The sequence below is a fragment of the Odocoileus virginianus genome, chromosome 3 (genome assembly GCF_023699985.2).
Source record: "Odocoileus virginianus isolate 20LAN1187 ecotype Illinois chromosome 3, Ovbor_1.2, whole genome shotgun sequence".
In the NCBI taxonomy this organism is placed as follows: Eukaryota; Metazoa; Chordata; class Mammalia; order Artiodactyla; family Cervidae; genus Odocoileus; species Odocoileus virginianus.
In genome coordinates this window covers 12,161,309-12,222,256 of record NC_069676.1, presented here as the reverse complement: position 1 = coordinate 12,222,256, position 60,948 = coordinate 12,161,309, and the positions used below count along the sequence as shown (strand labels likewise).

Here is a 60,948-nt window from a genome sequence, read left to right as displayed (position 1 = left end):
TCTGCTCGCTGCATGATAGGCTAATAAATCCACATATTAAATGTTGAGGCAAGGAATATACCTTTATTTCAAAACCCAGCAGACTGAGAAGACGGCAGACTAATATCTCAAAATAATCATCTTATCTGGGTCTAGATGCCAGATTCTTTTATAGAACAGAGATGGGGGTAGGTGAGGAAGTAAAGTAAAAAGGCTATTAATCTTCCAACTATCTCCTGGAATGGCCAGCGTCAGAGAAGGATGTATTAGTTTCTTCTTTCCTGCAGCCATTCACAGGTGGACAAGGTCCTGAATAAAGGCACAAACAAAGGTTTAACATTCAGGCACAGGGGCAGAGTTCCCCCAGGCAGGCTATTATGTATAGACAATATCCTTTTAGTGAACACAAGGAACTGGAAGCAAAGGTTAAAGTGAAAGAAACAGATCCAACAGGTCAGATTTTGTTTTTCCCTGTAGCACTCCTGAACCTCACTGTGCTCTCCATTTCACAGGCCTCTCATGTCCCTTCTGTTACCAAGCTCACTGACCCACTTGGCAAATGGGAATTCTGCCCCTCATCCAAAATGCTTGCCTGTTCCTTGTTTCCTCTGATTAACAATTACCCAGCGTTCTGCTCATAACTTAATATTCATATGTCAGAGGGACCTTTCCTACCTACCTCTCCAGGGCAAACTGATTCTCAATGATTTTTTCTCTCTTTAATGAACTGCATTTTCTAGGCTTTTACAATGCCAATACTTTTTTTTTTTTTTTACTATGGAGAAAATACACATTTGTTTCCATTTTAAATTTGCCTTTCATGTTTTAGGATGATCCATAGAGGCTTTGAATATTTTTAATTAAAACTTTCAATACTTTTTTGCAATTATGTCCACTGATCTTTAATAAAATACAACCCTACTTGTGAGCACGAACACATGAGCTCAAACTCTCCCACACACTTTGTATTTTATATTAATGGTTTTGTAATCATGTTTCCCCATCTTTGTCTATGTGTAGTTCGTTTATTTTCTTTCATCTTCTTGGAAGAATCCACCTGGCAGGCAGTCTCTGAAAGAGACAGCCATAAGAATCATCAGTAACCAGAAGTGCTGCATGGCAGGCAAAAGAGTTAACAGATCCATTGTGCTTGAATCAGAATTCCATCTTTGATGACTGTCCTTATTTAAGGGGACTAGTGATCAATGATAGTTGTATAGGACAAATTTATCATTTTTTTGAACATGCTCACATTTATCAAGTGTCTGCTGTATATGTGATAAGAACCACACTTGAAAAATTGTATCATCTCATTTAATTCACTCTTCATTCTCACACTTTACAGTTTATCACTCCCATTGTTGAGGTGACATGTCTGCACCGAAAGAGATTAAATAACTTTGTCAAGGTCACACAGATAATATGTTCACAGACCAAAATTCTATTCTAGAAAACCTGACTCAAGATCCCATTGTCTAAATCACAACTCTATATTGTACTTTGGGAGAGTTACGTATCAAAATTATTGTCATAAAAACAGAAAAAAACAATAAAGCTATCATTTATTAAGATAGCATTTTCAAACCTCACAAAGAATGTAATAACAGTAGTCACAATTTTATAAAGAAAAAAATAAGAAAAAAATCACATGAGAGTTAACTGTAACATCAATATGGGTCACAGAATTAAGTTTGTTGGAATTGATAACCCATATCTTTTTTGTTGTTCAGTTGCTCAGTCGCGTCCAACTCTTTGCAACCCCATGGACTGGACCCCATATCTTAATCACAACTAAAAGAGTTACTGAATGAAAGAAGTATGGAGATTTTCAAAGCAAAGACTATCAAGTGTCTTCAATTATTTTCAAAACTTCTTATCAAAGAAGAACTCAGTTTGTGTTCATAGATTTGAGTAGGAAAATTAGAACCAGCGAGTGAGAGACAAAAAGAGACACAGGGATTTCTGCTGCATTAAAGTCTGAATAGTTACCCACAATTAAAATGGAAATGGGCTACCACTTGAATGAGTGAATCACATATTGGAAGGACTAATGGAGAATGATATCCATGAAAATGCGGAATCAAAGGTAATAACTAGCTGTGATGCCAGTTGGCTGAGCATTGAAAGTGTTTTTTGCCTCCTTCCCCAGCAGACACACTAGCTACATGGGATCGGGAAACCACACAGGAGTAACACAGTTCCTCCTTGACAGGTTGAGCGTTCCAGTCTGACCGGACGCCCATGGAGGGCGGGCCATAAAAGCCCGTGCTTTGTTCCCAGCCCGCGCTTTCTTCCTTATATGGACGGTCCAGTCGGATACCGACACGGAGCCCCGGGACACTGAGTGCTGTCGAACCCCGCGTTTTTTTCCTTATACGGAAAGACTCCGCCTAAGTGCCCGCCTTGGCTATAAAACCTTTCCCCACCCCTCATACCTCGCAGACTCCCTTTGTCTCCTCGCTTACTGGGAGTTCTGCCCGAGAGCGACCGCCCAATAAAGGCCTTCACCAACGGTCCTTAGAAGTGGCTCTTTCTTCCCGCGGTGTTTTCTAACACTCCTCTTGGGCCTCTCAGATGATCCCGAACTGCAGAACCTCCTCTTTGGACTTTTCCTGTCCATGTACATGGTCACTGTGCTTGGAAACCTTCTCATCATCCTGCCAACAGCTCTGACTCCCATCTCCACACCCCAATGTACTTCTTCATTGCCAACTTGTCATCTGTTGACATGTGTTTCATCACTATTACTGTCCCAAGGATGCTAGTGAACATTCAGACACAGAGTAAAGACATCTCCTATCTAGGATGCCTCACTCAGGTGCTTTTTATGGTTTTCACTGGAATGGATGATTTCTTTCTGACTGTGATGGCCTGCAATCAGTGTGTGGCCATCTGCCACCCGCTTCACTACATGGTTATCATGAACCTTTGCCTCTGTAGGCTCTTGGCTCTGATGTGTTGATTCATCATTTTATGGATCTCCCTGCTTCATATTCTACTGATAATGAAGCTGACCTTCTGCACTGACATGGAAATTCCACATTTCTTCTCTGAACTGACCCAGATACTCAAAGGAGCCTGCTCAGACACCCTCATCAATAACATCTGCTTGTTTGCGGCCGCTGCCCTGCTGTGTATGTTTCCTCTGACTGGGATCCTCTTTTCTTACTCTCAGATTGTTTCCACCTTAATGAAGATGGCCTCCACTGAGGGCAAGTATAAAGCATTTTCTACCTGTGGGTCTCACCTTGCTGTGGTTTCTTTGTTCTATGGGACAAGCCTGGGGGTTTACCTCACTTCTTCTGTGACCTATTCTTCCCAGAGATGTTCCATTGCCTCAGTGATGTAAACTGTAGTCACCCCCATGCTGGACCCCCTTCATCTACAGCCTGAGGAACAAGGATGTAAAGGGGGCCCTGGGAAGGCTCCTCAGTCGAGGAGCACCTTGTCTGTGATGGGCCTCTGGCTTCAGAACCAAGTGGTCAGTGATGTCCAAGGGCACATATTTTGAATTTAAATATCTTGGTTCTTTTTCTCCCCTAAATGGCATGCTTGATTTCTTCTATTTCCAAAGGATTTTTGACTTCACATTTCTTTGTTTCTTTATTTATTTTTGGCTACACTGGGTCTTCGTTGCAGTGCACAATCTCTTTGTTGCTACCCACATGCTTCTTTAGTTGCAGCAAGTGGGGCTACTTACTAGTTGTGTTGAATGGGTTTCTCCTCGTGGTGGGTTCTCTTGTTGCAGAGCATGGGCTCGAGTGGCCAGGCTTCAGCAACTGGGGTTCATGGGCTGCGGGGCATGTGTTCAGTAGCTTCAGCACATGCTTAGTTTCCTCGCAGTACGTGGAATCTTCCCGAACTAGGGATCAAACCCATGTACCTCGAATTGGCAGGCAGATTCTTAACCACTGGACCACTAGTGAAGGCCCATGTTTATTTTTGTATTGGTTTTTCCTCAACAACCTCTCCAGTATTTTCCTTTTGACATTTTTTTACTTATATGTTGTCCCAAAAATTCCATGTTTAGCCAGATTTTTGCTGTCATCCTTAAGATTTATAGAACTTCCCTGGTGGCTCAGATGGTAAAGCATCTGCCTACAATATGGGAGACCCGGGTTCAATCCCTGGGTTGGGAAGATCTCCTGGAGAAGGCACTGGCAATCCACTCCAGTATTCTTTTTTTTTTTTTTTAGGCAAATATTGTATTTATTAACTATGATTGGAAGATACATTCCTGATTATCTCCAAATTCAAAAAGAATTTCAAAGTAACAAAATAATTCTATCCACCATAGAATCCAGAATAGGGCTGGGCTCTGGGGACCAAATTCATTTTGCACAGGGTGGGCAGAACCCTCTGCCTCTAAACAATTTTTTGAACTAGTTTAACTTTCAGCTCTGAGTCCTGGTCACAGTCTTGAAATCACGAAAGGTTAGGGACTGGAATTACTCAGCCAGAGGGATGGGTTTCTGGTTCAGACATGAGGAGAGGGATTCGTGGAAGTGATCAATGAAGCCTCTGCAGCAGAAACAGAAGACGAGGGCAGAGGGCACGGGGGCCGAAGCAGAGGGCCTGGCACTGGGGGGGAGGGTGAGGAGCCCTCTCACCATTTCCTTGTTTTCACCCGTGTGTCTCCACTCCGTAGAACAGGGGCTGCATTCAGTCAGTAACCCTGATGTAAGAACGTTCTCGTAGTTTCTCATAGAATTTAAAGACAAGGCCCAGTAGGTCCCTTGATTGGACCCAGGAGAGATCGAGGATGCCAGGAGCTACAAGCTCTTGATAATTGAGGTGGTCTGGCCAATGGTCGCAGCTCCTGGAAGGCACGGTCAGGCTCTCTTACAGGGACAGCTTAGGGACGGATCCGTACGTTGACACTGGACTGGGGCCTGGAGACTCCACACTGCTCCAGCCACGAGTCATAGCCCTCGACACTGTGGTCAAACAACACAAAGTGGACGCCCTTCTTGATGTTGGTGAACGAATGCATGATCCGAAAGGAGAAGCTGCCTGTCCGCGGCCGGACGGGAAAACGTTTATGGAAGAAATAATGCAAGGTGGCATAGTTGGCATCTAGAAGCTTGACGACTAGCTGATACATCCGGTCACTGCCTTGTTGCTCTGTCCAGCGGCGACAGACAAAATCCAAATCTTTCCACTATCCAGGAGTTCCCGCCACAGGCCCCCCTCCAGATCCAAAATTTCTCCCTTGTACCAACACCTGTAGGCAGGACTGTAGCTCGTCTCCTCAGAAGTCTTAAGCCTGACCCCCAAGTCTTCCTCTTCCTCCGAGCCATCGCTACCGCTCAGCATCATACAGTTCCAGAGGTCTTTCTCTGGGGGGTTCACGGTGAGCTTGCGCCCTATGGGTCTGAGCTCGCAGAAGCGGCCCAGGATGCAGGGCCCGGGGCCGCCAGCAGGGGGCAGGCAGGTGCAGATGACGGGCCACAGGTCGGGGTGTTTCCTGGACAGGGTGCTCAGCCACAGGTCCTTGCCGTCCACCACCTCTCGACAGCGCCGGCACACCAGGCGGCACTGCCGGAGCAGCGTGCTTGGGGGCAGGTAGCTCAGCATCTCCCGGAACAGCTCGATGGGCAGATGGTTGGGGCCCGGAACCTCCTGTGGTTCGTGGTGCGGAGCTGGGACACGGGCAGGCAGGCCCCAGGAGGTTGAGGCGCCCATGGTCTCCTCGCCAGGCCCCGTGGCTGCTGCTGCCTGCATCTCAGCCAGTGTTCCTCACCAGTGGGCCTTCACCTTGCCTCACCTCACTCCAGTATTCTTGCCTGGAGAATCCCATGGATGGAGGAGCCTGGTAGGCTACAGTCCATGGGGTCGCAAAGAGTCGGACATGACTGAGCAACTTCACTTTCACTTTAAGATTTATAATGTTAGATTTAAAGCACTATGCCATATTCAAAAATAAATAATGCACAGAGCCAGATTCTCAGGTGAAACGTTCTTTTCCATAAAGAAGAGGTGGCACATAAGCCAACATTCCCTAATACGCTGGACAATAAGGCAGGGTTGTCAGGTTCATAAACTTGGAGGATGTGGGTGATGGTATAACAATGACTGGACAGTAGAAATTCTTTTCCTCTTCAGTGGCTTTTGAACAGGGAATCACAGTGAACGACAATAACCTGCAGATGCATCCTTAAAGCATGTTCAACCCTCAAAAATGCCTCAGGTGCAGGCGGAGCCAAGCAGAGGGGCCAGTCCTCTCTAAGGAGTCCCATCAGGGGCCTGGTCCCAACATGCTCTTTAATGATGTCCTTGTATTCCAGAGCCTTCCCTTGATGCGGGACTTACCAAGAACAATCTGACCCACACAACCAACCAGCATGACTGGATGCCCTAGGTGCAGAGCTCTTGGACAAAAAAGCCTTCCTGAACTAGTGAGGCCACTTCTGCTTTGTGCCTTGTCTGTAGAGGGGCAAGATTCTGTGACTCTTGCAGACAGTCAAGTTCCATCCCTATTAGCAGGGAAATAATAACGTCTGGTGTTGGGGCTGGGGACCCCTGGGTTGATGTAACAGCATGGACTGGAGGCACAAAGAGGCTCAGGAGAGGAGCCTGAGGCTAGGACCAAGCCTATGGGCAGGGCTGCATTTGGAGGATGGGCCCATATCTGGAAGTGGTTTTGAAGGATGGACTGGTAGCAGTTCCGTATTTGGAGGTCTGAAGGGAGAGACTGGGGATGGGTATTCATCCAATGGGATGCTCCTCCAAAACCTTTTCTACTTCACTGTTCTCAGCTTCTTGGAGGGCTTAGAATAAGATTCTGACCTGTTGATCAACATGCCAATCCATGAAAGTGTCTATCTCCCAAATTCAGTCAATCTCATATTTAACCTTACATATATGTCTCCTTATATATACATATTTTTTATGAACTGTGGATGGTGTGGTAGTCTATTCATTGATTTCTTTGCATTTTCAAAGTAGTGACAATTTTCTGTAAACTTTGTTTTTCTTCTTCAAATATGTATTTCTCTTTGTAATTTTTATGATCTTCAAATACCAGCTAGGCCTCCAAAACTAAATTGAGAAACAGCATTGATACTGAAGTGGAATTGGGACTCTGTATTCTGACTCCAAATCAATTCTCAAAGACAGAATATTGGGTGAAGTAGAATTCTTTTATTGCTTTGCCAGGCAAAAGGGATATAGCAGGCTAATTCTATCAGAAGTGTGTGTCCCAACCTGGAGGGGCTAGTGAGAAGTTTAATAGTAATGGTTCAAAAAGGGCAATGCATTCTTGTGACTGGCTGGAGGACTGAGGTATGTGAGTCAGCATCATCAGTGTTCTGGTTCCAGTCTGGGGTCTACTTGCTTGTGTGCACCATACCATTAACTTCTCCCACATGAGGGGGTTTTCACTACCTTCAAAACTGCTCAAAGATCTTGTTATATGTATTGCTCGATGGGGAACCAGGCCTCTGCCCCAAGGCTGCAGTATTGTTTCTTTTGAATATTCCTCCATTACCTCCACATTCCCTGTGCATACAAGCTAGGTCGCTTCAGTGATGTCTCTTTGCAACCCTATGAACTGTAGCCCACTAGGCTCCTCTGTCCATGGGATTCTCCAGGCAAGAATACTGGAGTAGGTTGTCATTTCCTTCTTCAGGGAATCCTCCTGACCCAAGGATCTAGCCCATATCTCTTAGATCTCCTGCATTGGTAGGTGGCTTCTTTACCACTAGTCCACCAGGGAAGCCACATCTCCTATTTTCTCTTATTAGCAACTATTTGAAACAGCTCATTGGAACTCAGGGAAGGTTATGAACACTGAATGAAGCCTATTTCCTATTATCAAGAAACAGGGTCTCTTTCTGTTTCTGGCCACCAAAATAACAGAAGTTGTCACCATGGCCATGCAACTGCTCCAGCTTCTTGATTAACAGTCATAAGCAGACATATAGCAACCAAACACAAAACTTGATGGCCCGCAATTCCATCCGCTACAGTGGGCTCATTTTCCTCAAGACTATGGGTGTAGATCCATCAGTGGAGGGCAAGGCATCATGGTGGTCATAAAGCAAAGACTCAGCCAGTGAAAGTCGGCCACTTCCTATGTGTGTACCACCATTAATGAAGATGCCCAGGCCAGCAGTATCCGGCACATGATCTGAAAGAACAAGTACTCCCTGGCCACCATCTGCAGAGCCAGTGCCACCTTGCTTGTCCAGATGGCAAGCAAGTGATGGAGATGAGGAAACAACCACCCCATCAAGAGTTCCTGAGCAATCTCTTGTCTCCCCAAAGCAATAAAGCTGTCAGCCAACTTTTCTAAAAAAAAAAAAAAAAAAAAAAGAGGGGGGAAGGGTTGCAGAAGTGGGGGATGTGCCTAGGAGCCTCACAGTGTCCTGCTTGGTATCAATACCAGGCATTCTTCACTCATTCAAGATTAGCTCAACAATGAGATTTCACCTCATATTGGTCAGAATGGCCATCATCAAAAATCTACAAACAATAAATGCTGGAGAGGGTGTGGAGAAAAGGGAATGCTCTTGCACTGTTGGTGGGAGTCTAAATTGATACAGCCACTATGGAAAACGGTATGGAAATTCCTTAAAAAAACTAGGAATAAAACCACCATATGACCCAGCAATTCCACTGTTAGGCATATACCCTGAGGAGATCAAAATGGAAAAAGATACATGTATCCCATTGTTCATTGCAGCACTTTTTACAATAGCTAGAACATGGAAGCAACATAGATGTCCATCGACAGAAGAATGAGTAAAGAAGTTGTGGTACATATACACAATGGAATATTACTCAGCCATAAAAAGGAATGCATTTGAGTCAGTTCTGATGAGGTGGATGGACCTGGAACCTATTATAGAGTAAAATGAGTCAGAAAGAGAAAGATAAATACCATATTCTAATGCACATATACGGACTCTAGAAAAATGGTACTGAAGAATTTATTTACAGGGCAGCAGTAGAGAAACAGACATAGAGAATAGACTTGTGGACATGGGGAGAGGGAAGGAGAGGATGAGATGTATGGAAAGAGTAACATGGAAATTTATATTACCATATGTAAAATAGACAGCCAATGGGAATTTGCTGTATGGCTTATGAAACTCAAACAGGGGCTCTGTAACAACCTAGAGGGGTGGGATGGGGAGGAAGATGGTAGGGCAGTTCAAAAAGGAGGGGATATATGTATACCTATGGCTGATTCATGTTGAGGTTTGACAGAAAACAACAAAATTATGTAAAGCAATTATCCTTTAATTAAAAAAAATAAAGAGTAGCTCAAAATTTATCCATATTCATGTTTGCCCTATATTTTAGTAGGTGACTGCAGAACAGTTTATAAAGATCCTTAAAAGTACTATTTATGAGCACCTCTCACCAGAAGTGTTCATATACATTATGAGAAACATATTTTGCTGTGTTAATGTTTCATTAGTTGTGTACAAAATATTTGCTTTCCATGAATCCAAAGGACTCTTTTTCTTTTTAAAAACACTTCTGAGTTTCCTGCGTTGCCTTAAAAATTATTTTCAAGCACTGGGTTACAAGCAGATTTCTTAAATATCTTCTAAAATTTTTGTTTCTAAGGTCATTTGAATGTTTAATCCTCAAAGAATATTTTTGGGCATGTAGTATGGGAGAGTGGATCAGTTGCTTATTTCCTAGAAAGATGATCAATTGTTGTAGTATCACTTAAGCATCAATTCTTTGTCGCTCAGCTTTCTTTTTAGTCCAACTCTCACATCCATACATGACTACTGGAAAAACCATAGCTTTGACTAGATGGACCTTTGTTGGCATTCTTGACATACTGATTTGAAATTCTACATTTATTAAACAGTAAATTTGTATGCATACTTATATTAGGTTTTAGACACTTGTGTGCCAGTAATATTTACTTATGCCTGTATCAGACCCTTTTTATAACAATACTTTAGATATTTTAATATTTAGTCATCAAAATGTTACCAAAATGTATGTGGGGGTCCGGCTACTTGCCATTCAAAAACATAAACATGCCAGGTTGATCGAAAGGAAAGTTTGCTTTATTTCAGATGCCAGAAACTGTGGGGGGGAGAGTGGCAGGCATTTGTCCAAAGGCTGACCCTCCTCCCCACAATCAGGGAGTGAGAGCTTTTATAGACAGAGTTGGGGGGGTGGTGGTGGTACATGCAGAAACAGCACAGTCATCTTTAACAGTCACCTTCAATTGGTTATCAGTGGTCTGACTAGCATCATCTTGGTTGTTTTTAGGTACAGTTAATCTTCAGTTCTGGGGTGTACTTGTTCCCATATCTTTGAGGTCAATTTCCAGAATTGGAGCTGCTCAAGTCCTGGGTACAGTCTGGTCATCATGTAGTTAACTTCTCCACCTGGTGTTTTGGTATCTATAAGACAGCTCACAGGATATAGCTCAGAATATAGCCCTTGAGAAAGAACTAAAGGTCCCTGCCTATACTTAATGATTAGGTCATTAATGCCTAGGTCATTAATTATTTAGTCTGCTTAGACTGTTTTTGTTTCAGCATTTCTCACTTCTCTGATTAAACTTATTCTTTGATTAAAGTTTTCCACAGGCAAAAGGCATGCAGAGGATATGGTGGGGTGGGGGGACAAGGACCATATGGTCCTGCACCATTTAAAAAATAGAATGGAATTTGGTTCCACTATAAAGTACACCTTTGTTGTTATACACCCATATCCCTACATAACATCCAAGCTTTCATGATTCTACTCTCTCTAGAGATTTGTTTTTCCTAGATATTTAATGTGAATAAAATAAATTATTTTTCACTTTATATTCAGGTTCAATATGTGCTGTAGGATCTGTCATTTCTCTGTATTGCAGATTGATAGTCCATACTATGAATACATTATGTTTTATTTACTCATCAGTTGATGAACCTTTGAGTTGTTTCCAGTTTGTGCATGTTATGAGTAACACTTCTGTGAAAAATACATATATGTATTCATTCTTCTTGTGTATTGTGTTAGGGTCCTCCAGAGACACAGAATATACAATATTATTATCTTCTAGAGAAGGAAGAAAAACCAAACCAATCTAAATAATCATAATTTTGATTTCTTTGGTGACTGTTGCTCAATCCCACCAGGTCCTTCTTATGTATAATATGTGTCTCAGAAATTTCCACTCAGTAAATGAAAAAAACTTCAGTGCACATCTTATGCTGAACAAGTATATCCAGGAGGGATTAGCATCCTCACATTTCTTGTTTTCCCCTTTTTGGTTGTGCTACTTACTTGTGGAGGGATCTCAATTCCTTGACCAGAGGCTCAAACCTGCATGCTCTGCATTGGAAAAGCAGTCTTAACCACTGGACCTCCAGGGAAGGCCCATCACCAACTTTCTGAGTTGCACATGTCTGAATACACAGCAGATTCCCTCAGATGTCTCATAGTATGGTGTCAGATAAGCTTCAGGGCAAGAAGCAGGAGGTATTTAGCATGGGCCTATGGCAAGGTGCTGTCTACTTGGAGCTGGGCAAAGTTTGTCACTGCTTTCATTTAAATAATTACAGCAGCATGGCCCAGATAAATGATGGGGCAGGAGGATTTTTGCATTGGTGCCATTATTAGTTTGCTGGGGCTGCCAAAGTTTCCTCTCAGGCATGTCCCCTTGGATTGAATAGACATCCTATCACTGCCTCTGCATATGGTCATTCCACAGAGCACGTGTGCCCTAGTTTCTCTGTATTTCCTAATCTTCTTTTCCTATAAGGGCAGCAGTGAGATTGCATTAGGGTGCACCCTAATGACCTCATTTTAAAATTACTTACCTCTTTTTAAAGTCACTTTCTCTGAATAAAATCACAATCTGAGGCACTGGGATTAAGACACCAACATAGAAATTTTTAGTGAATACAACTCCGTCCAAAATATTGGGTTGGCCAAAAGTTTCCTTTGCTTTTAAAGCAAATACAATTATCATTTTCACAGAGAACTTCATTGAACACCATATTCACCATTTTGATCCACTATCTTCTGCCATTTTTTCAGGCAACTTTACAATTCCATCTTTTTGTCTTTTAGAACATAGGATTGTTCTAGGTACCTGTTACAGTCTTCCAGGGAATGGAAATTTTTTCCATTAAGAGAATTTGATACAGACTGAAATAAATGGGCATACAAAGGTGCAATGTCTGGTGAACACAATGGGTCAATCAGAACTTCCCAACCAAGTTGTACCAGTTTTGGCCTAGTCATCAAAGAAACATGTGCTCTTGCATTAGTTATCTTGAAGGAAGACTGTGTGTTTTCTGTTGACTAATTCTGGATGCTTTCATCAAGTGTTACTTTCAGTTGCTCTAACTGGGAGCAGTACTTTTTAGAATTAATCATTTGGCTTTTCACATGGAGCTCAAAAGAGGACTCCCTTCCAATCATACCACATACATAACACCACCTTCTTTGGTGGTGCTGTTAGACCATAGTTTCTTTTTCTTTCATATTCCTTTACACCATTATTAGATCTGAAATTTTTCCTAAAATAGAAACATCCTATAATTGATATGTTATTAAAAAGCATATAGAAAGCAAGACATTTTGAAACTAATAGATGCATTACGTCTATTATAAAATTTCTGAACTTACAAATATTGTATAGGTAATGTTTTGTGTCAAGGAAAGACTAGGAAAGAGAAAAGAAAAAATGGGAAGATTTTTGTGCTTTTGAGTTGCTTTTTCTATTTTTCTTTCCTTCCTCCTCCCTGAAACAAGTTTATTTTTAGTTCTTGTAATAGCAGTGATGTGATTGACTGACCCATGCCTTTAAATATTTCCTGTTACCTTCTGAGGGTAACAGGTAGGAAGGCCAGAGGTCCCCAAGCAGCAGGAGGAAATAAACTGCAAGTGGCAGATTTTTTCCCCCCTTCTCTACATTGGGCTTCCCTTGTAGCTCAGTCGGTAAAGAATCTGCCTGCAGTGCAGGTGACCCAGGTTGGGAAGATCCCCTGGAAAAGGAAATGGCAACCCACTCCAGCATCCTTGCCTGGAAAATCTCATGGACAGAGGAGCCTGGTGGGCTACAGTCCATGGGGTTGCAAAGAGTCGGGCACGACTGAGCGACTAACACACACACACACACACACACACACACACACACACACACACACACAAAATTAAGAGGTTTCTTTTAATTCTGTGTTGACAACACCTGGTTCAGCATTGAGCTAACCAATGCGTTTTTTCTTATGTTAAAATTTCTCTTAAGCTATGCTAATGAAACTATGTAGTTGCTTTGGAATCTGCCTTTCTTCAAAATGGTTCCACCTAAGACAGACTTTTTTTTTCTTTCCTCAAACCTTGGGCTGATAATGGCTCAAAAAGCCAGTATTCATGTCAATTGTTGTGTGAATGGGGATGACACACCTCATGCCATCCTATCTCAAAAACGCATGTTGTGGGAGAGGGGCCTTGTGAAACTCCCTCAGCCTTGAGGTGTCTCTCTTACCTGATTAACTGCTTGCTAAAAGACATAAACCACCTTGCAAAAAACTAGCAAGGGGACATTCTTTTTGCCACTTTCTGATGTCTATGTCAGAAGCTTTCTATTTCTCTTACACTTTAATAAGATTCTGTTACACAAAATCTCCAAGTGGTCAAGCCTATCTCTGGCCCCGGATCAAAATCCTCTCCTCTGGAGGTCAAGAATCCTGGCATAGCACACGGCTCACAGCAATTTTTCACTTCTAGTTACTGGTCAATGATTTGGAAGACAATAAAGTCCTGAGTGTTATGCACGATGTCCGAATCCCTGAGCGGGAAGAGAGAAGGCTTCCAAGACAATGCAATTCACACAAAAAAGGGAAGTTTATTGCTGACTCGAGTCAGGGCTCCCGACGCACGTCCAACGCAGTGGTACGGGGTCAGAGAGTGCTGAGCCCAAGCTGTCACCCAATTTATAAGGTGTGCATAAGCAGTTGGTAGCTGGCTTAAGCGGATTGGTTACATGTTTGCAAAGTAATCTTATTGGCTCAAACCTTCGCAGGCTTTTTTCAAACTTGGGCGTTCACGGGCTTTTCAGCTTTCCCCCGATAGGTTCCCTTTTTCTTGCTAGGCGCATGTTGATTGGCTGGCTCCAGGTTACCTGATGGGGGCGGGGAATCCCACCATTTCAGGGGAAACCGAAACCCAGGTCTGGGCCGCCTGCCAGCCCCGGCAGCCCCACATTCCCCCCTGTTTTTGTTTCTATGGAAGGCCCGATCATGGGTCTTTTATATCATCTGTGGGGACAGTCGAATATTGAGATCTGAGTAACATTAGGTGGGCGGACAGGCAGTGTGTTTTTCCTAACAACTCCCCCTTGAGAGACTTCATACTCAAGATGCTTTTTGGGATTTGGGGGCGGAGGTCTCTTTCTTCTGTAACTTCTTCCTGCTGTGCCTGGGCGTAGGCCTGCCTAGCAGAGCAGAAGTCTCTCTATACCTGACCTAAGTTGGGGTGTTTTATATCTGAAACCAGCTTTTACTCTTGTAATAACAGCAACTTAGTTTGAAACTGTTGGCACCTCTCAGAGATAAAATAGACAGGGGCCAAACAGGAGACCTAACAGGATGGTCATCACTGGTCCCCAGAAACAGGAGGCAACATTTGGGGTGATTGGCTGATGGTCAAGCAACAGAGCTGTGTTCTAGGAATCTTGTGTTTAGTCTAAAGTTACCATCTTCCACCTGGGTGGGGGCTCCAGTTCTGTAGAAGAACTCAAAAGACATTGTTATGCATATTTCTTTGAGTAGGAACCAGGACCCGTCTCAAGGCTTTACCACCATTTGATTGTTTCCCCTCTGTTTTTGTATTTCTTCCCTTCTCTGATTAGCAATTGTTTGAATCCACCCCTTGGAACTCAGGAATACTTCCAATTCAGGGTCTCTTCTCCAAGCTGAGGCAGTCCTATGCCCCATTTTGACAGAAAGTTATCACAGTCATAGTTGCCCTGTTCTCTAAATTAAAACTGAGCAGGACTCTGTGGGGTGGCGACTCTGGAGTACAGATCTGCTGTACTGTAAAATATAGGCTTTATTCAGCCTCTTTGACCTTCCCTGAGTTCCAAGTCCTAGATCTGAGCCTTGTATGATTAAAATCTCAATCCCTTGGTCTGCCATTTTGTTGTAACATACCCAGTTAGTAGTAGCTGGAGGAGGGATAACTGGAATTTTAATAGACAAAATAAATCTCTTTCCTTTTAGAAGAATAGGCCTGAAACCCAGTCTGGAACTGGCACTTTGGGGAGACTTTTAGCCAGGCGGCCAGTTACCTAGTTTTATAAAAAGTAAGGTATAAGTTACTAGCTTTTAGCAGACATTGTTTTGAGAATGGTGGCATCTAAGCCTCACATGACTCAGAAAACTCAAGTGTTTAGCAATACAATGTCTAATCTGAAATTACACCCATAGTAACATCATTTTATTTTTCAGGATGTCTGAACCATAGCTGAGTACTCTATTTTGACTTTTAATTGTAAAATTTTTTTAATAGCCAAAGCAGATGGCACCATTAATGATGTCAGTGTTTCTCTAGGTATGAGAAGATGCAAGAATTGGGACTCATAAAATCTCTTGAAAAGATCTAACTATCTGAAAGTCTATTTTGCCAGTTTTTCCCAGAGCATGGAATGCCTCATTCTTGATCTTCGCCCTGAACTTCTTTCAGGGCCGTTGAAAGTCAGCAGTTGCAGTGGCCATGATATAATCTCCGTAGATGTAGATGGCAAGTGTCAATCTTCAGTTGGCAGAGCCCCTTTCTGCTCACAAACTTGACCACGACTTTGAGGGGGGGGGCATTTCATGACCATTTTATCCCATGGTGCTGAGAATGTCCATTCTCAGGTTTGGCAAAAATTTTGTTGACAGGCCACTCAATGTGCTGTTACTGGAACTAGGCCATAAAACAGTATCCAAAATTCTCTGGACCACCTGTCTTACTAGCCTCTTGGTCCAGGAAAACATTCCCTCTTGTTGCTTTTTCTCACATCTAGAGTTACAATGCCATCATCATCAATCTCATAGGGAGCTATATATTATTTTACAGAGGCCTCAGTCACATATTTGGCACTGTAATAAATAGCAATTTTGTAAAACAGGTGAAATACAAAGAACATAGCCAGCAGTGCTAGTAAAGTCACAAGTAAGACTTAAGAGCTTCCATTAGATGTAGCCCAGTATATCCCAGGTCGTCTGACTTAGTCTACTCTGTACGAATCTTTATCTTTCAGGGAAATTATACATTGGCACCACCATCTATAAGGAACACAGCTCAGTTTTCTAGTGTTACTAGACTGATTATCCTTAGGATGATATAATTGTTTTCAACACAGAGGAGACTTTAAACCCAAATTACCATAGCCTGGTGTTATCTATATAAATCTATCTCATAATTGTGGGAGATTTCTTTTTCTTTTGCTAAAACTTTTCTTGTTGTTCCGATTGAGCTTAAGGAATAGAAAAAGGCTCAAATTTATAGCCAGAGTCAGAGTAGGCATTATTAATTGGCCCAGTGAGGGGATCCCATCTGGTAGTATCACAGTGACCTGAATATGACTATATATATATATATATATATATATATATATATATTTTTTTTTTTTTTTTTTAAAGTAAATTTCCTCAGGGCCAACCAGTTAGAGTCTTGTAGTAGAGAAATTTACCAAGGTAACCCAGAACTAGATACAGGTAATTGGCCACAAACCCAACAATTGGATTGGTTTTTTAAACTAGCATAGAATCAGGCCTATGATAGAAAAGCATTTGATTTATATGCAAAGGTCTAAGAAGTCAAGAAAACATTATAAATGATCATACGAATCAGGTCTAGCATCTTGGACAAGCTGTCTGCCTCTGATGTCACTGTCTTCTCATCCTGGTGTAGTGTAGTTTCTCCTGATAAAAAGTCCTTCCATCCAGGTTGGAGACAGTCTCTTAAATTAGGTCTTTTTCCAGTCCTGGTTGCGGGTCATGAGGCATCTGATCTTCATCCAAAGATAGATTACTGAGATAAGCTTCAGAAACAAACTTTCACATTAATATCACATAACAGCAAAGAACTATCTGAGAAATGAGTCTTACTACATGCAGACCTCCATTAACAAACTGGGATTTAACATTTTTTAAAAATATCTTTTTCTCCCTAAAGTTACCCTCATTTTTATCAAATACAACCAAATTAAGGCTAGTTTGCTTGCAAAATAGGTCTGTTTTCACTAATTTTGGTCTGATGATTTATATAACCATAATTGATCATAGAATTTTTATTTTGCTGAAACACTTATTGGATCTCAGACTGAACGTTTAATATAAAACAGGGCTGGGAAACTCACACCAAAGGCTTATCACAGATTTTGCCTAACAAATCTAGGTGAACTCTTATCTTTTTAAGGTCTCAAAAATTCCTTGAGATTTTTGTACCTGTTAGTGAGATAACCTTCTTAGCTCATTTGATAACTTACTGGAAACTTAACAGTTTCAAATTTCTGGGGGAGTCAGACAGAGAGAAAATATAATTGTTTTGTTTATAACGTGTAATTTTACCAACTTATTTTATAATTAGTTTAAGAGGAAGGTTTTCTCTACTCCCGGAAAACATACAATTTAAGCCTGTAATTTCTCAGATAGAAACCATAAAAGTTATAAGCATATTTGCTGGTTCATTCAGTCCTTTGTTAACTTTTGTGAAGTCATCAGGTTTTTCATTAGAATACCAAGACATATCAAAATGTTAAGAACTCCATATAATTTCTAGGATATCTGTATTAGTAATTTTTCACACATTATAACATGAGCGGATTTATTACTCATTTGATAATCTTTTTTATGTAATTTAACCAACCAAATAGTTTAATACCTCTCTTTGGGATGTTTCAGGGGCCCTCTGAAACACCCCAAAGTTAGCTAGATGTCAAAGGAACTTCAAAAGAATTCGATTTAGGAAGTTTTATTGAAAAGATCAATTAAAAGCATTTAGAACATTTGGTCAGGTTTAGTCAATGTTGGTGGGTGTATCATTTAGCTTGTTGATATGTCACAATGGGCATAAATACCAAGGCTCAAGGTCTAGTGAGAGTCAGCTCCGCCATCTTGGACCTAATTGGCTCTAACCAGTTTTCTTATGACCGTGTCATTCCTAACAAAATCCATTTATCTAACTAATTGTAATCCAATTTTTGAAAATCCTGATCATCCATAACTCTTTTTAGTATTTTTTTTACACTTTTTTTTTTTTTTTACTGAAAGCACACTTCTTGCTTTCCTTTAGCAACCAAGAGCTAACTTTTATATTAGCATTTTATAGATTGGTGAGCATAAATACCAGTGATAATTTCTAAAACCCTTGCTTTCTTAAAACATTTTAGGATGGCATCAAACATTATTCATTTATAGTCCCAAATCTCTTTAGTTTTTCTGTAAAAGGAAATCAGTGTTTAGTAGTAAATGTTTCAAAATCTTATTTCATTTGGAAATGACCTAATTATTTAATAGACTTTCAATACTTAGTTTAGCACAACCCTTAGAAATTCAAGTTACACCAATCTGGAGAGACTATTTTAAACAGATATTCTTAAAGAATAATTATTCTTAATAGAGTTTATATACAAACTTATACCTCATTTACATTTTTTAAGAAGTTTTTTACTCGAGGTAATTTCCTTGGTCGACAAACCTGTAACAGGCATAATATTTAACTTATATTAAACCTAGGCACAATGAAAACATTTCACTTGATGTTAATTACTCTAAGACATGTCTATATTAGATAGGTCAACAAACAAACATTAAAATCAGGTATTTAATACTGAATATTTCCCAGTTCACCTAAACCTGGAATTTATTGTTTAATTTAGAATTATTTGATTTGTAAGCACTTACCCCTTTTTTAAAGCCAATTAAATAGAGCTCATTTACAAATTAACCTAAAAAATATTTTCCAGAGACAAAGACATACCAAAACATATTTAGACAGACACAGTGCAAGATCTAGCTTCATTTTCTAAGTTTGGTCATGAATTAGATATTACAATATAAAATTTACTAGTTTATAAAAACGTTGAAATAAATAACACTTTAAAAGGTTTTTTCCTTTTTCTCTCAGTCTCAGGAGTTAGAGATGGTCTAGATAAGTGTTCCTGAGAGCCGTGGTCTCACGGCACAGGAAAAGAAAATCAAGTTCTAACAAAATGGCGGCAGGTCTAAATGGTGGCCAGACAAAGCAAAATGGCCGTCACAAATCACAACACAGAACAGAGTTAAAACACACATATAAACCTGGCAGTCCTCATCAGACATTCCCTTAAATACAAGAATACAGTCTCTCAGAAAACCTTCTATAGACACAAAACTTCAGATGTCTTCAAAGATTTCAAAAGGAGGAGGACCAGAGACCATGCCGACATACACAAACACAGAGAGCCGAAGGCAAACACACAGACAGACAAACGTCGGCCGTTAACATAGCACTGGGTTTTCAGGCCCCCTGAATTCTCTTGCCTCCAGGTAGCAGGTTTATCTTACCGAATGGCTTCCACTGTTCACCAGACTCGGTATCAGGAGAGGAACTCCCCTTCCCGCAGAGCCGGCAGCCTTCCAGCACGCTTGATGGCCTCGGTCTTGCGCCGGCTGGAACGTCCAATTCGTTCCCCCTTTATAGAAAGCTTTCTCCTGTGCCAGATACCTTCCTGCTTCTCAGCAGGGCCTCAGATTTACACTGGACTTCTTGTCCTGCCTGAGCACCGGTGCTATATGTATCCTTCCCCTCTGTCCTGGAAGTGTTCTCTTTCCCCGGTCAAGGGATCCTGGACGAGCCCCCAAATGTTATGCCCGATGTCCGAATCCCTGAGCGGGAAGAGAGAAGGCTTCCAAGACAAATGCAATTCACACAAAAAAAGGGAAGTTTATTGCTGACTCGAGTCAGGGCTCCCGCCACACGTCCAACGCAGTGGTACGGGGTCAGAGAGTGCTGAGCCCAAGCTGTTACCCAATTTATAAGGTGTGCATAAGCAGTTGGTAGCTGGCTTAAGCGGATTGGTTACATGTTTGCAAAGTAATCTTATTGGCCCAAACCTTCGCAGGCTTTTTTCAAACTTGGGCGTTCACGGGCTTTTCAGCTTTCCCCTGATAGTTTTCCTTTTTCTTGCTAGGTGCATGTTGATTGGCTGGCTCCAGGTTACCTGATGGGGGCGGGGAATCCCACCATTTCAGGGGAAACCGAAACCCAGGTCTGGGCCACCTGCCAGCCCCGGCAGCCCCACACTGAGTTTCATAGAACATACATTCTATTGGCAGAAAATAAAATAACATGTAAATACATGGTAAAACTAGACTTTCAGATAAGTGCCAAGAAGAGTATAAGTCTAGTTAGGAAAATTATTTTAACAAAAGGTTATATTACATAACTATCTAGAACAATTCCATGTGTGGATCTGTTTACTTTCCCAGTGGTGTTACTCTGACAAAGTTTTTGGAGTTAAAAGGAAGAAAAAAATGTTAGTTTAACCTTATTAAGGTTTGGTTTTCTGTGTCTGTGAAATACCCCACTGAGAACTTTGATTTCAGAGTGGCATGGGTTGGTCTGGTGTTCCGTTTTATGGTAGCAGTGGTAGTAAGTAGATTATGCGCGGCTGAGTCTTATACATGATGCTTCAGTTCTTGGATTGGCTCTCACATCCATAGGAAAGTCCTTCCCAACTCCTGACACCCATGCATCACAGGCAAGCACCCAGGGGACACAGTCCATGTTGTAAACTGCACTCCAAATAGCTTATGGTATGGACTGTAGCCAATCCTGGGCTTTCGCCCACTTCTCCCTTCAGAATTAAAGGCTTATTTTTCCAGGTGCAGTCAAACAGCAGCCCCGGGCCTTCTCTTTAAGTACTGTGCTCAGCTAAGGAAGCTGCCTCACACAAGATCACATCACTTGGATCTCTTGCCATGGGAGCATAACTGACCACCACCTGTATCCACCACTGTGCTTGCCCTGAGGTTGCTCCTGCTCCCAGCCACTGACTGAGCACATCGGGGAACCAGTGCTCATTGCCATGGTGACACAATGACACTGATCACCAGGGTCAGTTACCCTTGCCTGGAGGATGATTCCTGTTCTTAGCATGAAGAACCTGAAATGTCATGCAGTAGCATTGACTGAAGTTCAGTGGGACATTTTTCGTGTCTTTGGAAGTATTGTCGTTTTAGGTGTCAAGGCTTTCAAACCTACAGGGGCCAGATATGTGGAGATCTGAAGCACAAATTCCTCATATGGCTCCTGGGAGTGACCTTACAAGGGTTCACTTCTGTTATCAACCCTTGATTCCTGGATCCATGTCCTATAAACTGGAAACACAGCATATTATGACTGTCATTGGTTTGGAGTGTATAAAGCATTCTGTGAATTATGCACCCATAAATTCCTGTTGAATTCAAATGCTTGCACTAAATACCATCATTACACTTGAAATTAGATGTGACCCCATAAATTCACTAAATTGTAGCTTTAACCTTCTCTTTTCAGAAACATTTAATTCACTCATCAATTTCACACTTTACAGTTTATTACTCCTATTGTTGAGATGTCTGCAACTAAAGAGGTTAAATAACTTTGTCAAGGTCAGACAGATAGACCAAAATTCCATTCTAGAAAGCCTGGCTCAAGGTCCCATTGTCTAAACCACAACTCTATACTGTACTTCAGGAGAATTATGTATCAAAATTATTTTCATAAGAAGAAAAAATAATAAAGCTATCATTTATTAAGATGGTATAAGATGAGTATAGAGAAAAAGAGAGTGAGCCAGGCAGTCAGACAAGAAAACAAAACTTATTAGAGGGAAATGAGAGGGAGACTGGCCCTTAAGGAGAACCAGTGTCCTTCCGTTCTGATGGAGTGTTTCTTATGCCTCACCAATGAAAAATTCACTAAAGGGATGGTTAAATTTTAGCCTATAGCTAAGTCCTGTGGTCACATAGCCAGAGGTCTGGAATCTGGTGGTCTTGTAGCCTTAAGAAGGTGGGTGCCAGTGGGCAAACACAATGTCATCTGGGTAATTTGTTCAGTCTCAAGGGTCACTGTGGTTTTATTGTTTGTGAGGTCAACATAATGAGCCATTTCAACCATGAGCCCCCATGGAGGCCCTATCATTCCAGCCTTTCTGATTTGGGATAAGGGCTGAAGGTCAATCTTCCATAACTGCTTCCTGTGGGACAGGGGTGTCGTGGGGGTAAGAGAATAAAAGGCTAGAATGTGAGTCAAGGGGATTTGTGTGGGGTTGAAATTTTTGATAATTTGAATGAGTTACAAGTAGCTAATGGATAATTTGGTTGGTGAAGGCTTATAAGTGGTCCTGAAGAAATTTTGAAAAAGATTTATTAAACATGGGTCAAAAGTTAGAATAAGACTAAGAAGGAGAGGGCCTAGAAGTTAGGACCCAGGGTATCCAATTCCAATTGCTTAGCCAGTTTTCCCATGAATTACTGAGGTGTTGACATATTCTGGGGGCCCTGTTTGTCAGATTTCTTCCTGCTTCCTTTACAATGCCTGATTTGTTGGCATAGTAGCAGCAAGCTTCCTCCAAAAATAGACATAGGCCTCTTTTTTCTGCTGTGAGGTCTAACCTTCTTCTGTTTTGGAGGACCATGGCTGCCAGAGAATCTAGCTGGTTTGGGACAGTGATAAGGCTAGTAGTTATTTCTTCCAGGTTCTCAGTGAGGTCTTCAAAAAGGATTTGGTAGTAATTTAAAGAGGTTGTGAGTGAAGTCAATTTTCCAGCCGTCTCCTGGGACATATCCTCCTGTTGGGAATGAGGGAATAGGCCTTACGGCTCCCTGCGGTGAGACTGAAGAGCAGATAATGCAAGAGTGACTGATTTGTTTTAGGAGTGAGAAGGTTAGGTGATAAGAAGTCTTAAGAGATGATAAAGAGGTTTAGTGCCTAAGTGTAGGGCCTGATGAATGTTTGTAAGAATCTGTGTGGACTGAAATTGGGGAAGGACATAGTGGCCCTGTTTTTGTAACCAATCTCTTTGTGGATGGGCTCCCTCTTATAATAATCACGTTTTTTTTCTTCAGGGAGGTAAAGTGGCTTTATGTTGGGGATTACTATGAATTGTTGAGCCAGTGATAGGAGTGAGGTTTGTTTTGCTTCCCTGTCTGTAGCACTGTTGCCCTGTGAAATGCAGTCTGAGGCTGCCTGGTCACCTCGGCAATGTATGATGCCTACTTCAGTTGACATGTTAGCTGCCTTTAAAAGCTGGAGTATAAGCAGGGTGTTAGTTATGGGAGAACCTTTAGTAGATAGGAGCCCTCATTCTTTCCAGATAGCATCATGAGTGTATGATGTGGAAAGTACATTTAGAGTCAGTGTATGTTTGCTCTCTTGTTAGCTGCCAGGGTAAGTGTTCTAGTCAGTGCAGTAAGTTCTGTCTTTGGTAAGATGTTCCTGAGGGGAGAGCTTGGGATTCAATAATTTCAGTGCCAGAGACAACTGCATATTCAGGTACATTTTTCCTTCTGATTTTGTAGATAAGCTGCCATCAATATACCAAGTAAAGTCAGGGTTATTTAAAGGGATTGAGGAAATGTGGGAGAAATGGGGCTTTTTTTTTTTTGCCTCTTTGCAAGTGTGGATGGGGGGCACAGAAGAATTAGGGATAAGAGTGGCAAGGTTGAGAGTACGACAGTGTTCAAGGGAGAAGTGGGGAGATTCAAGAAGGGTAACATTAATTAGTTGAACATGTGAAGCAGACAGAAGGGTCATGGATTTGTGAGAGAGTAAGTCCTTAAAGTCATGTGGTTAATGAATGACAGTGGGTGGTTCAAAAGTAATTTTCTTATTTTCCTGAGCAAGGAGTGCTGCTGCTGCCAGAGCACATAGGCAGGCTGGCCATCCTTGAATTGTGGTATCTAATTGCTTTGATAGATAAGTGACAGGGGTGATGGAGGGGCCCTGATTTTGTCCCAAAACTCCTAGTGCAATTTTGTCTATCTCAATAGTGTAAAGGGGTGAGAAAGGTCAGGAAGTGTTAGTGCTGGGGCTGAGAATGACTTGCTCAAGGGTGTTAAAGCCTGAACGAATATTTGATTTTAGCTCTAAGGTTTATGGAAGACCCCCTAGGGTGGCTTGATATATGAGGGCAAAATTAGAAATCCAGAGGCATAGATATCCAGCTAACCCCAAGCAGGACAAGATCTGTTTTTGATAAAGGGAATGGTAGGGTGGATATAAGGAACTTTCTATCAGTAGTTAATATATCTTTTAGTTAATGATAAAAGGACTCCAAGATAGGTGACTCTAGGAAGAGAGAACTGAACCTTGGTGGGAGATACTAAGTAGCCCTGACTGGCTAAAAATTGAGGAGTTGTATAGTAGTTGTTGAGAGTGTGTAAGTGAAGGACTACAAAGGAGATCATCCACATACTGGAGGACAGTACTCACAGAGTAAGATCAAGAGAGGCTGATGCTGGAGCTTGGCCAAAGAAATAAGGACTATCATGAAAGCCTTGTGGGAGGACTGTCCATATCAGCTGTTGGGAGCAGTGATGGTCTGGATCGGTCCAGATAAAGGCAAAGAGGTCTTGAGAGTCTGGGTGTAAAGGGATGGTAAAGAAGGCATTTGTGATGTCTAGAACAGTGAAGTGGGTATTGGAGGAGGAAATGAAAGAGAAGAGCATAGGGATTTGGAACTACTGGGTATATGGGGACAACAGCCACACTGATAAGTCTCAGGTCCTGGACCAGGCGATAGGAGTCATTTGGCTTTTTCAGGGGTAAGATAGGGGTGTTATAGGGAGAGTGGGTTGGGCGCAAGAGGCCATGACATAGGAGTTTAGTGACAATAGGCTTAAACCCTTGTTGATATTTTTAGGAGATGGGGTATTGTGGTTGATTGGGGGAAATTTAGAGGGGTCTTTAAGATGGATATGAGTTGGGAGCATGGTGAGAAGTTGTATCCCAAACTATGGGGTTTATGGATAGATGTCAACTGGGAGGAGGAGGGGGAGGTGGGGTTGAGGACCAGTAGCCAGTTTAAGATCAGAGGGTGGGTTTGGGATAGTAATAGAGGCTTTGAATTTTGAGAGGTCTCTCCCAAGAATAGGAGTGGGGCATTTTGGGAGTATGAGAAAAGAATGAGAAAATAGGGTATCTTGAAGGGTGTAAGGTAGAGGCTCAGTTATTTACGGCATAGATACTAAACTGTCAACCCCTATAAGAGACCTGAGGGTCCTTGGTTTTTCCAGAGTAGGTACGCATAGTAGAGTAAGTGGCCCCCATGTCGATGAGAAAAAGAGATCGGCTTACCTGTCACTGTGAGAGCTACCCTGGGCTCCGCAGAGGTGATGAGAACGAAGGTGATAGCTTATTTGCACCACAGCATGTGAGATGCTTGTTTCCCACCCAGGGAACAGACCTACATTCCCCACACTGAAAGGGACCTGGTGACCCAGGTGTCACCATGGACTGAATTGTGTATGTGTCTAAATATGTTCTGTGATCAACAACTCTGAGCTTTGCTCTAGAGACAAGACATGATCGATACAGGCAGAAGGCAATCCTCAACTATTCCCCTTACTTTTTCCATTACCTTTGAGATAAGAATGATAAAATTGATTTCCAAATTCTGAAGTTTATGGGGTTTCTATCCAGTGTGGATGATAAAGAGTGAAAAATTGGTGAGTCTTGTCCGAAATTTATTACACTCAAAAGTATTCTCTTCTATGTTGAGTTCAAAAATGTTTAGTATGGGACCTCCCTGGTTGTCCAGTGTCAAGACTCTGCCTTCCAATGCAGAGGGCATGGGTTTGATCCTTGGTCAGAGAACTAAGGTCTCATCTGCTGCAGATGCAGTCAAATATTAAAAATAAAATGCTAAGTATGATAGGAGGAATCAGCAAGAGCTTTCCCACATTTGTCACATTTCAGTGGCTTCTTTTCCAATGTCATTGTCTATAGAAAGAAGTAAGCACCGAGGAGCAAAAAATGCTTACCCACGTTCCTTACACAAATATGGTTTCTCTCCAGTGTGACTTCGCTTGTGTGCAGTAACAGGCAAAGAAGTGGTAAATGTTTTCCCATGTACATTACCCAAAAGGCTTCTCTCCAGTGTGCATTCTAAAATGTTTAGTAAGACATGAGGAATCAGCAAAGGCCTTCCCACATTTGTCACACTTAAAAGGCTTCTCTCCCATGTGTGTTGTCATATGTCGAGTAAGGCCTGAGCATTCAGTGAAGGCCTTTCCACATGTGTCACACTTAAAAAGCTTCTCTCCAGTGTGTTTTTTTCATATGTTTAGCAAGCTATGAGCATTGAGTGAAGACCTTCCCACATGTCACACTTATAAATCTTCTCTCCAGTGTGTGTTTTCATATGTTGAGTAAGGTATGAGGATAGAGTGAAGGTTTTTCCACATGTGTCAAACTTAAAAATCTTCTCTCCCATGTGTATTTTCATATGTCTAGTAAGAACTGAGACTTGCGTGAAGACTTTCCCACATCTGTCACATTTAGCAGTCTTCTGCCCAGTATGAGATCGTAAATGTCTAAAAAGATTACGAGAAGACACAAAGCCTTTCCCACATGTGTCACACTTAAAAGGCTTCTCTCCAGTGTGCATTTTCAAATGTATAATAAGGCGAGAGGGGCAAGTGAAGGTTTTCCCACATTCTTGACATGTAAGGTTTTATTCCAGTGTGAATTTGACTGTGAACATAAACGTGTGATGATGATCCAAAAGCTTCCCCACATTCCTTACATTTATAGGGTCACTCTCCAACATAAGTGTTCATATGTTCAATAAGGTGTGAAGGGAGAGTGAAGGTTTTCCCACATTCCTGACATTTGTAAGGTTTTATTCCAGAGTGAATTCAACTCTGAACATGCAGGTGTGAGGACACTCCAAAGGCTTTCCCACATTCCTTACATTCATAGGGTTTCTCTCCAGTGTGAGTTTTCATATGTTCAATGAGGTCTGAGGATTGATGGAAGTCTTTCCCACATTCTTTACATTTATAGGGTTGCTTTCAAGTATTAGTTTTCATATGTCCAGTGAGGTGTGAGGATACAGAGAAATCTTTCCAACATTCCTTACATTTGTAAGGTTTTATTCCAGTGTGAAATCGACAGTGAACATGAAGGTATGAAAACAACCTAAAGGCTTTTCCACATGTGTCACACTTAAAAGGTTTCTCTCCAGTGTGTGTTCTCATATGTTGAGTAAGAACTGACACTTGAGTGAAAGTTTTCCGACATCTGTCACATTTAGCAGTCTTCTGCCCAGTATGGGATTGTAAATGTCGAAGATTACTGGAAAACCAAAGGCTTTCCCATATGCATTACACTTACAAGGCTTCTCTCTAGTGTATGTTCTCATATGTTGAGTAATTAGTGAAGAACAAGTGAAGGCTTTCCCACATCTGGCACTAAATGCGCAGTCTTCTGCCTTGTATGAGATTGTAAATGTCTAAGAAGATTACGAGAAGATGCAAAGACTTTCCCACATGCGTCACACTTAAAAGGCTTCTCTCCAGTGTGCGTTTTCATACGTTCAATAAGGCGAGAGGGGAAAGTAAAAGTTTTCCCACATTCTTGACATTTGTAAGCTTTTATTCCAGTGTGAATTTGACTGTGAACATGAAGGTATGACGATGACCCAAAAGCTTTCCCACATTCCTCACATTCATAGGGTTTCTCTCCAGTGTGAGTTTTCAGACGTCCAGTGAGGTCTGAGGATCGATGGAAGTCTCTCCCACATTCTTTACATTTATAGGGTTGCTTTCTAGTGAGTTTTCATATGTCCAGTGAGGTTTGAGGATACAGCAAAGTCCTTCCCACATTCCAGTGTGAAATCGACGGTGAGCATGAAGCAATGAGAACAACTTAAAAGCTTTTTCACATGTGTCACACTTAAAAGGTTTCTCTCCAGTGTGTGTTCTCATATGTGTAATATCTGGAGTCAGCCTGACAGCCTTTCCACACTGATTAAACATGGGAGGATTTTTCCCCAGTAAAGGGTTTATTGTGTAGAGTATGGAAGCTCTTTCCATACTGATTATCTTCATAAAAATTCCTTCTATTTTCAGTGCTCCTGTGTGTCCTAAGGTAAAAGTGGTCACTGAGGTCTTTCTCGTTTCGCTCACAGTCATACAGTTCCTGTCCACTGTGACTTCATGTCTGTGGAAAAACCAATGGATGATGATTTAAAGCTTTCTCATACTCATTAACTGATCCTACCCATCTCCAAACAGAAATATGATTACAATGAAGATGATGATTTTTAACATCTTCATCACATTCATACAGTTCCTGCTCTGTTGATTTCTTTAAAGTTAAATGATGAAATCCTTCTGACACAATGAAATGCCATACTCTAATGGTAAAACAATTCATTGCAATTTCATTGAGTTGTTCTCAAAATTCAATGTCTAATTATATACGTGGGAATGATTTCTTGAGGAATTCTGATTCAACTATTTTGAACCTCGGGTTAGGATATCCCCAAATTGAACATAATCAAAATTTGTTGACAGACACTGCTATCTTTGGGGTAAATGCCACTCAAATATCTACCACTAGTGTTCATCTTGTAATGAAATCCCAATGTTAACTGAAAGTAAAATAAGAAATATTTCTTATGAACTTACTGATTATACCATTTGTACCCTATTTGATGTTTTTTCCCACAAAATATCCTGCTGAATTTCCAAGCCATTGGATTTGCATTTCCCATTCTAAAGTAAAGGAGAATAATAAATTTAAGACTGCAAAAAGAAGTGGATGTTAAAGCGGTTAAAAACAATAAGGCTCATGTGAATAAATTTCCAAACTAAACATACCTTTTAAAAAGGCAAGACAGAAAAGAGGAGCTTGATTATGACAAAAATGAAGAATATATATATGTAGTCAAAATTCAGTACTTGATTTAAAAGATGAGTCTTATGGAAAAGTGAAAATGAGGAAAAGAGAATATTATTAGGGAAAGTTCTGGACAAAAAGTATACATCAACATGATAAAACTAAGGGACTTCCCTGGTGGTCCAGTGGTTAAGAACTCGTCTACAATGCAGAGGTCACATGTGAGATCCCTGGTCCTGAAACTAAAAATGCATGTGCTCTGGAACAGCCAAGCCTGTGTGCCACAACTAATGAGCCTGCACTGTAGAGCCTGAGTGACACAACTGGTGAGTCTGAGGCCCTAGAGATCACTCTCTGCAATAAGAGAAACTACCCAATGAGAAGCCTGCGCACCAAAAGTAGAGGAGCCCCTGATCGCTGCAACTAGAGAAAGCCTGCACACAGCAACAACAACAATGAAGACCAAGATAGCCAAAAGAAAAAAAAAAGATATAACAAATAAAGAAACAAAAGGCTATTTTATGAGATCATAGGAAACTCTGATAAAATGAAAAGTACGTACGTATAAGATGTTGAGGAAGTTACAGAGCATTAGAAACCAATGTCCTCAGCCTTCTGAAGGAAAACATCTCACTAAGTTTCCTTCTTATAAACTCAAAACATACTAAAATTTAATTGACCTGGGAAGTTCTGTATGATAATCTCTCACCTTGGAGGATCTGTCTCTCCACAGTCTTCAACTCTTCTTTTCCAACCAAGATATTAGATTGGTTTGAATGCCTGATATCCTGTTCATAAGGAAAGATACATTAATGAAAAAGTACCTTCCAAACATGACAAACCTGCCCATGAATCAGGTCGTGTATCTAATCAAGTCACTAGAATGAATGTGGTACTATTTTTTAAACAGAAAAAAAAAAAAAAAAAAAAGCAAATAGCCCCTCTTTCTGTGTCTAAAAAGAGATAGTATCTCTGGCCCATGAAAACATGTTCAGACCTATATGAACATTTACAAAGCACTGAGAATGCTACTAAAATAGGAAATGAAGTAAATGTAAAGGAGATGTTTGGTCTCATGGAGAAGCCGCTAAACTAGTGGTTGCCAAATGACAGTGTCCGAGAGAATAATGTCCATTGCTTGTTAAAACAGAAATAACTGGGCCCAAATTCCAAAGTTTCATTCATTATGCCAAAGGTGAACTCTTGAGAATGCATATTTCAAACAAGAGTCATGATAATGTTGTTCGTTCTCAGAGCACATTGTTACAGAAAGTATACTGGAGTAAAACTCATCCCTTAGATACGAGTGTCTGCTAGCTTCCATTGTGTTCAGATTGGCATCACCCATCTTGGAACATAGAAAGGACAGCACATATATGTCCGTTCCCTAAGAGTGTACTGGAATGATGGCAGCCTTACCTGCTATGGTCAGGTTCTTAGTTTTCCAGCATCACATTTCTATATAGCTTTCTCTGAAAGGGGTTCAGTAAAGTCCACTCTTCCTGGGTGAAGTACACAGCCACATCAGCGAAGGTCACTGAGTCCTAAACCATCACACACAAAGTAGTTTCAGTAAAGTAAGATCTCCAACCATGTACAGTGGAGAATGAGGAAGGGAGTGTCAATATCAACAGAGGGATTCAAGGTCTGTCATCATCTGTCAGAGGACACAAGTCTTAGGTCTTCTCCTTTCCAGCCACACTCACTCATGATTGATATGGAACCAGTAACACAATCCTAAGCAAATTACACACACTTGTGCAAGCTGATAGATAAATAAGTTCACTGAGAAATATTTACTCACTCCTTACCATGTCAGAACAGTCAAAATAAAAAACTCTGCAGTAGCAATCAAGAGACAATATCAAAAGATAATTACTGAAATACTAAGATCATTCAGAGTAATTCCTCATCAATATGAGAGATTCCACACTGGGTGGAAATTTAAGAGGGACTCATACTGGCTTTATTTCTTTAAGAAGCTTTGGACAGAGGTCGCCCAGAAGGAAATTTTTCCATATGGCGCTTGCAGTAGGTCACTTTGTATAGGGCTATCCTATCTTCTTACCTGAGAACAATCTCTCAAACACCCAGACACTATCCTGTCTGCCTCTATCTCTCCCTCAGGATGGCATAAAGGGTCCTTAGAAAGAAGATCGAGGAGAAAAGAAAGAAGGCATGGGCATCCAGAGATGATCATAATTTCCACAATCACTGCCTGAGAGTCATTCAAAATTCCAAAATATCCCTGCACACTCATGAAATCTCATACTGAGAGGAAAGTTGGTGAAGTAGGACCTTGAGCTCACCTCCCCCTCAGGAACATATCAAAAATACATCTATATGGAGCCCCTCTCACTGAAAATAAACTGGAGACGGTCAGAATGATGTCCAAAACCAAGGCTATAAAAAGATCCACAGAGTAAGGTACAAAAGGAGGGGGACTGTTCTGGTTTTTGTGTTGTTGCCAAGCAAGAGTGCAAACTTGAAGGTATGCAGCAGATGTCAACCCAGCACTGCATCTGAATAAGGTCACTTAGGCCAGTGCTGGCACTTGTGGAGGTGGCGGATCAGGAGCTGTCTGTAACCTGACTGACTTCCTAGACAGTCTCAGTGTGTGTCTGGCCCACAAAAACCCTCCTGTTGCAGAGTTGCTCCCTCTAAGGCAAAGGTACCATTGTTGGGAGGAGAGTGAGTGCACACATGGAGGGAACAGATCTAACTCAGACTCAATACTCAGGGCTTTTTCTTCCAGCATCTTGGAACCAGACCTGGCTCCTGCTGCCACTGACTTGGCACTGATAGCCACGGTGCACAGGAGAAAAAGCAGCTCACACAGGGTTCTGACTCTAGCCCTTCTGTCACCAGCACATCTTCCCAACAAGGACAACCTGAGAAAAGACATAATGGATACTGATTTCATTATACTTTTTGTTTTAGAGATACGGATAACAGTATGGAGATTTCTTAAAAAATTAGGAATAAACCTACCATATGGCCCAGCAATCTCACTACTAAATTACACACGTACCCCAATGTTCATTGCAGCAATATTTACAAGAGCCAGGATATGGAAACAATCTAGATATTCACTGACAGGTGAATGGATAAAGCAATTATGGTATGTTTATATAGTGAATTTTATCTGGCCACAAATAGGAATGAATTTGAGTCAGTTGTAGTGGATGAATCTAGATGGTCTTATATAGAGTGAAGCAAGTAGGAAAAACAAGTATCACATGTTAGTGCATATATATGGAATCTAGAAAAATGATACTGATGAACCTGGCATAGAAGAAACTTTGGACATTGCAGGGGAAGGTGAGGGTGGGATGTAATCAGAAAGCGGCACTGATATTATACACTATCAGGTATAAAATAGTGGGAAGTTGCTAAAAAACAGGGGGGCCAGCCTGGTGCTCTTTGATGACCTATGGGGTGGGGCAGGGGGAGAGGACAGAGATTCAGGAGGGAAGTGATAAATACATATGTGTGTGTGTGTGACACACACACACGGATGTATAAAGTCATGAATCTTTCATACAATTATATGACAGACACCGACACAAAATTGTAAAGCAAAAGAATTCTAGGGCTTTCAAGATTGCTCGGTAGTAGTAAGAATCCACCCACCAATGCAGGAGACATGGGTTCAATCCCTGGATCGAGAATATCCCCTGGAGAAGGAAATGGCAACCCACTACAGTATTCTTGCTTGGGAAATCTCATGGACAGAAGAACCTCAAGGGTCTCAAGGGTCACTGTGATTTTATTCTTTGTTTGTGAGGTAAACACAATGAGCCATTTTAACAATTAGCCCCTATCAGACAGGACATGGAAATAACCTAAATGTCCACTGACAGATGAATGGATAAAGAAACTGTGGTACTAAGACATTTATACAATGAAATATTACTCAGCCATAAATAGGAATGAATCTGAGTCAGTTGTGTAGTGAGGTAAATGAAACCTAGAGGATCTTATAGACAGTGAAGTAAGTCAGAAAGGGAAAGCAAGTATCATATATGGAATCTATAAAAATGCTACTTATGAACTTAGTAGAAAATGAACTTGTGGACACAGTAGGGGAACATGAGGGTGGGACAAATTGAGAAAGTAGCACTGCCATATATACAGTATCATGAGTAAAATAGTTAGTGAAAGTAATTCAGTCATGTCTGACTCTTTGTGACCCCATGGATTACACAGTCCATGGAATTCTCTAGGCCAGAATACTGGAGTGGGTAGCCTTTCCCTTCTCCAGGGGATCTTCCCAACCCAGGGATCAACCCAGGTCTCCCACTTTGTAGGTGGATTCTTTACCAGCTGAGCCACAAGGGAAGCCCAAAACAGTCAGTGGGAAGTTGCTAAATAATACAGGGAGACCTGCCTAGTGCTCTGTGATGATCTAGAGGGGCAGGATGGGGGAAGGGGAGGGAGACTCAGGAGGCAAGAGATAGGGATATACATACACACATAACTAGGACTGTTTGCAGTGTTGTATGGCAGAAACCAACACAAAACTGTAAAGCAACAAAACTAAAAATAAATAAGTAAGTGGCAACCCACTCCAGTATTTTTGCCTGGGAAACCCCACAGAAAGAGAAGTCTGGCAGGAGGCAGTCGCAGTCCATGGGGTTGAAAAAGACTTGGATATGACTTAGTGACTAAACAACAAATACTGCTAACTGAACTTGGGAAAAGAATGAAAGAACATAGTAAAAATGTAACAACCAACATAAACCTAAAAAGGAACCAGTCAAAAGTGAAGAATACAGTAACTGAAGTGAAAAAAAGACTAGAAATTATTAACAGTGCACTAGGTGACATAGGTAGAGAAGGAAATGGCAACCCACTCCAGTATTCTAGGCTGGAGAATACTGTGGACAGAGGAGCCTGGTGGGCTGCTGTCCATAGGGTTGCACAGAGTCAGACATAACTGAAGCGACTTAGCATGCACTGGATAAGGAAATGGCAACCCACTCCAGTATTCTTGCCTGGAGAATCCCAGGGACAGAGGAGCATGGTGGGCTGCCATCTATGGGGTTGCACAGAGTCGGACACGACTGAAGCGACTCAGCAGCAGCAGCAGCAGGTGACATAGGAGAAAGCACAACTGATCTGGAAGATAGAATAAAAGAAATTACTCAATCAGAAAGAGAGAAAGGAAAAACAAATTAAAAAAATAAGGACAGTTCAAGAATCATTGCTTTCATTGCAGTGGTCCTGGGTTGGATTTCTTGTTGAGGAACAAAGATCCTGCAGGTCATGCTATTTGGTGGAAAAAACAATAACAGCAACAATTTAAGGAACCTCTGGGATACTATGAAGCATTCTAACATTTTCATTATAGGGTTATCAGAAGGAGAAGAGAGAAAGGGGTAAAAAATGTATTTGATGAAAATATGGAGCTGACTGTGGCTCAGATTATGAGCTCCTTTTTTATTTATTTTTTATGAGCTCCTTTTTTAAAATTTCAGGGTTAAATGGAAAAAAGTAGGAAAAACCACTAGACCATTCAGGTATGACCTAAATCAAACCCTTTATGATTATACAGTGACAAATAGACTCAAGATATTAGGTCTGGTAGACAGAGTGCCTGAAGAACTATAGATGCAGGTTTGTAACTTTATATAGGAGGCGGTGAGCAGAACCATCCCCAAGAAAAAGAAATGTAAGAAGGCACAATGGTTGTCTGAATAGGCCTTACAAATAGCTGAGAAAAGAACAGAAGTGAAAGGCAAGGGAGAAAGGGAAGACTATACCCAAATGAATGCAGAATTCCAGAGAATACCAAGGAGAGATAATAAATCCTTTTTAGATGAACGATGCAAAGGAACAGACGAAAACCATAAAATGGGAAAAACTAGAGATCTCTTCAAAAAACCTGGAGATATCAAGGGAAAATTTCACGCAAGGATGGGCACAATAAAGGACAGAAATAGTAATGATCTACCAGAAGCAGAGGAGATTAAGAAGAGGTGGCAAGAATACACAGAAGAACTATACAAAAAAGGTCTTAATGACCCAGATTGCAGAAACCATGTTTTACTGCTTTCTCAAAAATGTCTCCTAGAATTTAATCTTACTCATTCCCTCTTCCTTGCTAGCTCACTCCCACCCCTTAAGTTAGACGTTCTGGCTGACATGCCAGCATTAGTCAGATGCTGTTCTGTACGCAGAACAAACCCTTTGCCGTCAAAGACCTTTCTTTACGTGATTACCTCTGGACCCCCCAGAAGGAATCCTCCTTAATCCCAGAGTTCTGGCCTCTGTCTTGATTTACTGCTCTTAGTTAAAGATTACAAGATAAGTTATCAATAAATATGCACTCAGAGTTTTCTTGGGGAGTTGCTTCTCCATGAGCTCTCCCTGTGCTCTCTCATAATCCTGTGTGTTTGTGAGAATTATTCAGTGTGAAACCACACCAGATAACCACAACGGTGATCACTTACCTAAAGCCAGACATCCTGGATGGTGAAGTTAAGTGGGCTTTAGGAAGCATTAGTACGAAAAAGGTTGAGGAGGTGAGAGAATTCCACTTCGGCTATTCAAAATCCTAAAAGATGATGCTATTAAAGCACTGTACTCAATATGCCAGCAAATTTGGAACACTCAACAAAGGCCACAGGACTAGAAAAGGTCAGTTTTCATTCCAACCCCAAAGAAGGTCCAAACTACCAAACAGTGTGCCCATTCATATGCTAGTAAGGTTATGCTCGAAGCCCTCCTAGTTAGGCTTCAGCAGTATATGAACCAAGAACTTACAGATGTACAACCTGGGTTTAGAAAAGGCAGAAGAATCAGAGGTCAAATTGCCAACATTCATTAGATCACACAGAAAGCAACAGAGTTCCAGAAAAACATCTACTTCTGTGTCATTGACAACAGTAAATCACAACAAACTGTGGAAAAGTCTTAATGAGATGGGAATACCAGACCACCTTACCTGCCTCCTGAGAAACCTGTATGCAAGTCAAGAAGCAAGAGTTAGAACTGGACATGGAATAACAGACTGGTTCAAGATTGAGAAAGGAATACGTCAAGGCTGTATACTGTCATCTTTCTTATTCAACTTCTGTGCAGCGTATATCATGTGAAAAGCCAGGATGGACGAATCACAAGCTTGAATCAAGATTGGCAGGAGAAATATTAACAACCTCAGATATGCAGATGATACCACTCTAATGGCAGAAGGTAAAAGGGAACTAAAAAGCCTCTTGATGAAGGTGAAAGAGGAGAATGAAAAAGCTGACGTGAAGCTCACCATTAAAAAAACTAAGACCATGGCATCTAGTCCCACAACTTCATGTCAAATAGATGGGGAAAAAGTGGAAACTGTGGTGGATTTTATTTTTTGGGCTCCAAAATCACTGTAGACGGTCACTGGAAGCGACGAAACAAGACATTTACTCATCAGAAGAAAAGCTTCCAAACCTAGACAGTGTATTAAAAATCAGAGACATCACTGTGCCAACAAAGGTTCATATAGTCAAAACTGGTTTTTCCAGTAGTCATGTGTGGATATGAGACTTGGAGCATAAAGAAGGTTGAGTGTGGAAGAATTGATGATTTTGAACTGTGGTGTTGGAGAAGACTTCTGAGAGTCCCTTGGACAGCAAGGAGACTGAATCAGTCAATCCTAAAGGAAGTCAACCCTGAATATGCATTTGAAGGACTTATGCTGAAGTTGAAGCTCAGATACTTTGGCCAGCTGATGAGAAGAGCCAACTCACTAGAAAAGACCCTGATGCTGGGAAAGATTGAGTGCAAGAGGAGAAGGGGGCAATAGAGGATGAGGTGGTTGGATGGCACCTTTGACTCAATGGACATGAGTTTGAGCAAACTCTGGGAGACAGTGAAGGACAGGGAAACTGGTGTTCTGTGGTCCATGGGGGTCACAAAAAGTCAGATACAGCTAAGCAACACATAGCAAAATAAACTATTGACAAAATCTAAGGACAATCTACTGAATGAGGGAAAATATCTGCAAATGATATGACCAATAATAGGTTCAGTTCAGTTCAGTTCAGTCGCTCAGTTGTGTCTGACACTGCGACCCCATGAACTGCAGCACGCCAGGCCTCCCTGTTCACCACCAACTCCCGGAGTTTACCCAAACTCATGCTCATTGAGTTGGTGATGCCATCCAACCATCTTATCCTCTGTTGTCCCCTTCTCTTCCTGCCCTCAATCTTTCCCAGCATCAGGGTCTTTTCAAATGAGTCAGCTCTTTGCATCAGGTGGCCAAAGTATTGGAGTTTCAGCTTCAACATCAGTCCTTCCAATGAACACCCAGGACTGATCTCCTTTATGATGGACTGGTTGGATCTCCTTGCAGTCCAAGGGATTCTCAAGAGTCTTCTCCAATACCATGCATGAAAAAAATCTAGACATATATAAAGTATCTTTTAATTTTCCTACAGAGATTAAGATTTTGCCCTATAATAGTTTTTGAAGATAGTATTTCTAGATTTCTAGTGGACTACAAATTGTTTCAGCTTGTACAGTAACAATTTTGGTCTTAAAAACATCTCTATATATGCATTATTTTTGAAATACAGTATTAAACTCCACATTCATTTCTTACTCAAAATATATACAATTATTAGATTCTAAATGTTGAGTCATAAAAGATTTAACAGTCATATGCTTTATGTTTGAAAAGATTCAATTGGCTTGTACTCTTTATTTCCCTGTATTTGTTTGTCAGGGTTCACTTATGGGTGAAGATTTAAAAATCTTCCTCCATTTGTAAACTGATCAAAAGAAGATTATTACATTTTAGGGTTGGTTAGGCCCATCCATGGTGAAACCTTATACTTAGTAAAGTTAATACTTGCTACTTTCTTTTCTATAGTTCAAAGGAAAGATGAACTCTTATTTTTACTACATTTCTGTTTAGGAAATTAAAATTAACTCCATAAGAAAAGTTTTAGTCTTATTACTGTGGTCTAAGATCACAGTAAGGTAAGTAAGGTTCTGGAGTTCTTTGCGGAGTGGGGGCCATTACACCCTTCTGCCATTTAACTTAGGTTTCCATTCCATGTGCCATACATCAAGTCATAAATGAATGAATGATACATGATTGGACAGGAAGCCCTACCTGGCTCCAGGCTGTTCTTGAGTGGGTGTATTGTTTCTTTTTGGAGTGCTGGGCACGGTGTTAGAGAGTTTAATAGGGAAAAACATGTTCAGCACACTGTTAAATGGCTTTTTTGCCTTTGTTGATTTGTTTTTTTGTAATTAAGTAGATGTGTCTTTAAGTATTGTTTATTCTTAACAATTATAGATCTTGTTAATCAAGGCATGTGGATTAAATTTCTCCTCCTAAATAAACATCTGGAATAAAAAGGACTGATGCTGAAGCTCAAACTCCCAATACTTCGGCCACCTGATGGGAAGAACTGACTCCCTGGAAAAGACCCTGATGCTGGGAAAGACTGAAGGCAGAAGAAGGGGACAACAGAGGATGAGATGGTTGGATGGCATCACCAACTCAACGGACGTGAGTTTGAGCAAGCTCTAGGAGTTAGTGATGGACATGAAAGCCTGGCATGCTGCAGTGCATGGGGTCACAAAGAGTTGGACACAACTGAGTGAACTGAACTAAAATACCCATTGGTTTAATATTGTAGGAAAGCTTAGAGTAGGGTGCCTCAGAATATTTGTTATTACTTATTGACTTTCCAAAAGGCAATGAAGTCACAGAGGAAATACTAACTCAAAATTTAGGTCTTCTCTCCCAATTATCCCCAAATTTTTGAATAGTTTATATATAGATAAAACTAGTAGTTAATGGGACAAAATTTGCTTAGTGACTTGCTTTATTTAAAAATGCAGTGGCTCCTTTTATGCGTTTACATAAATTTACTAGCAAATTCTCGTTTCAAATGAATTAGTGACATAAATATATACATTTTAGTGGATATCTTTTGTTTTACAATAGTGAGACAGAAGAGCTGAGAGACAAACTCTCTGCCATGACCTCCTAGGCTAAACATGACCTAGCTGGGACCCACCACTCTGATCTCATTTTGCACCTCTTCACACCATATTATTCTCCAGCCACATGAACCTATTTTCAGTTTTTCAAACAGAGCAAATGTGTTGCCACCTGCCCTTCCACAGGACACAGTTTTAGTGGGCTCAGAGATGCCTTCCCTATTCACCTATTGAAAGATGTTACAGAACAACCCTCTCATTGTTCTCCATCTGTACTTACACTTAATTTCCTGCATTGCACATATCACTATTGGGGTTAGTTTAATGTATTTGTTTTCTACCTGCCTCTCTTTATCAGAAAATAAGCTTTATATAACTTAAATGTCCATAAAAATGCATAAATAAAGAAGATGGGGTATACACACACACACACACACACACACAATGGAATACCACTCAGCCATAAAAAAGAATGAAATGATGCCATGTGCAGCAACATGGATGGACCTAGACTATCATACTAAGTGAAATAAATCAAAGACAATATCATATGATATCACTTATCTGTGAAGTCTAAAATATGATACAAATGAACTTATTTAAAAAACAGAAACAGACACACAGATACAGAAATTTAGGGTCACCAAAGAGGAAAGGGGGTGGGGGTGGGATGAATTAGGAGTTTGAGATTAACAGATGCGAACTAACATATAGAGAATGGATAAACAAGATCCTAATGTACAGTGCAGTGAACTGTTCACTGTTCAATATCCTTTAATAAACCACAAAGGAAAATAATATGAAAAAGAATACATACGTAACACAATCACTTTGCTGTACATCAGAAACTAATAAAATATTGTAAATCAACTATACTTCAATTTATTAATAAAAATAAAAAGAATGTTCAAACTACCACACAATTGCACTCATTTCAGACACTAGCAAAGTAATGCTCAAAATTCTCCAAGCCAGGCTTCAACAATACATGAATCATGAACTTCCAGATGTTCAAGCTAGATTTAGAAAAGGCACAGTCACCAGAGATCAAACTGCCAAGATCCATTGGATTGAAAAAGCAAGAGAGTTCCAGAAAAACATCTACTTCTGCTTTATTGACTATGCTAACATCCTTGACCGTGTGGATCACCACAAACTGTGGAAAATTCTTAAAGAGATGGGAATACCAGACCACCTTAACTGCTTCCTGAGAAACCTGTATGCAGGTCAAGAAGCAACAGTTAGAACTGTACATGGAACCACAGACTGGTTCCAAATTGGGAAAGGAGTATGTCAAGGCTGTATATTGTAACCCTGCTTAAGAAATGCTGGGCTGGATGAGCACAAGTTGGATCAAGATTGCCAGGAGAAATATCAATAACCTCAGATACACAGATGACACCACCCTTATGGCAGAAAGTGAAGAAGAACTAAAGAGCCTCTTGAACTAAGATCATGGCATCCAGTCCCATCACTTCATGGCAAATAGATGGGGAAACAATGGACAGCGACAGACTTTATTTTTTGGCCTCCAAAATCACTGCAGATGGTGACTGCAACCATGAAATTAAAAGTCGCTTGCTCCTTACAAGGAAAGCTATGACCAACTTAGCATATTAAAAAGCAGAGACATTACTTGGCCAACAAAGGTCTATCTAGTCAAAGCTATGGTTTTCCAGTAGTCATGTTTATCGATGTGCAAGTTGGACTATAAAGAAAGCTGAGCACTGAAGAATTGATGTTTTTGAACTGTGGTGTTGGAGAAGACTCTTTGAGAGTCCCATGGACTATAAGGAGATCCAACCAGTCAATACTAAAGGAAACCAGTCCTGAATATTCATTGGAAGGACTGATGCTGAAGCTGAAACTCCAATACTTTGGCCACCTGATGTGAAGAAGTGACTCACTGGGAAAGATCCTGATGCTGGGAAAGACTGAAGGTGGGAGGAGAAGGGGACAACAGAGGATGAGATGGTTGGATGGCATCACTGACACAATGGATGTGAGTTTGAATAGGGTCTTGGGAGTTGGTGATGGACAGGGAAGCCTGGCATGCTGCAGTCCATGGGGTCGCAAAGAGTTGGACATGACTAAGCAACTGAACTGAGCTGATAAGAAAAAAATTTTCTTATAAAGAAAAAAAGCTTTACAGGAAAAGCTGTATTTGTCTTGTTCAATAACATAAGAAAGGCTTGGCACATAGGAGTTTCTAAATAATGAAAGAATGAATGAGCCTCTGATAAAAATCTTGCAAAAAAACTGTATAAATACCCTAGAGAGATGATTTGCTGCCAGAAAGCAAAGAATGAATCAGATAGAAGTGTTTTAATGCTGGAGCCTCTATGGGACAGTGGAAGCCCTCAGCTACTCCACGTGTTTTGGTCAAGAGACTTTCAGCTCTAGTTGGGGAAAGGCCTTTGTCTTTACCTCAGCATCATGCCCAATGGAGATGAAGGGTCTTTAGCACAGCTGTGCCCAGCCAAGATGGATTAATATCAGGACCAAAGGGCAATGTCACAGGATGAACAGAACTCTGCTGAAGGACTGGGAAAGTCACACTGAAGGAACAAGACAAGGGTGCCCACTCTCACCACTACTATTCAACATAGTTTTGAAAGTTTTGGCCACAGCAATCAGAGCAGAAAAAGTAAAAGGAATTAAGATAGGAAAAGAAGTAAAACTCTCACTGTTTGCAGACGACATGATTCTCTACATAGAAAACCCTAAAAACTCTACCAGAAAATTACTACAGCTAATCAATGAATACAGTAATGTTGCAGGATATAAAATTAACACACAGAAATCCCTTGCATTCCTATATGCTAACAATGAGAAAACAGAAAGAGAAATTAAGGAAACAATACTATTCACCATTTCAACAAAAAGAATAAAATACTTAGGAGTATACTTACCTAAAGAAACGAAAGACCTATATATAGAAAACTATAAAACACTGATGAAAGAAATCAAAGAGGACACAAATAGATGGAGAAATATACCGTGTTCATGGATTGGAAGAATTAATATTGTGAAAATGGCTATACTACCCAAAGCAATCTATAGATTCAATGCAATCCCTATCAAGCTACCAACGGTATTTTTCACAGAACTAGAACAAATAATTTCACAATTTGTATGGAAATACAAAACACCTCAAATAGCCAAAGCAATCTTGAGAAAGAAGAATGGAACTGGAGGAATCAACCTGCCTGACTTCAGGCTCTACTACAAAGCCACAGTCATCACGACAGCATGGTTCTGGCACAAAGACAGAAATACAGATCAATGGAACAGAACTGAAAGCCCAGAGATATATCCACGTACCTATGGACACCTTATCTTCGACAAAGGAGGCAAGGATATACAATGGAAAAAAAGACAACCTCTTTAACAAGTGGTGCTGGGAAAACTGGTCAACCACTTGTAAAAGAATGAAACTAGAACACTTTCTAACACCATACACAAAACTAAACTCAAAATGGATTAAAGATCTAAATGTAATAAGACCAGGAACTATAAAACTCCTAGAGGAGAACATAGGCAAAACACTCTCTGACATAAATCACAGCAGGATCCTCTATGACCCACCTCCCAGAATATTGGAAATAAAAGAAAAAATAAACAAATGGGACCTAATTAAACATAAACGCTTTTGCACAACAAAGGAAGCTATAAGCAAGGTGAAAAGACAGCTCCCAGAATGGGAGAAAATAATAGCAAACGAAGCAACAAAGGATTAATCTCAAAAATATACAAGCAGCTCCTGTAGCTCAATTCCAGAAAAATAAATCACCCACTCAAAAAATGGGCCAAAGAACTAAACAGACATTTCTCCAAAGAAGACATACAGAAAAAAAAAAAAAGAAGACATACAGATGGCTAACAAACACATGAAAAGATGCTCAACATCACTCATTATCAGAGAAATGCAAATCAAAACCACAACAAAGTACCATTACACGCCAGTCAGGATGGCTGCTATCCAAAAGTCTATAAGCAATAAATGCTGGAGAGGGTGTGGAGAAAAGGGAACCCTCTTACACTGTTGGTGGGAATGCAAACTAGTACAGCCACCATGGAAAACAGTGTGGAGATTCCTTAAAAAACTGGAAATAGAACTGCCATATGACCCAGCAATCCCACTCCTGGGCATACACACCGAGGAAACTAGATCTGAAAGAGACACATGCACCCCAATGTTCATCACAGCACTGTTTATAATAGCCAAGACATGGAAGCAACCTAAATGCCCATCAGCAGACGAATGGATAAGGAAGCTGTGGTACATATACACCATGGAATATTACTCAGCCATTAAAAGGAATTCATTGGAATCAGTTCTAATGAGATGGATGAAACTGGAGCCCATTATACAGAGTGAAGTAAGCCAGAAAGATAAAGACCAATACAGTATACTAACGCATATATATGGAATTTAAAAAGATGGTAATGACAACTCAATATGCAAAACAGAAAAAGAGACACAGATGTACAGAACAAACTCTGTGGGAGAAGGCGAGGGTGGGATGTTCTGAGAGAATAGCATTGAAACAAGTATACTATCAAGGGTGAAACAGATCACCAGCCCAGGTTGGATGCATGAGACAAGTGCTCAGGGCTGGTGCACTGGGAAGACCCAGAGGGATGGGATGGGGAGGGAGGTGGGAGGAGGGATCGGGATGGGGAACACATGCAAATCCATGGCTGATTCATGTTAATGTATGGCAAAAACCACTAAAATATTGTAAAGTAATTAGCCTCCAACTAATAAAAATAAATGAAAAAAAAAAACAATAAAAAAAAAAAAAAAAGAAAGCCACACTGACAGTTCTTGGAGCATCTGAGGGACAGAGAGTGAAAACTTGGTGATACCTCATTTTGGAAGTTACTTGTAAGAAAAAAGAAGAGGGGATCTGAAGTTTTAGTGATTTCACTTGTGGGGCTGGCAAATATGGAACCTATGCTACCCCTTAATTTTATTTACCATGTTGGTATATTCTGGCAAACTCCATTATGTATTTTTGGAAGAAACTGCCCTCCCGCCTCCCATTTGTTTCTAAGCATAAACCAGCCGTGAGATGTTAGTTACATTTCTCTTTTTAAATTCAGTACTCCTATTTAAAATTATTTATTTTTCATTCTCTCATCATTTTAAAGCATTTAAAAATAAATTGACCATTTTTATAGGTTTGACTGCTCCTCTTTTTGTGTCCTTAAAAGAATTAAAGCTGGACAGTGAAAATAACATTGCTTATGTTTATTTTCACAAAAATTTTCTTTGAACTTAAAAATTTTCAGAGTCTATAAATTATAGAGTGCTCTTTTGTCACTACTGCTAAGTCACTTCAGTTGTGCCCGTCTCTGTGCAACCTCATAGACGGCAGCCCACCAGGCTCCCCTGTCCCTGGGATTCTCCAGGCCAGAACGCTGGAGTGGGTTGCCATTTCCTTCTCTGATGCATAAAAATGAAAAGTAAAGTGAAGTCGCTCAGTCGTGTCTGACTCTTAGTGACCCCATGGCCTGCAGCCTACCAGGCTCCTCCATCCATGGGATTTTCCGGGCAAGAGTACTGGAGTGGGGTGCCATTGCCTTCTCCGTTGTCACTACTAATTAATGTCTATGAGAGATTGAATGTATTTGTATGATATGACTCAAGTCTTTCTGTTTAAGAACAATAAAGTTAATAATAGGTGAATAAAATTCTTGCCTCTCAAATGATGGGTAAAAGAAAAAAAAATGTAAACAGCTCATACAACTTAAGATCAAAAACCCAAACAAACCTATTACAAAATAAACAGAAGACCTGAAAAGACATTTTCCCAAAGAACACACACAGGTGGTCAAGAGGTGCATGAAAAGATACAGAACATTGCTTATCATCAGAGAAATGCAAATCAAAACCACAATGAGATATCACCTCATACTTGTCAGAATGGCCATCATGAAGACGACCACAAATGACAAATTTGGCGAGGATGTGAAGAAAAGGGAACCCTCATATTCTGCTGGTGGGAATGTAAACTGGTACAGTCACTATGGAAAACAGTATGGCAATTCCTCAAGAAACTACATCATGATCCAGGAATTCCACTCCTTTGGGTATATACCCAAAGAAAATGAAAACAGTAATTTGAAAAGGTATACACACCCCACTGTTCACAGCAACATTATTTACAGCAGGCAAGATACAGAAGCAACCTAAGTGTCCATAACACTTAAATGCATAAAGAAGATTCACAAAATGAAGCATTATTCACCCATAAAAAAGAATGAAATTCTGCCATTAGCAAGAGCAGGGTAGACCTGGAGGGTATTATGATCAGTGAAACAAGTCAGACTGAGAAAGACAAATACTGTACATTACCACTTATATGTGAAATCTAAAAAATGAAGGAAACAAATGACAAACTCAGAAGTATAGAGAACAAATGAGTATCTACCAGTGGGGAGGGGGAAGAGGGGCCAGTAGGATTGGGGTGAGGGTTAAAAGGTACAAACTACTATGTATAAAGCAGAGAAGCTACAAGGATATGCTGTACAGCACAGAGAACATAGTCAATATTTTTTTGTAAATTTAAATGAGTATAATCTATTGTTACAGCCTGGCGGAGCAGAGACCAGAACCTGCCCCGTGACTCGAGGTTGCAGCAAACTCTGCCCTCGTGATTGTCTTAATAAGCATGCCTAACGGACATTCTTGGGGCTGGACGTGCACTCTGCTCCGCTTCACTGCCTGCCTCTGTGTCTGTCCCCATGGAAACAAAACAAGATGTTCCTGATCAACAGCAGAGCCTTAACTTTACTCCCTCTTTATGGTGTGCTGATCAAACTCCCCAGTATAGTTATTCCCTAATGATCTCATGTGACTTCTGCCAATAAAAGTGTGACCTGAAAGGAGCCATTTTGTCTGCCTGCCATGGAGAGCAGGAGGGCCCCCTGACTCCCTGCTTGCCAAATTATTGTGTCTCTTTTCGTTATGTGCTTGCCCCCGATTCAGGTCTTTCTCACCAGCTGTGCTGGACTCGGCAACCTATGAAAATATAGAATCATTATGTTTTACACCTGAAACCAATATATAATCAACTAAACTTGAACCAAAGATTAAAAATTAAAATTGACACTGTAACTTCGGAATAAACACACACTAATAACCAGAAAGCTCACACTCACTGCTGCCATGAAATACCAGAGAAATCCTGCTCCATCTTGAGCCAGAGAGGTGAAGGTGTGCCATGTTACCCACCAGGCAAAGTGTAATGGGGTTCGTTTCACAGGTAAGGACATAAGCCCTGAATGATGTGACTCTTATCACAGCAATGAAATACATGAATAGGATTACGCAGCAACTCTACCTAATACATACACACCAGGAAGTTGTCTTAGAGAACAGCATTCTCTCTGGTCCACTTCAGCTCATCCTAGATAAATAAGCAACATGACTGCTCAGACCTACACCAAAAAAACCAACCAAACAAACAAAAAAAACCAAACCTACACCAAAAAAAACCCTACACGCAGAACCTAAGGCTGAGTCTCTGGGGGAAAAAAAAGCAATAATGAGGACTTCTCACGGGGCATATGACAGGCTGCCATTCTGCAAAGCTGATAGTGAAATTTGCATAAACATTCTTTTCTGAACCAGGATCATTTTAGGGCAGCTTCATCCCTCTGGAGATATAGTTATCTGGAGCCCTGTTTCATAACAATCATAAATCAACCAGTATTAAGTATCAGTCATCCACATGAGAAAATAGTTATTTCTGTGCAGATGACACATATGAAAGCTACTAAAACAGTATGCTGTATAACAAGAGAATCAGTGACATCGACTGTCATTGACTGACAATCATTACATACCAGACATGTCCTGAGGAGCTTATAAGTCTTATATGTTTGGGACAACTTCAATATTTGAATCTGCTCTTTCAACTGTAAACTTTGTACAATCTAAACACTAGTCAAGGGACTTACCTGGTGGCCCAGTGGATAAAACTCCCCACTTCCACTGCAAGGGTCATGGGTTCAATCCTTACTGGGACAATAAGATCCTGCATACTCCGTGCCATGGCCAAAAAATATAAACAAATAAATGGTGGTGGTGCTTTAGTAGCCAAGTTGTGTCCGACTCTTGCGACCCCATGGACGGTAGCTAGCCAGGCTCCTCTGTCCATAGGATTCGCCAGGCAATAATACAGGAGTGGGTTGCCATTTCTTTCTCCAGAGAATCTTCCCGACTCAGGGCTGGAACCCATGTCTCCTGCCTCGCAGGGAGATTCTTTACCACTGAGCCACCAGGGAAGCCCTAAATAAATAAATGCATACTACAAGGGCTTTCTGGGACGCTCTTCCATGCTTACAATCCTCAAATGTGGCTCAAATAAAATTTTCCAAATCTTTCTTAGATTAATTATTCCTGGACAATTTTCCTACACATACCCTTCTCCAAAATCACATAAATACTAACACCTCTTCAGAACAATTTCTCAAAGCTATCTCAGACGCTCACTTGCGAGCCATAATCCTCATTAAGACACTTAACAGACAACTTACAACTCTTCCATTTTCAAGCGGACAACACAGTACCACGGTAGGGTCACTAGGTTCATGATAACCAAACGGCGCAGGAGCCTGAGCAATCTTACTGAAACAGCGGAGATTCAAGTCCTCAAGGACTAAAGTCACGCAGGCTTTCAAACAGGGAAGTATAGTGAATGAGAACACCTCGCAGATGGTCCTAACCATAGGTACGACTTCGCTGATGGCTGGGGTTCAGGTCCGGGCGGACTCGAGACGAGAGTCCAGGCCTGTCCCAGAAGACACTTCAAAAGTTCGGGCCAATCCTGTCCTTTAACGTGCTCCTTGTATCCCAGAGCCTTCTCTTAACCTAGGCTTCACCAAGGACACGCTTAATTGCAATACAAACAACTCAGTCTCTCTCCCAACTGCGCCGAGCTGCCAGATGGAATATCGACGCGGAGCAGTGACGCTACTTCCGCTTCCCGTCCGGGCAGTTGCGGGGGCAGGTCTCTGAGATTGAATTTAGCCTAGTTCAACCAGTGCAGGAGGGAACTTGTAGTTTCTGCCCACATTGCGGTGAGGGGGTTTGGGGTCGGTTCAGTGTGAGGACCTGGAGCAGAAATAGGCCCACCGGACGACGTTGATGCTGCAACCAGCCTGTGGCAGGGGCTCGGGGCAGGAGGGCGATCTATAAGCCGAAGTGGTGTTGGAGGTGGGGAGAGGCCCAGCGCTGGGATTAGAGGACAGGGGACAATGGTGGTAACTCATCCAACACGGTGCTCATCAAAAGCTGTACTACCTGCCTGTTCTCAACTTCCTGGAGCGCTTAAAATGATTCTCATATGTTAATAAGCCTGCCAATCCATGACATGCTCTATCTTCTCCGTTCAGTCATGTTTGTTTTCCCTTGTTTCTTTTTATTTACATTGGACACCGTGCTAAACAATAATTACTGATTCTTTTGAATATTCAGAGTAGTACGTTTTCCTTTAACCTTTGTGTTTTTCTTCACGTAAGTATGTTTTTCATTTTTCTTGATATTACCATAACGTGCAAGACCTCCCATACTAAGCTGAGAAACAACACTGACACCAGGCCTTGTTTATTCATTCAGGAATAGTTCTAAATTTTCTCTGTAATCATATTTGCTGCTTATTTCAGTGGGTGACCACAGAATAGTTTATAAAAGTTTTTTGGAAACCTTTAAAGGTTTTTTGTTTGTTTGTTTTTTTAAAACACATTTTACCAAAATCGTTGATGTGCATTATCAAATGTTTTATGCAGCTATCGATAGCTCTTTTGCTACATTAATGTTTCATCTACTGCAAAAAACATACTCACTTTTGGGGCTTCCCTGGTGGTCCAGTGGCTGAGACTCAGAATTCTCAATGCAGGGGGCCCCAGGTTTGATCCCTGGTCAGGGAACTAGATCCCACATGCCACAGCTAAATAATCCACATGCCACAACTAAAGATCCTGCATGCTGGAACAAAGACCCAGCACAGCCAAATAAATAAACAAATAAATATTTAAAAAAAAACAACAAAAAACACATATTCACTTTTTATTTGGCCAAAGGTCTCTTTGTTTTAAATAATTTCTGGGGTTTTGCTGGTCTTAAAATTCTCTTCCAACTCTAGGTTTCATAGATTTCCTAATTTTCTTCTAAAATTAAATGTTTTTTACTGACATTTTAGTCTTTAATCCTTAAAGAATGTATTTTGGCATGTGGTGTGGGGTAGTATTTCCAATTACTTTTTTCCTATGGAAAGACAGCCAATTGTTTACTGATAATCTATCCTTGACATATGAATTTGAAATTTCACCTTTAATAAATAATAAATTCCTATATACACCTATATTATATTTCAGACTCTTCTGTGCCAGTTAATATTTACTTATGCCTGTATTAGACTCGATAAAAATAGATTTATGTAATTTAAAAATTTAGTGGTAAAAATATAATGGAATTTTGGTTCCATTACCTTTAGCTGTTACACCATTTTCCTATACACTTAACATCTGCACTGCCGAGATTCTGCTATTTCTATACATTTGCATTTTCTAGAATTTCATGTAAATAAAGTCATCAATAATTTTTTCACTTAGTGTATTTTTCAAGATTCATGTGCTTTATAGCAAAGATAATTTCTTTTTATTGCAGAATGATATTCCATTTATTTATTCACCAGTTGATGAATGTTGGGTTGGGTTGTTTCCACTTTGTGCATGTTATAACTAATGGTGCTTTGAAAATTCATGTATGTCCTTTTGTTCAGATGTATTTTCATTTCTTTTGGGTAGCTATTAGGATTATCCAGAGAAACAGAACAAATGTGTATATATACACATATATACAAACATATACGTATTAGATACCTATATAGATATGTATGTGTGTGTGTGTGTGTGTGTGTGTGTGTGTGTGTGTGTGTGTGTGTGTGTGTATAGTATATATCTTCTATTATTACCTACCAGGGAAGGACAGAAAACCAAACCAGTTAAAGTAATCATTATCAATTTGATTCCTTTATGGATGACTGGAGCTAAACCCCACCAAACCCTTCTGAAGTACATCATGATATGTCTCTCAGAACTTTCCAGTCAGTAAATGAAAAGACAGCACCTCATCCATTCTATGGGCCAGAGGTGGTCCCAGAGAGATTAGCATACCTCTATGTCTGAGTTATATATACATTTCTGAATACAGAGCAGATTTTCTCAGGTGTCCCATAGTGTGGTATCAAAGAAGCTTTAAGGCAGAAAGCAGGAGGTATATGGCACGGGCCTATGGCAAGGTGTTGTCCAATTGCAGCTGGGCAAAACTTGTCACAGCTTCCACTGAAATAATTACAGTGCAGATCTCTCCTCCCCTCATGTAGCACAAATGTAAGCTGACCCTGATCTAACCCTACTTTAATGAATAAGACCCCCCACTCCCCCCTCAAAGCTCCTGCACTAAAAAGATACTTGTCTGCTGTTACGCCACATGGAAAGACACACTGCTGAGGTGTAATAGCATCTTTTATAATGTCCCTGCCACAGGGATGCACAGGCCACCCTTTATGTATCAAGTGACAGAACACTGAGGAGGGAGAAAAGGCCATGGGAAGACAGCTGCCTGTGAGAGCAGCAGGCTTGGGCAAAGAGGGAAGAAGGAACCAGAGCTCCATTGACTGCAGGGTCTCAGAAACAGAGGACAAAGCAAATGGGAAACTGCATCTTTTAATTTCATGGCTGCATCACCATCTATAGTGATTTTGAAGCCCAAGAAAATACAGTCTGTCACTGTTTCCATTGTTTCTCCATCTATTTGCCATGAAGTGATGGAACCAGATGCCATGATTTTAGTTTTCTGAATGTTGTTTTAAGCCAGCTTTTTCACTCTCCTCTTTCATCTTCATTAAGAGGCTCTTTAGTTCCTCTTTGCTTTCTGTTGTAAGGGGGGTGTTATCTGCATATCTGAGGTTATTGATATTTCTCCCAGCAATGCTGACTCCAGCTTGTGCTTCATCAAGCCTGGCATTTTGCATGATGTACTCTGCATATTGTGAGGCTGCTAGGGCTAACGCCATGACAGGCAGCCTAGATTAGGAGTAGGCCTGGTTTTTCGGGGTAACATGATTATCAGGCCACCTGGAGCCAGCCAATCAACATGCGCCTAGTAAGAAAGAGGGAACCTATCAGGGGAAAGCTGAAAAGCCCGCGAATGCCCAAGTTTGAAAAAAAGCCCGCGAAGGTTTGGGCCAATAAGATTGCTTTGCAAACATGTAACCAATCGGCTTAAGCCAGCTACCAACTGCTTATGCACACTCTATAAATTTGGGTAACAGCGTGGGCTCAGGGCTCTCTGACCCCACACCACTATTCGGCAGGAGCCCTGACTCGAGTCAGCAATAAACTTCCCTTTTTGCTAATTGCATTGTCTTGGAAGCCTTCTCTCTTCCCACTCGGGGATTCGGACATCGGGCATAACATTTGTGGGCTCGTCTGGGATCCCTTGACTGGGGAAAGAGAACACTTCCAGGACAGAGGGGAAGGATAAAAAATAGCACCGCTGCTCTGGCAGGACAGGAAAGTCCAGTGTAAATCCGAGGCCCTGCTGAGAAGCAGGAAGGTATCTGGCACAGGAGAAAGCTTTCTATAAAAGGGGGAACGGATTGGACGTTCCAGCCGGCGCAAGACTGAGGCCAGCGAGCACACTGGAAGGCAGCCGGCTCTGCGGAAAGGAGAGTTCCTCTCCTGATTCCGAGTCTGGTGAACAGTGGACACCATTCGGTAAGGTCAACCTTGTACCGGGAGGCAAGAGGACTCAGGGGGCCCGAAAACCCAGCACTGTGTTGTCGGCCGACATTCGTCTATCCATGTGTTTGTCTACGACCCTCCGTGTTTGTGTGTGTGTGCCGGCATTGTCTCTGGTCTTGTTCTCTTCTGGTGCATCGTTCTCTTCTCTCTCTTCTGACTTACTCTCCTTTCCTCTTCTTCTCTGATCTGCCCTCAACTCCTTTTATTTTCGGGAGTTTCAGTGAACAGGCGAATGGTTGTGGGGGTAATTGATGAGTCCCAGCCAGCACTACACTCTGGCGGACTCTGAAGGCCCTACAATAAGTGAGCCTCAGTAACGGGAGCCCGATCGGGTGAAACTCTCCTTTAACATCCCTAACTGAGGACATGGCCTAAAATTCTTCATGTGGGCACGGGTCAGGCACTTAAAGGCAATTAGGGCGCCTGCCACTTGAAGACTCCCATGAGAGGATAAGGGGGTCGTGGAACAGGCTAGAAACCCCTGGGGTGCCCGCCCCAGCAAGAAAACTTCCGTGCAATGATGCAGGCACATAAACAGTTCCAAAAGCAAATCATAAGCCCAACCTCTTGGCCACCACCACTCCTGGTAGGATTTTTTGGTGGTCGTTCTCAGTGAATTATCTCTCTCTCCCCTACCACTTATTCTTTGACCATGGGTCAGGGGGAATCTACCCCACTTTCTCTCATGACTGACCATTTTTCGGATGCCAGGGCCAGGGCCCATAACTTGTCTTTGCTAGTCAAGAAAAGTAAATTAATAACTTTTGCTCTGCAGAGCGGCCCGCCTTCCGGGTTGGATGGCCTCCGGAAGGCACATTTCAACCGTCCATCGTACAGGCTGTGAAGGAGAAGATTATGGCTCCTGATCCCTGGGGCCATCTGGGTCAGGTCCGCTATGTCATGGTCTGGCAGGATCTAGTGGAAAATCCACCTAAATGGTTAAAACCTTTCATTCACAAACTTCCTAGTTCTTCCAATTCACAGGTCCTGGTGATGGAGGACCCCCCCCGCCGGAAGAAACCAAAAAGAAAGAGGACCCAAAACCAGTCCTTCAGGAATCATCTTATCCAAACCTGATAGATCTAGAAACGGAGATAAGGCCTCTGCCATATGTGCCCCCTTGCAATTCCCTCCGAGGAGAGAAGCTCTCACAGGTGAACCGAGAGGATTAAGAGGGCCACTGGGAACCGACCATGAGGGGGGGCCAGCATTGGGGACTCGGGGGAGAACTAGGGGTGATGGGGTGGACAAGACTCTGGGGACCCAGAGTTACCTTCATCTACTGTTCAGGCGCTCCCTGTCTGAGTGGGACCAGCTAACCCGGACGGAGAGTGAACCTATCAGTACTGGCCCTTTTCTACGAGTGACCTGTATAATTGGAAAACCCAGAACCCTCCTTTCTCAGAGAAACCCCAAGGCCTCACTGACCTCTTAGATTCCATTTTGTTCATTCACAACCCCACCTGGGATGATTGTCAGCAGCTGTTGCAGTTGCTCTTCACCACAGAAGAATGGGAGCGAATTCTGGCAGAGGCACAGAAACGGGTCCTGGGGGTCGACAGGAGACCAACCGCCCAGCCTCATTTCGTGGACGAGGGGTTTCTTCTGTTGCGGCCTAACTGGGATTTTGAGCAAGTGGAAGGTAGGGAGCGTCTCTGAGTGTACTGCCAGACTCTGATGGCTGGCCTGCGGGCCGCAGCTAGAAAGTCGACAAATTTGGCGAAGGTAAATTTAGTAAGGCAAGAACCCACTGAGAGCCCGTCAGCCTTCCTAGAGAGGCTGATGGAAGCCTTTAGGCAATATACACCTATGGACCCCCAGGCTGAGGAGTCACATGCTGCAGTTCTGTTAGCGTTTGTAAATCAGACAGCCCCAGATATTAGGAGGAAATTACAAAAGATAGAGGGATTGGGAGAACAGACAATACAAGATTTACTGAAAGCAGCTGAAAAGGTATTTAATAATAGAGAGACCCCAGAAAAAAGGGAAGAGCGAATTCGACGGGAGGAAAGGGAATTAGCTGAGAAGATCAGGAAGGAAGATAGGGAACATAGGGCGAAGGAAAACCGGAAGAACCAGAGGGAGCTAGTCGATTCTTTTTGCAGGGATGAAGGCCGGAACAGAATTGAGGGAGCCTTGAGACCCCCAGACGGGAGAAAAAGAGAGACCAAAAAGGCAGGCCCTAAAGAAAGATCAGTGCGCTTATTGCAAAGAATGGGGGCACTGGAAAAGCGAGTGCCCTAAGAGGGACCCGAAGAGAGGAACAACCCAGAGAGAGGGAATCTCCCCTGGAACTCGAGTTCTATATGCGGGGGAAGACAGTGACTAGGGGAGTCAAGACTCAGCACCCCTCCCCGAGTCCTGGGTAACCATACATATGGAGGGGAAACCCATTGGCTTCATGGTAGATACTGGCGCCCAACACTCTGTTTTAAATCAAAAAGTGGGACCAATGTCTAAGAAAACCAGCTTAGTGCAAGGAGCCGTGGGGACAAAAAGATATTGTTGGACTACAGAATGAAAAGTAAATCTGGGGACCTACCAGGTATCCCATTCGTTTTTGGTGATACCAGAATGCCCAGCCCTTCTGCTTGGAAGAGACTTGTTGACTGAAGTTAATGCTCAGATCCATTTTGACCCTGGGGGAATGTCAGTCACGGATGGACTTGGACAGCCGATACATGTCTTATCCCTAGCCTTAAGAGATGAATACAGACTTTTTGCACCTAAGCCCTCGGAGACCATAGCACCAGATGTACAACCGTGGGTCCATAAATACCCATTGGCTTGGGCATAAACAGCAGGAATGGGACTGGCCAAACAGACATCCGGTCGTCATTGAGCTAAAGGCCGAGGCGATCCCTGTGAGGGTGAAACAGTACCCTATGAGCCAGGAAGCTCGGTGGGGGATCACTCCCCACATTTGACGTCTCATGGATGCCGGAATTCTCAAGCGGTGCCAGTCCCCTTGGAACACCCCCTTACTGCCAGTGAAGAAGCCAGGGGGGACAGATTACAGACCTGTCCAAGACCTGCGAGAAGTCAACAAACAGGTGAGTGACATACACCCTACTGTCCCTAACCCGTATACCCTCCTGAGCAGTTTACTGCCTGAGTACACTTGATACACCGTGTTGGACTTGAAAGATGCTTTTTTCAGCCTACCCCTAGCGGCCCAGAGCCAGGAGATATTTGCCTTTGAGTGGACGGAGGGGGAAGGCCAACCGGTAGTAAAATTAACTTGGACCCGCCTCCCACAGGTGTTCAAGAACTCCCCTACCTTGTTTAATGAGGCTTTGAGTGAGGACCTCTACAAATATCAGACTCGCCACCCAGAGGTCATCCTGCTGCAATATGTAGATGACCTTATGTTGGCTGGAACCACAGAGGAGGCATGCAGCCATGCCACTGGGGACCTCTTACAGACTCTAGGCACTTTGGGGTATCGCGCTAGCGCAAAGGCGCAAATAGCCCGGCAAGAGGTCACCTATTTGGGGTATAAGATCAAGCAGGGGCAAAGGTGGTTAACCCAGGCCATGAAGGAAACAATATTGCAGATACCAGAGCCCAAGACCCCCCGCCAGGTGAGAGAGTTTCTGAGGACTGTTGGATATTGCAGACTGTGGATCATGGGGTTTGCTGAGAAGGCCCGGCCCTTGTATGAGCGAAGTAAAGAAACCCCAAATTGGACTTGGACTGAGCCAATGAAACAGGCTTTCTAGACACTCAGCCGGGCCCTACTAGAAGCCCCAGCCCTTGCCCTGCCTAACCCAAATAAGCCATTCCAGCTGTTTGTAGATGAGAAGCAAGGAATAGGAAAGGGGGTTTTGACACAACAATGGGGACCATGGAAGCGGCCGGTGGCATACCTTTCGAAGCGATTAGACCCAGTGGCCGCTGGGTGGCCCCCTTGCCTTCGCATCATTGCAGCCACTGCCCTCCTCGTCCGAGACGCTGACAAGCTGACGTATGGACAGCAACTCTTGGTTTACACCCCCCACGCCATTGAAGGGGTTTTAAAGCAGCCGCCGGGTAAGTGGATCGCCAATGCCCGCTTGACACATTACCAGGCCTTGCTGCTTGATGCCCCACGGGTGCGTTTTCAGACCCCTTGCTTCCTGAATCCAGCCACGCTCCTACCTAACCCAGAGAAAGACCACCCTCTCCATGATTGCAGTGAGATACTGGCTGAGGCCCTGGCGGCATGAAAAGACTTAACTGATGTACCCCTAAACAACAGTGAGCTAGTATGGTTCACCGATGGGAGCAGCTATGTAAAAGATGGGCAAAGGAAGGCGGGAACCGCCTTGATGATTCAGGACAGACGATATGGGCTGAGGCACTTCCCCCAAACACTTCTGTGCAAAAAGCAGAGTTGATTGCCCTAATACAGGCTCTGGAGCAAGCCAAAGGGAAGAGAGTCACCATTTTTACTGACAGCCGATATGCTTTCAGCACTGCCCATATTCAAGGTCCAATATACCAAGAAAGGGGATTTCGGACAGCTGAAGGAAAAGAGGTCAAAAATTTGCCCGAGATTCACAGACTCCTGGAAGCTGTCCAACTGCCCCGGGTAGTGGCAATAGTACATGTCCCCGGTCACCAGAAAGGAGAAAACCTTAAGGCGCGGGGCAATCATGCCACTGATGCGGCCGCTTGGGAAGCGGCTAGCCGGGACTACACCGCCCCCATATTAGCCGTGGGACTTCCACCTCCTGGCATGGGGACTTTGCCACCAGTTTCCGAATATTCCCTCCCTGATCTCGCCTGGATCAACGAGGATACCACCCTCCAGAAGGATGACAAAGATGGATAGTACCGAGACCAAAACAACAAGCTGATATTGCCTGCCACCCTGGGTCGTCACCTGTGTGAACACCTGCACACAACTACACACTTAGGAGAGAAAAAGACCTCAACACTTCTCTAGACAGCCTGCCTGAGGTTCCCTCGACAAAATGCAACTGTACGAGAGATAATCCAGGCTTGCAAAGCATGCCAGCTGATGAGGACAGGAAAAAGGCAGCACACGGGAACAAGGTACCGAGGGGAAGAGCCAGGGCAACAATGGGAGATAGATTTCACTGAGGTAAGGCCAGGCAAGCACGGGTGTCGCTATCTGTTGGTTCTGGTAGATACCTTCTCGGGGTGGGTAGAAGCTTTCCCCACTAAGGGAGAGACAGCAACAGTCGTTTCTAAAAAGATCTTAGAGGAGATAGTGCCTAGGTATGGGCTGCCAGTGACTATGGGCTCTGATAACGGACCTGCCTTTGTGAGCCAGATTGTACAGGGCTGGCCAAAGCTCTGGGGACAAAATGGAAGTTACATTGTGAATATTATCCCCAGAGCTCAGGACAGGTTGAGAGAATGAATTGGACCCTAAAAGAAACTTTGACAAAGTTGGGAATAGAGAATGGAGGGGACTGGGTGACCCTCCTTCCTTTCGCACTCTTTCCGGCACATAACACCCCGTATAAGTTGAATCTTACCCCTTTTGAGATTCTGTATGGAAGACCCCCTCCTGTGTGTCCTACTTTCGAGGGAAAAGGCCTGCCAACCCCTACTTTGGGACAATTTCAGCAAACTCTGATGGCATTAAGTAAGGTGCATAGCCATGTTTGGAAATTGATTCGAGAGATACACGAGGGTCAAAGTAAGGGGGCCATCCCCTCACATAACATTGGCCCAGGTGATTGGGTTTGGATAAAACGGCACCAATCTAAGGTATTAGAGCCTAGATGGAAAGGCCCTTATGTTGTTCTTACCACTCCTACCGCTGTCAAGGTCGACGGGATTGGACCCTGGGTTCACTGCAATCACGTGCTACAAGCCACTCTGGAAGAACAGGAGAAAGTGCGAGCAGAATGGAAGGCGAGTCCACACCCATCAAATCCTTTGAAACTGAAACTTGTTCAATGAGAGGCCTCCTAATTCTTCTGCTGATGGCAGCTCTCATCAATCCAGGAGCGACTAGTCAAAGCTTCCCAGCCCAGAATCCCCATCATCCAGCTAACATGACTTGGATAGTCTATAACCCGGAGACCGGAGAGGTGATCAATTCAAGTTCAAATGTGGCCCCCAAAGGGACATGGTGGCCCATATTGACCTTTGACTTATGCATCCTGACGGCTGATAGATTCGGCCATCGTCCCCACCAACTGCGTGACTTTTTCGCTCATGGCTCCTATGGCTTATTCACCCGTAATTGTGATGGGGAGGGCCCACACTATTATGAGCAAGTGCCTGTTTATATTTGCCCAGGGGGAGGAAGGGATCGGAACCAAATTGAAAAGTGTGGGGGAGCTGATTCCTTTTACTGCGCCGCCTGGGGATGTGAAACTACAGGAACAGTCCATTGGCTCAGCAATCCCGTCAAGGACCTCATTTAGGTAAAATCGCCCCCACACCTTCCAAAATGCAGGTTAGGAATATCGTCTAAACCAGGACAATGCTTTCTATTACAGACTGAGTTCACAGACGAAGGGAAGAAATATACAAGGTGGGAAACTGGCCGGGCCTGGGGCCTACGTCTTTATAAGACCGGGTATGATGCAGGGGTCTGATTCGAAATTAAATTAAAATTAGGACCCCTCTATCTAGCCCCTAAGGTTGCTTTGGGGCCAAACCAAGTGATAGCCCCGAAACCTTCCTCTCAGGAGGTGACCCCGAAGCCCTCCTCCAAAAATGCAAGTCAGGAGATAGGCTCTACTCCACACCCCACCTCCCCTCACATAATCAATGGACCCCCTACAGACCCCCTTATGAAAATGATCTCTTTATCTTACCTGACTCTTAACGCCTCTCGCCCAGATCTAACAAATGGTTGCTGGCTCTGTTATAACATTAGACCTCCCTATTATGAGGCAGTTGCCTTTTCATCAGGATTCAATATAACGGCCGACGTCTCGGCCTGTAGATGGCAGCAACAGCCTGGTGCGGGCCGCCTGACAGTAGGCTCCATTACGGGTATAGGCACCTGCATAGGCGCTGTCCCCGAAACTTATCAGCATCTATGTAACCACACAGTCCCTACAGCTAACCTCGCCAATCCCACCCATCAGTGGATCATCCCACCAGAGAATGGGTGGTAGGCTTGTTCAGCCGGACTAATTCCATGTGCCCATTAGGCGGCACTAAAAACCTCCCTAGACTTCTGTGTCCTAGTCTATCTAATCCCCTGGCTGAACTATTAGAAGAAGAACTGCAACTAAGGTTGGAGACACCAGATCAGTATAGGGTAAAAAGAGAACCCGTCACTGCCCTCACTTTAACTGTTCTGTTGGGATTGGGGGCTATAGGAACTGGAAGTGGAATTGCAGCCTTAACGCTACAAGATAAACAGTATAATCAGCTAAGGGCTGCAATAGATGAAGATATTGAACAACTTGAAAAATCCATTTCCCATCTCCAAGAATCCTTAAGTTCTCTAGCTGAGGTAGTGTTACAAAATAGAAGGGGTTTGGATCTGCTGTTCTTACAACAAGGGGGACTATGTGCAGCCCTAGGAGAAGAATGCTGTTTTTATACTGATCATTCAGGAGTAGTACAAAAATGTCTTCAAAAAGTTAGAGAAGGCCTAAACAGGCGAAAACAAGAAAGAGAAAATGAACAATCATGGTTTGGGTCTTGGTTTCAACGCTCCTCCTGGCTGACCACCATAGTTTCCACCCTCCTGGGTCCACTTATAGTACTGTTATTGACACTAACGTTTGGCCCTTGCATTTTAAACCGGCTAATGTCTTTTGTTAAAGAATGTCTAAATACCATTCAGATTATGGTATTGAGGCAACAATATCAGATGGTAGCCCAGGATGAAGAGAAAGATTCCTCTACAGCAACAACAAGACAGGGGGGAATGTGAGGCTGATAGGGCTAACGCCATGACAGGCAGCCTAGATTAGGAGTAGGCCTGGTTTTTCGGGGTAACATGATTATCAGGCCACCTGGAGCCAGCCAATCAACATGCGCCTAGTAAGAAAGAGGGAACCTATCAGGGGAAAGCTGAAAAGCCCGCGAACGCCCGTTTGAAAAAAAGCCCATGAAGGTTTGGGCCAATAAGATTGCTTTGCAAACATGTAACCAATCGGCTTAAGCCAGCTACCAACTGCTTATGCACACTCTATAAATTTGGGTAACAGCGTGGGCTCAGGGCTCTCTGACCCCGCGCCACTATTCGGCAGGAGCCCTGACTCGAGTCAGCAATAAACTTCCCTTTTTGAGAATTGCATTGTCTTGGAAGCCTCTCTTCCCGCTTAGGGATTCGGACATCGGGCATAACACATATAAGTTAAATAAGCAGGGTGACAATATAAAATAAAAATAGTGGAGTATATAGATTTCAGTCACTGACAGTTAAGTCATTCATGTGAAAATACACTAACAATGCAAAGAAAAATTTCCAAGTGAAGGTTTTCTCACATTTCTTGGGCTTTATTCCAGAGTGAATATTCTTGTAATGTTGAAGGCATAAGGAATGTTTAAAGGATTTTCCACAATGATTTTCTATGCTCCCTAAACTGAAACTTAACAAAAAATTCACAATCTTCACATAAAAATTTTAGCATGAGTTTTCATATGAAAAGTGAAGAAAGACCAGATGAAGGCTTTACCACATTCCTCACATTTATATGATTTTGTTCTAGGGTGAATTTGATTGTGAGTGTTGTGAAGAACTTTGAAATAATTTCCCACATTTTTCTCATGGAAAAGGCCATTTTAACTATGAGATTTCATATGTTCTCTGTCTATAGGAAGTATAGAAGCTCTTCCCACACTCCCTACATTTATGCAGTTTTTTATTTCTCTGTGACTCTGCATAGCAGGCCTCTTTCCAGTATGAGATTTTATACAGCTCCTAAGACAATAAGCTCTAAAGAAGGCTTTCCTAGATTCCTTACTTAAAAGCTCTAATGAAGGCTTTCCTAGATTTCTTACTTATAAAGTGCTTGTCTCCGGTATGAGATTTTATATACCGCTTAAGTTTAGAAGCTAAAATGAAGGCTTTTCCACATTCTTTACATTTACATGGATTTCTCTCCAGTGTGAATTCCCATATGAATTTTAAGGGATGTAGGATAATTTCCCACACTCCTTACATTCATAACTTTAGTTTGAGGTGTGATTTCGTACATGTACGTCATAGCCTGTGGAGTGAACAGAAGCTTTCCCATGTTATTTCTATTCACAGTGTTTTTCCCCATTCTGAGTTACCATTTGTGCCTGAAGAGAAGGCTGATGCCCAGAGGCTTCCAGCTTTCTCTGCCACGCTGGTTCTCCCATCTACAGCATTCAGTCAGACTGATGGCTTTTCCACACTAATTAAACAGAATGCTTCACAACAGTAGAGGTTTTCTTCTGTGGAAGTAG

The 60,948-nt window shown here is 42.2% G+C and overlaps 1 long non-coding RNA gene and 1 pseudogene across 4 annotated transcripts; one reads left to right on the top strand and one right to left on the bottom strand.

Annotated features, from left to right (window-relative positions):
• The first annotated feature begins 2,144 nt into the window (after positions 1-2,144).
• On the top strand, positions 2,145-3,434 carry LOC139033935 (olfactory receptor 7D4-like; annotated as a pseudogene).
• A 10,347-nt stretch (positions 3,435-13,781) lies between these two features.
• On the bottom strand, positions 13,782-47,783 carry LOC110147031 (uncharacterized). 4 transcript variants are annotated; one of them, XR_011486420.1, is made up of 4 exons: positions 47,482-47,783; positions 30,235-30,359; positions 29,525-29,603; positions 13,782-28,134 (listed from the first exon to the last, which is right to left on the bottom strand). It is a non-coding gene; the product is annotated as an uncharacterized lncRNA (long non-coding RNA). The 4 variants fall into 4 exon arrangements; XR_011486419.1 differs by having other exon boundaries at positions 47,500-47,782; XR_011486418.1 differs by having other exon boundaries at positions 47,403-47,491.
• Positions 47,784-60,948: the final 13,165 nt, after the last annotated feature.